General features: G+C 36.0%; 3 protein-coding genes and 2 long non-coding RNA genes across 6 annotated transcripts in view; 2 read left to right on the top strand and 3 right to left on the bottom strand.

The window, feature by feature from the left end:
• Positions 1–1,198: 1,198 nt before the first annotated feature.
• On the bottom strand, positions 1,199–3,953 carry LOC145789223 (uncharacterized). Its single transcript, XR_014360673.1, has 2 exons — positions 3,919–3,953; positions 1,199–1,603 (listed from the first exon to the last, which is right to left on the bottom strand). It is a non-coding gene; the product is annotated as an uncharacterized LOC145789223 (long non-coding RNA).
• A 1-nt stretch (position 3,954) lies between these two features.
• On the bottom strand, positions 3,955–28,502 carry LOC114267373 (putative inactive disease susceptibility protein LOV1). Its single transcript, XM_082907571.1, has 8 exons — positions 28,073–28,502; positions 27,041–27,313; positions 13,781–14,133; positions 13,628–13,661; positions 8,281–8,967; positions 5,628–5,758; positions 4,682–5,437; positions 3,955–4,640 (listed from the first exon to the last, which is right to left on the bottom strand). The coding sequence occupies exons 1-8, from the start codon at positions 28,401–28,403 to the stop codon at positions 3,957–3,959; spliced, it is 3,249 nt and encodes a 1,082-aa protein (XP_082763697.1). The 5' UTR covers positions 28,404–28,502; the 3' UTR covers positions 3,955–3,956.
• A 3,175-nt stretch (positions 28,503–31,677) lies between these two features.
• LOC145819904 (uncharacterized) lies at positions 31,678–35,209 on the top strand. Its single transcript, XM_082913893.1, has 6 exons — positions 31,678–31,968; positions 32,081–32,243; positions 32,332–32,567; positions 32,692–32,913; positions 33,769–33,861; positions 34,982–35,209. The coding sequence occupies exons 1-6, from the start codon at positions 31,693–31,695 to the stop codon at positions 35,003–35,005; spliced, it is 1,014 nt and encodes a 337-aa protein (XP_082770019.1). The 5' UTR covers positions 31,678–31,692; the 3' UTR covers positions 35,006–35,209.
• Positions 35,210–40,414: 5,205 nt separating this feature from the next.
• On the top strand, positions 40,415–41,629 carry LOC145811634 (uncharacterized). The gene is made up of 3 exons (XM_082907570.1): positions 40,415–40,954; positions 41,090–41,321; positions 41,439–41,629. Exons 1-3 carry the CDS (start codon positions 40,415–40,417, stop codon positions 41,627–41,629), a joined length of 963 nt encoding a protein of 320 aa, XP_082763696.1.
• Positions 41,630–52,753: 11,124 nt separating this feature from the next.
• Positions 52,754–53,392, bottom strand: part of LOC114267328 (uncharacterized) — an 18,354-nt gene continuing 17,715 nt past the window's right edge. The window contains exons 3-4 of one of the 2 annotated variants that reach the window (XR_014360672.1): positions 53,352–53,392; positions 52,754–53,242 (exon numbers count right to left, since the gene is read on the bottom strand). The exon at positions 53,352–53,392 is cut by the window's right edge and continues 70 nt beyond it. This is a non-coding gene — a long non-coding RNA (uncharacterized LOC114267328). The other variant, XR_014360671.1, reaches the window with a different exon arrangement.

Raw genomic sequence — 53,392 nt, 5'->3', positions numbered from 1 at the left:
AAAAATAGCTAGGAACTGTTTTGGGCCTGTCCATGTGGTCCTCCATCGGCAACCACCACCACCACCACCACCACCACCACCAAATCGAAGGGTTACAAATTAGAACCATGCCTAAACCATGTTTCCTTCCAAACCAAATACAGCCTTGATGTGATCACAGAATTAACATATGTACATTCTTCAACAAAGCCGGTCAGTCAGTAAATGCATAGGCTTGCCCTCAAATTCAACTTATTACTTCTATCCAACTACACCAAACATCATTCTGATGTCGGAATACTACTTACCCCACAAATTTGACATCAGACAATAGCTTGAATGGTTAGAAAATCACATGCAAATTTGATCATGGAGCCAACTGATGCCTAGATTATGGACAAACTTGACACTCCTTATGTCATGCATATAGAAATCTAGCAAACATAAACAAGTCAAGCAAGTACAGGATACATCTTCATTGCCAAATTTCTCATTTCGTAGTGATGAAATTGAACTAACCAGCTATCATTTGAATTTCAGAGAAGGCCAAATTAACCATAGTAATTAATGTAATCTTATCATCAAGTGGAATAACAGAGGCCATCCACTAAGGTCCCAGAATTGCATCCACGATGTGCAGGTTCTGGTTCGTGGTGTTAAATAAATTACCACAAAGTCAAGAAGCCCTACACAAGGGAGAAAAGGCTCGAAATAGAATGAGCTCAACCAATTGTGTACTATAAAAACACATGCCTTGTTACAAAATAACACAAAACCATATCATCCATACTTCTGAAAATATTTGTACGACTTCATTAACTTTCATCCATTTCAATGCGAGTGAGACAAATGAACGTGTCTATTATGTTCTGTTCAAATTGTCATACTACCCACAGATGATCAGACGTTCTTCAACTTGCTTGGCATGTTTTCAAATGAAGGCTGGTATATGCTATTGGAACCACAAATTGCAATTTAACATTACTGCGAAGTAGCACTTCAGAACATTTCATCTGTCTTTAGGCAACAATGTACTATTGACTGTTTGGATTGAAGACTAAATAGTAAGGACTTATCATGATGAATACAACTCCTATATTCGTTGAGCAGCCCATAATCTAGCTGCGTTACATATTTAACTATTGAGAACTGAGATCAAATAAACACAATGGCAAAAAGTGTTAGGTGTGTTATGACACCACCAAACATAGGATTCCACAGTATTGAATATTTTTTTATTTTTTATTTTTGGTACAAGAAAAGAACATCATTCATTAATACATATAAAAAGTAACATAGTTTAGGAAACAACCACCAATAACTTGAATAAGCCTTACAAACACTCAAGCAAAAAAAAAAAAAAACCACCAGAGGTAACATATAGACCTTAATTGAGAATAGACGTGAAGCTAACGGTAGATTGACTAGAGCCTGTCAAGTAGGCCTCTTCATGAGAAGAAGAGATGAAAGGAAATGCTGCAAACCAGGCTAAGGAAAAGACTGCTGTGAGCAAACTCCGTGGCTGTAGAGATAATTGGCATAAATGAAAAGATTGTGCGAGATAACAACAATCTAAAAACAATGGAGCTGCCACCACTTGGATATATTTACTGCCCTTCATCTGCTGAAATAGAGTCAGAGTTAGTAACAATATTAATATGCAAAAAATTGTGCTTATGAGCCCATTTAAGAGCAGAAATAGATGCCAATAGTGGAGCACAAGGCCTGTGCACAGAACAATCATAAAATTTGGATTTAAAATTCGTTCAAACGTCCAAAAGTTTGGCGAATGGACAATGCCATTAAAATAAAATGTCTAGATATATATGTAGACTATTTGAACAGTGGTTTTTTCATGAAGTCTATGGAATGCTGAACCAAGTGAACAAATCATCATTTACTTGCAAAACTATAGCAGAGATTGCATATCATATGGCCTTCCCACTTTGATGTTCCCAGGACTAAGAGGAGAAGCAAGCGACAATTCATTTTGCATATTCAAACAATAAATGAGGATTGGCCAACAGGATTAACTATAGTAGAATTCAGGTCATTTTAATGATAGTTTCAGAATTTGCTAGCACAAAAGTCATTGGAAAGCTAAAACAAGGCAAAGGTGGGATTTTCTTGTACTAAATTCATTGGAATATGTGATTTAAAGTTCAACTGTGAAATTGCTCTTGATACTATTCTTGACTCGTTTAGAATCTGCAATTATCACTGTAACAATAAGTGAAAGCTAGTTGAATATGTTTAACTTCAGCAAATCAAAATCAGTCCACAAGCTTTTCTGCATTTTGAAGATTGTCATAAAATCAAGTTTCCAAGTGGGTTCTTATGCATTGAAGAGTAGTAGGTTGATTTTTGAAAGGGAAAATGTTGATTCTTTAGTTCTGTTTTTTGTCCACACCCAGCCATTGTTCCCTTTGGGCAATCGGGAAGGAAAAAAAAATGAGAAACTTAATTTTCTCTGCAAGGATGCCTTGTAAACGTTGGAGTATGATTAATTATTTATGTTTTTCAAGAAGTGGTGATAGTAGCTAAGAACAAGATTTCACATACTAATTTTCTAATATCTCCATTCTATGAACAAGGACATGTTATTAGATTCATAAACAATACTAGAAAATTTTGTATCCTGCACACACAAACAACATAGGAGAATTGCTTCGTGTGTTGTATGCAAATATAAAACGAGTTACTTAAGTTGCATAAGATCATATTTCTCCAACACCAATTGAGCCATGAGATTGCAACAGTGGCCACTCTGAGAACATCATAAGAATTTTTGAACCAAGTAAGCTAGTTTGATTTCATAACTTAGGATTCATTTTTTAGAAAATTAAAATTTTTTGTTTTTACTGAATTTTTTTAATATTTTAAGCAATTTTTTTTTTTAAATTTTTAGATACACTTAACATAAATATTCTTAAAAAGTATAATATTTGTGAAAAAAATCTTTACAAAATTCACTAAATACCAAAAATACAAAAAAAAAAAACCAAAATTCAGTACATTTTGGTATTCTTGTGTATTTATTGATTTTTTAAAATATTTTTTAATAAATATTTTAGTTTTTAGATATGTTTAAGTAAGGTACATCTAAAAAAGTAAAAAAATTGCTTAAAATTTAAAAAATATTCATTAAAAAAAATACGAAAAACAAAAAACTTATTTCTAGAAAATTAAAATCAAATACTCTGAAAAATTCATTTTGACATGGCTTCGAATCATTAAAGTCACAAATATCACCATTTTTTTCTATTTCATTCATAAACTATCATTTTCGTCTATTTAGGGGTGGTTTGGGATGATCTAAATAAGTGTACTTTTTGAATTTTTATAAAATATGGGTTGGGTATGGGTTGGGTTTTAAGTGATGTGGTAGAGAGGTGATGTGACTTAAATAAGATGATGTGACTTAAATAGGATAGTAACTTTTTGACTTTTTTAGTGTACCCCAAACCAAGCCTTAGTTCCTAAAGTTTTGAATTTATGTTTTTGTAGTCCAATTGGAGACAATTATACAAATAAATAATTGTTAAAACTTAATTTGATTAAAAAAAATGTTATTTGAGAATTTGAACATCTTAAAACATATAACAAAACACTAATTTTTCTTATTATTTTGAATAAATTACAACCTACAACCAACTTAATGGGTGTTTAATTGTATGATTTAAGTTGTTTAAATTATAAAATTACCTTTTTTTTTTTTTTTTTTTCAATGGTTATTGATTTTTACAATTAGACCACCTGAACAAAAATTAGAAATTTAATGGATTAAATAGACGAAATTGATAGCTTAGAGAAGAAATAAAAAATTAAAAAATGTTGATAGTTTAGAGATAAAAGTGAAATTAACCCTAAACATAAAGAAGGAAAGGAAAGGAAAGAAAAGAGAGGGGAAAGAAACTAAGCATGGACCAACCAACCAACCTGATGTAAATGTAGGAAGATTCGAGAAAGCTCAGTCGTCAACTCTCATTATAAATGGAAGGCACGTGCTTGACTTTGTAGTAGTCCTGTCCTCCTTTTCTAACCCTCTGTTGGAGTGCTTTAGATACGTGAATGATGTTCAATTGACGGAGGGTGGTAATGAACTTCAATCCGTCCGGAATCTCCTTCAATTTTGGGCAGGCTACAATTAGTAAACGGAAGAGACAGTGCATGGCTCCTTGTTCCACTCTCCACTCCTCCAAGTTACGAAGACCCCAGAGAGATAAATTTATGAGTTTCGGAAAACCTCCACCATTACAGCCACCATAGCCCTCTCCTCCTCCTCCACCGCTGATGCTGGATGGTCCAGAAGAACAAACCATCTCCTTCCCAATGTAGGAATCAAAACCTAAGATGAGAGTCCTTAAGTTGGGCAACTTCCCCAATGTTGGCATTGGGTCTTCCTCTAGTTCAGTGCACCGCAAGATTAAGTTGGTGAGATTTGGAGGGAATTGGTCTGGCAATTTATTCAGGGACTCACGTAGAGACAATTGTCGAAGATGGTGGCATCCTAAAAGTTGCCTTACAAGGCTTTGTTCTTCTTCCGTTTGAAAATCTCCTATAATGCTCAAGGATGAATATTGCAGAAGCCGGTTTGAATTGTTGAGGATTGGGGATTTCAACATCACGACCAAGTCTTTGGGGGCTACCTCACCACTGAATTTTCAAAGATTTGTCAGTTTAGATAAGCATCTGACATCACATTCCTTGCATCAAACTTTTCTAGCGTCTCCAATTTGCTTAAACCATCCAATCGCAACTTACCTATGCAAGACAACTTGATTTCAGCAGGAAGATATAGATGTCTCAATTGTTTCAACCTCCACAAGACATTGGGCATTCTTAAACTCCCCTGTCCCCTTAAACCTAGGGTTCGGAGGAATCCCAAGTTGCCTATAGAAGAAGGCAAACTTTTAATAGTGGAATATCTTATACTTAAATACCTCAAGTAAATTAGGCTTCCTATTGTTCTCGAAAGCTTTCCTTCGTTTTTCCCAGATATAGTAATTCTTTCAAGGTTTAAAACTGTAATCAATGTGAGGCCCTTAAAGAGTAATTTTAATTTTTGCCAACCAGAACTTTCCAATTCTTTGCCAAAAGAGTAAAATTGGCATGATCGGATATGGCTGTGATTCTTCATTTCATGTCCAGATAGGAGAATAACATTTTCACTTTCTATAGAGTTGGCATCACAGTCACCCAAATAGTACACAGCAAGTCTACGGATTGTTGTTATTGATGATGATGAAGAAGGCAGTGCAGAGTCTGCCCATGCGAGCTGATGACCAAAGGCTTTAATGCGAACAATCTTGAGAAAATTCTCGTCTTTGGCCTTCAACAAGCATAAGTCTCTCATGAGATCGTGGAGGCGACAAAGTTTAATGCTTTTTCTAAAGCTTGTTAATTCGACTTGAACCATGCATCTCTGGTGTTGGTATTGATGACGGTGACACAATGCCTTTAGCCATCCACATTTGAATCAGTTTTTTTGCACGAATATCTTGATCTTCAGGAAGATGGCTCAAATACAAAAAACATGCCTTAAGATGGTAAGGCAAGTCTTGGTAGCTTAAGGCTAAAATTTTTGTTATTGGGACTCCTGGTTGGCCTTTGCCCTTACCTAAGTTATAACTAATGTTTTGACTCACCTCTTCCCAGTCCTCCAGTGCGTATTTTGTTGCCAAAAGTCCTCCTAAAACCACAATCGCCAATGGAACACCACCACAATGCTTGACCATTGCTTTCCCTGACTCAATCATTTTTGTGTTTAATGTGAATCCTGCAAAAGTGTAGGGTAAAAAAATGCATCTGTTGGTAAGTTTGTACTAGTCTATATGGACGACACTGATACAAATAAAAAATAGCAATGTGTATTTATATTAAAAACAATAAAGGTAAACTTTCAATGGGTTCTAGGGGGACTTACGCGTAGGTTTTAATAAATAGACTTATTGTCCAATAAGTCTTATAATAATTAATAATATTTTTCATCAAACATTGTTAAAAAAAGTCACTAAATGTTAATTTTTAGTAATAGTTTGAAATTTTTTTCACAAAAAATGTTACTAATTATAAGTTCTAGTGACAATTTAAAAAAAATCAACACAAAAAAGTCACTAATTTTTAACTTTTAGCGACAGTTTGAAAAATTCCTCACAAAAAAAGTCACTGCTTGTAAATTTTAGCAACAATTTATAAAAATCATGACAAAAAAGATTGCTAATTGTCAATTTTTAGGGACATATCTAAAAATCATCAAAAAAAATTATTTTTAGCGACGATTTTACCATAACTTATTTTCAATAGAACTTGATAAGAATTAAGTCCATTACCCTAAGTTGTAATATTTAGACTTAATTCCTATCAAATCCTATAGAAAATAAATCTTAATAAAATAATCGCTAAAAATAATTTTTATAATGATTTTTTGCATATCTTGCTGACATTAACAATTAGTAACTTTATTTGTCATGGTTTTTATAAATCGTCGCTAAAACTTACAATTAGTGACGTTTTTCTGTGACGAAATTTTCAAATTATTTTTGAAAGTTGAAAATTAGTGATACTTTTTTTGTAACATTTTTTTTTTAAATTGTCGCTAAAATTTATAATTGTGACAGTTTTTGTGATAAAATTTTCAATCTGTCGTTGAAAATTAATAATTAGTGACGTTTTTAATAGTGTTTGATAAAAAACACCATTGATTATCATGAAACCTATTGGACAATTAGTTCATCTATTAGGACCTACACGTAAGTCCCCCAAACAATAATGCTAAGAAACCAATAAATATACCAATGAATTTGTTAACTACAATATACAAATTATATGTAAGTTTCATCACTTGACGTGAGGTCCAACTAACATTGTGTTTAGGCTAAAATTCTTTGTTCCCAAAACTAGAAAAAAATTAAAATGATACACAAAAATAGATTAGGTGAAACTATTTTTAAAATTTGATTTTGAGAAAATTCTCAAAATTTTAAACCTTACATAAAAAATGAAAAAAATATAAACTTAACAAATTGATCTCAAATAAACTTTGAACGAGTTGAACACGAATTGGGCTTAAGTAGCATAGTCTGTTTTACTGTCCTAATTTTTAACAAAATATTGTAACATAAGTTATTTTCATATATTATATTTGTTTTCTAGACAAATCTAGAGCGTGCATCCCTAAGGACGTATGTGCACATTGTAAGAAAGTTATGATTTTATATAATGAAAGTATTGAATATTTGTAATGTGTTGTGTCACTATATGCTAAAATTACCAGTAGTGAATAAAAAATGATAAACAAGTGGGTCTAATTTATGTTGTGCATCTTAAAGTTGAAGTTATGACTTTTGACTTTTTCAATGATATTTTGTGGTGAGAAGTTATGACTTTTGGCGTAAGAAATTTATAAATTTTTTAATGGTTTATGTTATTTGTAAAATTTTACAGAAGAGTTATGAAGAAGATACCGTATGCACCCTTTTGAGATGCATATTGTAAGATTATAGTATAGGATTGAGATTGTTAACTTATGGACTTACAATCATATTTTTTATTGTAAATTTTATTAACTGGATTACATGTCAACCGACATTCAATTCAACGAAATTGACGAATTTTTAATATTGAGAGAGGTGAGGATCATTATTTCAAGTATGAAATAAATAAAAAAAACAAAATAAATATATAATAAATTGTTATCTCACTAATTTAATTGAATAACTAATCTTACACTAATTCACGAAATTATTAATCATTTCACTATTAATCAAACTGGGCCTTAGTTATTCTTGAATTCTATACCATGACTACACGGGCCAAGGTTTGTATGGTTTGTTTTGTCGTAGTTAGTTTTTGTATGAATATTCTACCTAATGAATTCTAAAGAAAAATGAACGATTTGAAGTTAGTCGAAAATGAGCCCATCAAAACCAAACTATTCTCTCAAATTGAATTGTTAAATTGAAAGCCCATGCCTTGAACGGATCTTTGTAACTAGTATATATATAAGAACCGCTTAGCTACTTAAGATTCGTCTTTTCTTTCCGATTTTGCCTTTTTATTTTGAATAATTTACTAATGGTGACCTATTTATTGAGTGAAGGTTTTTTTTCGTAATTATGCAAACATTCTTGGTCAATTATGAAACATAAATCTTTTTATTTTTTAACAAATTACAAATACACCTATAAGGTTTGTTTAAAATAAGAATTGGTCCCATAATATTAGAAATTATAACTACCGTTTGTTATAAATTTTCATTTAACACAATACTTAGTGAAAAAAAAACCAATTCTCGTATACTTAGGAGAATAACATTTTCACTTTCTATAGAGTTGGCATCACAGTCACCCAAATAGTACACGGCAAGTCTACGGATTGTTGTTAATGATGATGATGATGAAGGCAGTGCAGAGTCTGCCCATGCGAGCTGATGACCAAAGGCTTTAATGCGAACAATCTTGAGAAAATTCTCGTCTTTGGCCTTCAACAAGCATAAGTCTCTCATGAGATCGTGGAGGCGACAAAGTTTAATGCTTTTTCTAAAGCTTGTTAATTCGACTTGAACCATGCATCTCTGGACTAACTCACCCAAGTAACTCATTCCAACATCCAACATTGGTTTCTCTCCTTCTACTGGTGTTGGTATTGATGACGGTGACACAATGCCTTTAGCCATCCACATTTGAATCAGTTTTTTTGCACGAATATCTTGATCTTCAGGAAGATGGCTCAAATACAAAAAACATGCCTTAAGATGGTAAGGCAAGTCTTGGTAGCTTAAGGCTAAAATTTCTGTTATTGGGACTCCTAGTTGGCCTCTGCCCTTACCTAAGTTATAACTAATGTTTTGACTCACCTCTTCCCAGTCCTCCAGTGCGTATTTTGTTGCCAAAAGTCCTCCTAAAACCACAATCGCCAATGGAACACCACCACAATGCTTGACCATTGCTTTCCCTGACTCAATCATTTTTGTGTTTAATGTGAATCCTGCAAAAGTGTAGGGTAAAAAAATGCATCTGTTGGTAAGTTTGTACTAGTCTATATGGACGACACTGATACAAATAAAAAATAGCAATGTGTGTTTATATTAAAAACAATAAAGTAAACTTTCAATGGGTTCTAGGGGGACTTACGTGTAGGTTTTAATAAATAGACTTATTGTCCAATAAGTCTTATAATAATTAATAATATTTTTCATTAACCACTGTTAAAAAAAGTCACTAAATGTTAAATTTTAGTAATAGTTTGAAATTTTTTTCACAAAAAATGTTACTAATTATAAACTCTAGTGACAATTTTAAAAAAATCGTCACAAAAAAGTCACTAATTTTTAACTTTTAGCGACAGTTTGAAAAATTCCTCACAAAAAGTCACTACTTGTAAGTTTTAGCGACAATTTATAAAAATCATGACAAAAAAAAGTAGCTAATTGTCAATTTTTAGTGACATATCTAAAAAATCATCACAAAAGATTATTTTTAGCGACGATTTTACCATAACTTATTTTCAATAGAACTTGATAAGAATTAAGCCCAACTATTAAAACCTATTGATAGTTTATCCTAAGTTGTAATATTTAGACTTAATTCCTATAAAATCCTATTGAAAATAAGTCTTAATAAAATAATCGCTAAAAATAATTTTTATAATGATTTTTTACATATCTTGCTGACATTAACAATTAGTAACTCTATTTGTCATGGTTTTTATAAATCGTCGCTAAAACTTACAATTAGTGACGTTTTTCTGTGACGAAATTTTCAAATTATTTTTGAAAGTTGAAAATTAGTGATACTTTTTTTGTAACATTTTTTTTTTAAATTGTCGCTAAAATTTATAATTGTGACAGTTTTTGTGATAAAATTTTCAATCTGGCGTTGAAAATTAATAATTAGTGACGTTTTTAATAGTGTTTGATAAAAAACACCATTGATTATCATGAAACCTATTGGACAATTAGTTCATCTATTAGGACCTACACGTAAGTCCCCCAAACAATAATGCTAAGAAACCAATAAATATACCAATGAATTTGTTAACTACAACACACAAATTATATGTAAGTTTCATCACTTGACGTGAGGTCCAACTAACATTGTGTTTAGGCTAAAATTCTTTGTTCCCAAAACTAGAAAAAAATTAAAATGATACACAAAAATAGATTAGGTGAAACTATTTTTAAAATTTGATTTTGAGAAAATTCTCAAAATTTTAAACCTTACATAAAAAATGAAAAAAATATAAACTTTTAGGGTGTGTTTGGTAACGTTTACGTTTTCAATTTATATTTACAAAAATTTTATAAACTAGATTTTGTTTATTTTTTGTTTATTTTTAGAAAAACATAAACTACAAACGCGTTTGGTAATTGACAAAATATATAAAAAAAAATTTAAAATATAAAAAAGAGTGAGAAATGGCAAGTGGTGGCGGAAGACGGTGGTAGAAAGTGGTGACGGTGGGTGGTGGGTAGCTGGTGGTGGTGGGTGGTGGCGGGTGGTGGTGGCAGGTGGATGGCGGATGGCGGGTGGTGGCGGGTGGTGGCGGGTAGGTGACGGGTGGTGGTGGTGGTGGTGGGTGGTGGCCGGTAGGTGGCGACTGGTGGTGGTAGTGGTGGGTGACGGTGGCGAGTGGTAGGTGGTAGCGAGTGGGAGGGGGTGATGGTGGTGGTGGTGACAGGTGGGTGGTGGTGGTGGTGGTGGCGAGTGGGTGGCAGGTGGCTGGTGGTGGTGGCTGGTGGTGGTGGTGGTGGTGGTAGGTGGCAGGTGGCTGGTGAGTGGTGGTGGGTGGCGGTGGTGGCGGGCGGTGGATGGTAGTGGCGGGTGGCGGGGGGATGGCTGGTGGGTGGTGGTGGTGGTGGTGGTGGCAGGTGGGTGGTGGTGGCGGATGGTGGGTAGTGGTGGCAGGTGGGTGGTGAGTGGTGGTGGCAGGTGGTGGTAGGGTGTGGGTGGTGGGTGGTGGTGGTGGAAGACGGTGGTAGAAAATGATGACGGGTGGTGGCTAGTGTTGGGTGGTAAAAAAAAAAAAAACTCAAAACAGAAACACATTTTTTGGTCAAATTTATAAACTGAGACCACTGATTTATAAATTAAAAATTTTACCAAACAAGTTTTTATTTGAGTCTTTTAAATTTTTATAAATATAAACAAAAAACTGAAAACGTAAGTGTTACCAAACGGCACCTTAACAAATTGATCTCAAATAAACTTTGAACGAGTTGAACACGAATTGGGCTTAAGTAGCATAGTCTGTTTTACTGTCCTAATTTTTAACAAAATATTGTAACATAAGTTATTTTCATATATTATATTTGTTTTCTAGACAAATCTAGAGTGTGCATCCCTAAGGGCGTAAGTGCACATTATAAGAAAGTTATGATTTTATGTAATAAAAGTAATGAGAATTTGTAATGTGTTGTGTCACTATATGCTAAAATTACCAGTAGTGAATAAAAAATGATAAACAAGTGGGTCTAATTTATGTTGTGCATCTTAAAGTTGAAGTTATGACTTTTGACTTTTTCAATGATATTTTGTGGTGAGAAGTTATGACTTTTGGCGTAAGAAATTTATAAAAATTTTAATGGTTTATGTTATTTGTAAAATTTTACAGAAGAGTTATGAAGAAGATACCATATGCACTTTTTTGAGATGCATATTGTAAGATTATAATATAGGATTGAGATTGTTAACTTATGGACTCACAATCATATTTTTTATTGTAAATTTTATTAACTGGATTATATGTCAACCGACATTCAATTCAACGAAATTGACGAATTTTTAATATTGAGAGGGGTGAGGATCATTATTTCAAGTATGAAATAAATAAAAAAAACAAAATAAATATATAATAAATTGTTATCTCACTAATTTAATTGAATAACTAATCTTACACTAATTCATGAAATTATTAATCATTTCACTATTAATCAAACTGGGCCTTAGTTATTCTTGAATTCTATACCATGACTACACGGGCCAAGGTTTGTATGGTTTGTTTTGTCGTAGTTAGTTTTTGTGTGAATATTCTGCCTAATGAATTCTAAAGAAAAATGAACGATTTGAAGTTAGTCCAAAATGAGCCCATCAAAACCAAACTATTCTCTCAAATTGAATTGTTAAATTGAAAGCTCGTGCCTTGAACGGGCCTTTGTAACTAGTATATATATAAGAACCGCTTAGCTGCTTGAGATTCCTCTTTTCTTTCCGATTTTGCCTTTTTATTTTGAATAATTTACTAATAGTGACCTATTTATTGAGTGAAGGTTTTTTTTCGTAATTACGCAAACATTCTTGGTCAATCGTGAAACATAAATCTTTTTATTTTTTAACAAATTACAAATACACCTATAAGGTTTGTTTAAAATAAGAATCGGTCCCATAATATTAGAAATTATAACTACCGTTTGTTATAAATTTTCATTTAACACAATACTTAGTGGAAAAAAAAACCAATTCTCGTATGCAATAATAAATTATCAAAATTATTTATTGAAAATTATTTCTCATATCATTAAAATCTATTAATTGATTTAACGATTTATTTATTAACAAAATGGTTAACTGAAAAATATTTTTCATATCATTACAAATTGTTAATTTACTTAATGATTTACTTATTAATAAAATTGATCATTCGTTATGCGAGTATGATTTATGTATTAATAAAATTAGTTATTTGTATATATATGTTTTTTTTTTGCTTCTTTATTAATTCAGTGAATTATTTTAGTAGTTTTTTTTAGATATGAGAATTATCTTAATATTTGTTTTATATTTATTTGTTGAGAAAAGCTACACACCATATTTTCTTTTTTTATTTATTTATAAATTCGGAAGAAATGTTAAAGACTCATAAATTCACCTAAAAAGATATGGTAATCAAATTGGAGTCTACATCATTGGTTGTATAACAAATAAAAAAATGATACATAACATACCACATAATTCTATTATATATCTAATGATTTGTTCTATTCAATTTCATAAAATAATATTTTAATTTTTTAAAAATTATCAAAATACAAAACTTAAATATATTATAATAATAACTTGTATTTTATACTGGCCTTCTTAAACTAGTATATATATATATATATATATAGGTTTAGAGGAAGCAGATTAGTGTGTGTATAAAAATTTATAAATGCTGAATAATAAAAAATTCACAGTGCTGTAATTGAGTTTGTATAGTTGTGGCAGGGACATATCTCTTATTGGTATTCACTTGCACCTAATAAATTTTTAATTATTTTTTACTTCTCACTAATTTTTAATTTCACTGAAAATTATTCTTAAAAACTAGAAAATTTGCCTACATAATTGTTAAGTTGATCATCCAACTTGAGAGAGGAGTTGGACTTAATCAATCATTTTGAAACTAATTTCGGTGATTCAAACTGTTCAATTTTTAAGATTCATTAACTAGAATAATCTTATAAAAGATAAGATGATTAGACATCAATAGTTATATGTCACATTTGTTATGAAAAATAGACAACAAATATATTTTAAAAAATAACATCAATTTTTTGTAATACAAATATGACTTAAAAATATAGCTATTGATATCTGATTATATTAAATTTTTGAATGAATATTCTACCTAATAAATTCTAAAAAAAAAATGAACAATTTGAATTTACCGAAGTTGGGCCAAAGTGGGCCATCAAAACCAAACTATTCTCTCAAATTGAATTGTCAAATTGAAAGAATTCAAATCCGAAAGGAAAGAAGTTTAAGAAAGACATTTGAAACTTTAGAAGCACAAATAATTAATTAGATCAAGTAGGAGGTTAATAATTACCGGTACCTCCATTTCTTCTTAGAAATATTTTCTTCTCAAACAGCTCCCAACTCTCCTTTTCTATTAAGTGCCTCAATTTATAAAGCACGCATTGTTGATCTACATGCTTAGCAACATTTTCATTGCGAGTTGTTAGCAATATTTTGCTGCCTACTTCTGTGGTATTTGGGAAACCTGGACTCAAACTATCCCAATCCGCAACCTGCCAAATGTCATCGAGAATCACCAAACATTTCTTCTCACTTTGGACTAGATGAAGTTTCTTGAGTAGCTCATCAGGATTCAACCTTCCAATTGCTTCCCTTTCTTCGTTTGACGGTGTAAGAGGAGTTAAGTTTAAGCCCACTAAATTAATTAGGCCCAATAATCCAAGGTTGATGGGCCCAAATTTATCGCAAGTCCAAGACTGGCGGGCCCAGATTTATCGCCATTAAACGGGCTGAATGGCTCTAAGCCTCGAAAGGGTTCGGATCCACGAACCTAGAGACTTACTCGGGCCTGGACTCGAAAGGGTATTAAGCAAGCCTAAAGATCCGAGGCACTCGGACTCGAAAGGGTTCGGATCCGCGAACCTAGAGGTCCGAAACACTTGGCTTCGAATGGATTCAGACGCAATCTAGAAGTCGCTCCGTTAATGAGTCCTAGAACACTTGCGGGCTCGGAGCTTTTCGGGGTCTACGCATCAGAACCATGGGCGTAATGGAGTTCGAACAAAGGACCTGATCCTGAGGACGGTGAGTGGAGATAAATTCACTCTTCGGTTAAACTAGCGTATACCCGGGTCGAGGTGGCACGACCCCGGGGGGTCCATGAGACTCGGCAATATTTTGCGGCAGGACGTCCTCTGAGACTACCCCTGACCTTTTGGGATGATTGGGGATCATTGGTTAGGTGTGGCTAAAAAGAAGGGTTCGCCGAGAGGTTGATCTCCTCTTCGGGGTTTTCTTCATCCTCGGAGAGATCACCTCCTCGGACAAGGTGGTTAGAGAGAATATTCCCCATGTGCCTTGCACATGGGCTCCATCCTACATCATGAGGTGCCTATAAATAGCACTCACCCATAACTTTACAAGGGATGAATTTTTGGGAGAGATGACTCTTGGGAAAGAACTAATTTCCCATCTCCATTATCCACTTTGAGAGTGAAAGTGGGAGATCCATGGGAGAGCCTTGCCATTATTCTCTCTCTAGCAATTTTGCCTTCTTCTTCACCCAATCTCTTATCTCCATCATCTCTTTTACTCTTGTGTTCTTGAGTTGAGACCATTGAAGAATCTAAGCCTCTCATATTTCTTCTAGAGAATTCGAAGTTGTTCTTCAAGGATCTTCGAAGATCTTCGAATTTTTCAACTCCTTTCTTGAACCCTCTCCTACATTTTGGCGACTCCACTGGGGAGGCGGATTGGTTAATGGTCTCAACGAGATCTGGAATCCACACAACTCCAACAAGGATGGCGGGGGAAGATGAAGTTCACCAACAAGGATCCTCTAATGGTGGTGATGATAGGACCATGGCTCCAGATCAACCACTTTTGTTTGAAGCCATTCAAGGACTTCAAAATACTCAGCAAGAGATTCTTACCACTCTTCAGAATCTTACTCACACCATGTTGGTGATGAGTTCTAATTTTGCACCGGCGCCAAACGGAAATCAAGCTGGTGGTGGAGTCATTCCCGCCGGAGCGCAAAATCAAATCTAAGGAGAAGTAGGCACCAATCAGCCCATGGCTCATGACAACATGGCCATAGTAACACATGCTCAAACCGCAGTAGGCGGAAGCAGTTTGCCTACGCCCGGGCTCCATGGCGTGCCAAGCCAAGATCCAATGGTGATTAGGGGAGTTTCTGGTGTAATGAATGGTGCTCCGGCGACTGTTGGTGTCCAGGAAAACAGGAGGAGCATGACGGCGCAAAAGGGAGCTCTGCCCGCACCTAATCTTGTTACGCCACTAGTAAATGTTACCCAAGCACCAAACGGGCCTCCTTCGGTGCCAACAACAAATTTGCAAGCACAACCCGGTATAGCGGCGCCGTGCGGTGGACTTTACGGGCCTCAAATCAATGTCCCATCACCAACTGGCTTGTCTATAGGCGCTGATGGCCAGTATCATCAAATGTCCTCACCAATGATGAATTCGCAGCACCAGAATGGCCAAGTCGCCCCTAACTCAGTCTTTGGGTCCATAAGCCAAGTTCCGGGAATACCACCATCAAACTCTCTCCCTCAACAGTTTCTCACTCTCGCCGATGTGCAAGCCATGTTCGATCTCGAACGGGGCAAGAGGACTTTACCCTCTTTGCCTGATCTGGATGTCAAGCCGCCTTACCCCATTGAGATGCTGAGCTATCCATACCCTGAGGGGTATACAGTGCCGAAATTTATCAAGTTCGATGGCAAACAAGGAAATGCTCGAGAACATGTTGTGCGATTCATCGAGACTCTGGGTGTTCATGGTTAAAACCACGTCCTCCGGCTGAGAGAATTCTTTAAGTCCCTCACCGACCGAGCATATAGTTGGTATGTTAATTTGGCCCCAAACTCTGTCCGAAGTTGGGAGGAAATGGTTAACAAATTCCACTCTAAGTTCTTTCAAGTGGCGGAGAAGGTGACCACACTTACATTGTGTAAAGAAAAGCAGCAGGAAAGTGAAGACATCCTTGACTGCGTCAAAAGGTTTCAGGACAAGGCCGTGGATTGCCATGAAGCAGTGGAGGAGAGTTATCTAGTTCAAATCTGTCTAGAAGGGGCATTGAGCAGGTACAAAATGTTTCTAGTTAATCACAAGCTACCCACCTTCTCGGCATTAATAGAAGCAGCTCGGAACATTAGCATTCCTCAGGCTCAGGAGTCCGGATTTAAGGCCAGTTACAAGACTAGCTTCAAATCGTCTCGTGGACCTATTGTTGCTGCTGCCTCTGCCCCAGATACCGAAAAGTCACAAGGAGGAGGTTATAGAGGCCAGAAGAGAAAACAATATAATGGTGAAAAGGGGAATGTTTCTTATCCCTGTGGAATCGAGGAAGTGAAAGCTCTAGTTAAGGAATGGGTGGCCGACGGAGAGCTAAAATTGCCTTATGTCGAAGAAATGCCATCAAAAAAGGACCGCGAGAGCCCTGAATTTTGTGTCTACCATCATACATTGAAACATCCGACAGAGAAGTGTTGGACTCTCAGGAAAATCTTCAGAGATAAAGTCGAGGCAGACGAATTGAGGTTCAAAAAGCAAGGGAGTCAAGACATCCGAGAACAACCATATCCTCAGCACCGAGACAAGGGAAAGAATGTTGCTATGATAGCTTATGAAGGCCCGATGATCGAGGCTATCACCAATCTCGATGACGATGATTATTATCTGGACGACATCCTCGAGCCTGAGGGTGAGCAAGTTTACTATGGAAGTGCTCTCGATCCAGAGGGCAGAACCTTCACAACTCATGTTGACGATCCCTTTGATCCAGAAGGAGGAGAAGAGTACTACGGAAGAGGAGGACACCATGTTTATGTGGCATCTTATTTTGAAGAGACCGAGGAGATGGTTAACTATGAGCCTCCAAGAGTGGAAAAAGATCCGGATCGCTATGCCAAAACCTTGCAAGACTGTGTAAAGTTCAAGCAGTTCTTTGACCAGCTTGGACTTTCCAGGGAGGCAAGAACAGAAATCACCAAGTCTATCATTAATATAGCCGAGGCACACCATGAGGAATGCATGTCGACTGAGGGATCTATCCCGAGGAAGGCAAAAGAGCAATCTAGTGCCATTACTTTCTCCGAGGCTGATCGGAAGTATCCTTTTTCTCACAACCGCCCGCTTTATGTGACTGTTTTTATTAACGGGATTGAGTTCAAAAGGGCCTTTCTAGATAGTGGAGCCTCTATCAACATTATGACTCGGGCTACTCTAGAAAAGGCCGGAATCTGTGAAGAACGTATTATGAAGCAGCCGATAGTCATCACTGGCGTCGGTGGAGAAATGAGAGTTACTATTGGATGCGTAACAGTTGATTTAGCCGTCGGAGAGATTTGCTCGGCCACCAAGTTCCATATTATCGATTCTGAGGCAAATTATCACATCATTCTAGGGAGGACCTGGATGCATAGATATGGGGCTGTACCATCAAGGTATCATCAGTGTATTAAGGCTAAATAGAGAAAGAAGACGGTGACAATTCAGGCTACAGAAAGGCCTTTCGAGATCCATGAAGCTCATTATTCTGATGCCATCTACTTCACCGAACTGGCTATCGAAGAAGTTCCCACCACCTCTAAGCCTCGGGGGGTCAAAATTCCTCATTGGGAGGATATCAAAGATGACAAGGAGCCGATGGCAGAATCAAGTAAGCGGGCGATGTCTAGACCAGAAAGTCCGCCTATTCCTCGGAAGGTGATGAAAGTCCGAGAAGGGGGCAAGATGGTGTACTATTTATGAAAGTGCGGGGAGTCAGTTTCTTCAGTCACCGACTCCGAGTCAAAAGAAGAGCCTCCTGATAATGACATAGTGATAAAGCCTGAAGTGGCTCCAGAATGCATGCAGATGGGCCGAAGCCTCAGCCCGAATAACTTATTGAAATAGATCTGAGTGATGGACAAGATGCACCAAGGCCGATATTCATAAGTTCCAGCCTCAGCCCAGAGAAGCGGGAACAGTTGTTAAAGTTGATAAGCCGGTATTCAAATGTGTTTGCTTGGTCATATAAGGAAATGCCCGGACTAGATCCTGACCTAGTCTCTCATTGTCTTGATGTGTTCCCAAACTCCAAGCCAATTAAGCAAGCTGTTCAAAAGTATCATCCAGATCTCGAAGAGAAGATTGAGGAGGAGATTTAAAAACTTCAACAGGCTGGTTTCATCCGGCCAATACAGTACCCCACGTGGTTGGCAAACATAGTACCAGTAAAGAAGAAGAATGGTCAAATCAGAGTATGTGTAGATTTTCGAGATTTGAACAAATCTTGCCCAAAGGATGAATTCCCTTTACGTCATATTGACACCCTCGTGGATGCCACCTCGGGACACCAGATGTTCTCATTCATGGATGGATTCAGCGGATACAATCAGATTAAGATGGCTGAAGAGGACACAGAAAAAACCGCTTTTAGAACACCTCTCAGAAACTTCTTCTATACAGTCATGCCTTTCGGACTCAAGAATGCCAGAGCAACTTAGCAAAGGACTATGACTGCAATCTTTCATGACATGATCCATCATGAGGTGGAAAATTATGTTGATGATCTAGTGGTGAAATCCAAGAAAGAAGAGAACCATCTTCGAGACCTTAAGAAAGTATTCAAGAGATGCCAAAAATTCAAAATGAGGATGAATCCTCTCAAATGTGCTTTCGGGGTGACGGCTGGGAAGTTCCTTAGGTTTCTTGTACACAGACATGGTATCGAGGCAGATGAAGACAAGGTCAAATCTATCAGAGCAATGCCTCTCCCGCATTCTCAGAAGGAGTTAGAGAAGCTCCTCGGGAAGGTGTCTTATATTCGAAAGTTTATCCCAGCACTTGCAGAGATCTCTGCCCCTTTCGGCTCATAGTTAAAAAGAGATGCCAAGTTCGAGTGGAACTAGGAGCACCAAAAGGCCTTCGAGAGAATCAAGGCGGCCTTGACCTCGCCTCAGACCATGATAGCCCCGTAGCCCGGGGTGCCTCTAATGTTGTACTTAACTTCAACCCCCAAGTCCATAGGGGCATTATTGGTCCAAGATGTAGACGAAGCAGAACGCCCGGTGTATTACATTAGCTAGAAGATTCGAGGAGCAGAAGTCTGATATACTCCGATAGAGAGACATTGCTTAGCTTTGGTATTCACCGCCCAAAAGCTCATACATTACTTCTTAGCACATCAGATTCAGATTGTTACTAGGAGTGATCCAATCCGATACCTCATCAGCAGGCCTGCTATAACCGGGAAGGTGGCAAGATGGTTGTTAGCACTGGGTGAATTCGAGATCACATGTGTAGCCCCCAAGGCGATCAAAAGCCAAGCCTTAGCTGACCTCCTTGCTCAATTTCCAAGTGGTGACTATGAACCAGTGAATGGAGAAGTAAGAGGAGAGGTGCATGCAGCTATGGCTTCCGAGGAAAGCTTTTGGACATTGAGCTTCGACGGAGCAGCAGCCGGAGGTAAAGAAGGAACCGGGATAGTCCTTACAAGCAAAAGTGGGGAAAAGTTATATTTGTCTTATAAACTGGATTTCCATTGTTCAAATAATGAAGCCGAGTATGAGGCTCTTATGTTAGGCTTGATAGCAGCTGAGAAGCACAGTATCAAGAAGATTCGGATTCGGGGGGACTCAAAGTTGATAGTGAAGCAAGTTTTAGGACAGTTCATCTTAAAGGAGCCTGCCTTGGCCACATATCGAACAACAGTCCAAAGGCTTCTTGACAAATTTCAGAAGGTCGAAATAGAGCATGTGCCTCGTTCCGACAACAAGTTTTCAGATGCCCTCGCTACATTAGGGGCAAGAGTTGATATCCCAGAGGAGGAGGCGACAATTATTATCAAGAAGAGAACAGAGCCTTCGATAATACTTGAAGACAAAGGCCTTCCGGAGGACTGGAGAGGAGAAGTCCTCGAACAACTCAGAAGCAAAGTTGGAAAATTGACTATGGCCAAGCTTGCCCAATTCATAATTATTCAAGGTGAACTTTACTTCCGATGAGGTACCAGATTCCTAGCCAGGTGTGTTGGCCAACAAGAAGCAAGTTTCCGACTACAACAAATCCATGAAAAATCTTGCGGGGATGGGGATATCAGTCTGTACAGAAAGATCCAAAGACATGGCTATGATGGTGCATGATGGCCACAACCCGAGCAGCTGGTGAAAGCTTTCCAAATGATCTTGCAACTCTAGGGGCAAATTTCAACATTCCGTAGAAGAAGTTTATCTATGACATTTACAATTTATATTTACTGCATTATCCAAGGAGTTCTATCTTTCTTATGTCATGAAGAAATTTATTTCCTCCATATTATGTATCTCCATTAGAAGTTATTTTCTCTACATTGTATATCTTCATTATGTTATGTTGCCTGAAACAGTTTTCAATTTTTGTTGCCCCTCAAAGAAGAAAGAGGAATAGTAGACTCAGTTACCAACCTGAAGGGAGCTTTCTTGACACAGTAGAAGTGTACTTCCACTCGAACCTCCGAAGAGTAGCCATTGCTTCCTTCAATGCAAGCTTCGAGGGTCTTTCTTGCTAAAGTAGAGTGTTGCACCCACTCGGACCTCCGAAGAACAGCCCTTACTTCCATAAATGCAAGCTTCGAGGGTCTTTCTTGTTGAAGCAGAGTGTGTGATCCCACTCGGACTTCCGAAGAATAGCCCTTGCTTCTATCAATGCGAGCTTCAAAGATCTTTCTTGCTGAAGTAGAGTGTGTGCTCCCACTCAGACTTTCGAAGAACAAATCTCGCTTCCGTCAGTGCAAGCTTCGAGGGATAGCATTTGCTTCCATTGATTGTCGAAGAAATGAGTGTACATCCACTTGGATTTCTGAGGAACAACTTTGTCTCCACTCGGATTTCTAGGGAACAATCTTTACTTCCGTTAGTACAAGCTTGATAGATTCGGTTGCCAGCTAGGAGGGATCTTTCTTGTAGTTACCAGCCAGAAGGGATTTTGTTTGCCAAAGAAAAGAGTATGCTTCCACCCAAACTTCCGAGGGACAGCCCTTACTTCCATTTGGACTCTAAGGAACAGACCTCGTTTCCATCAGTGCGAGCTTCGAGGATCTTTCTTGTTAAAGTAGAGTGGACTCCTACTCAAACTCCCGAAGCATAACCTTTGCTTCCATTAGCTGCCAAAGTAAATGTACACACCCACTCGGACTTCTGAGGGACAGCCTTGTTTCCGCTCGAACTTCTGAGGGAGAGCTTTGTTTCCACTCGAACTTCTGAAGGACAACCTTGCTTTTGCTTGGACTTCTGAGAGACAATCTTTACTTCTGTTGGTGCAAGCTTGTTAGACTCGGTTGCCTTAGAGGGATCTTCCTTGCCAAAGTAGGGTGTGTGTGCCACTATTCGGACTCCTGAGGGACAGTCTCGAACTTCTGAGCAATAGCCTTGCTTTTGCTCGGACTTCTGAGAGACAATCTTTACTTCTGTTGGTGCAAGCTTGGTAGACTCGGTTACCTTCTAGAGGAATCTTTCTTGCCAAAGTAGGATGTATGCCACTTTCGAACTCCCGAGGGACAATCTTGCCTCCGTTCGGACTTTCGAGGAACATCCCTTGCTCTCATTAGTGCAGGTTCTAAGGGCCCCGAGGTCGTGGATTTTGGTCAAGAATTCATTTGCCTGAAATAGCAAAGCCGACAAACGAGATAAGCAATATCGAGTTCAGATCATGATTCAAGCATTATCACGTAAAGCTACAACAGTCACACAAAAATTTTGGCATTGGCTATATATTTCCCAAGCATCCACTAGATCAACAAAACGACAATCAATCATTCGACAACAAGAATTATATACAATATGAGAGTCTCATTTCCTCGGGTTTCATCGACAACAACAACATATATTTTATTTATCCTATTCAAGCGAAGCTAGCAACAACACTCACGTGGATTACATGTTCTTTCTCAACATCAATAACCCATGCAAGCATCAAGTATTCTATTAATATCAGAATGGTCAACACAAGTGCCTAAAAAAAAAAAAAAAATGAAGCTCAATATTCAACATAGTCCAATCGTGCCTTCTCTCAAATGATAAAAGCCAACAAGCCATATTCAAGTCAAGTTCATCAATGGAATTTCAAAGCTCAGACATGGGTTTGAAATTTGTTTTCTTCAAGAAGAAGTTATGTAAATCAGGGCAGGCTCAACAGAGTACTACCTATCTTAAGCTAAAAATTGCAAATTCTCATAGTGTTAGAAATTACAAATTCTCAGAGTATTAAATCAAGTTGTACAAGGGCCAAAATTTATCCAAATTTTTTGAAACCCCAAATCAAGAGAAAAAAGGTTTTGAAAAGCAATGAAAATAGTTGAGAGGAAGACCAATGCCCACCAAAAATGGGTTTCATAGTAGATCGATGATGGCGCGAGCAGCGTGCGTGAACAGTGGGCTAGAAGGATGCTGGGTAGGCCAACACCACGTTGAGTGGGCGGCGTGGTCGGCGCTGGCCAGGCGCGACTGGAAGTGGTAGCGAGGCTGCAAGTGACAGATGAAAAGCACACAGGCCACGCGAGGTGGCTGGTCGCGCGCACAGGACAGATCCACATCTGGTTCTCGCGTGGAATGGGTAGATCTGCAGATAATATTTTGGGCGACGGTGTATTGGAAAACACTAGAAAGGTTGGTGTTACGACGAAGCTACGGCAGAAGGCGGTGTGCAAACGACGGAGTAGCTGGGCAGACCGACGCCGCGTTGAAAGGGCGGGCGTGGTTGGCATTGGCCAGATCACTGCTGAAGACGGTGGTAAAGTCACAGGTGGTCGCCGGCGGAACAGGACCGGGATCTGGTGTATCCAGAGCACGGAGCCTGCGTCATTAGGCCAAGATGAAACACCGACAACGGGGGTGTCTGGAGCTTCGGCAACGGACAGTGTCAAACTGAAAAAGAAAAAATCCATTAATAAGAAGGAATGTGGGTATACTGCCACCACACAAAATATATATATATATATATAATTAAATAAATAAATAAACAAAACAATTAAAAGAACTTGCTCACAAATTTACGCCAACGAAGGAAGACAGTGTTGAAGACGTAGCAGAGTCGGCGTCGACGTTGATCAACAAAACTGAAGCTAAGCGACGTTAGGCCAGACCACACATGGCGTTGAGTGGGCAAACGTGTGTGGTCGGCGTTGGATGAGCGAGGCCGAAAGCAGCAGTGATGTCGCAGCAGAGTTGGTGACCACACACGACGCGTTGAAAGGGCGACGTGTGTGGTTGGCGCTGGAGCAACAATCGAGGCCAGCGACGAGGTCGCAGCAGAGAATCCGACTGTGAGTTGGCAATGAGGCTGGGCAGTCGAAGCCGGCTGTAGCAGTAACGTTGGTGCTGGCCGATTGGAGCTGGGACAAGACGATGGCTGGCCGTGACGATTCGTGATAGTTGGAGCTGAGCTAGGTGGATGGCATTGCGATGGCGGTCGGCGTTTGTAGTAGGTGGAGCTGCGACAGGACGCTAGCAACCATAGTTCTAAATCGCGGTATCGGATAACGTAACGGTATCGATCACGGAGTATCGGTATCGATAGTATCGACCGGTACGTATTGGGTATCGGGCGTCGCGGCTGTGAAATTTCAAAAATCATTAGCAATCCATCTAAAACTCAGTTTTATGCATTTTTTTGACTCTTTTAGCCTTAATTTATCACATTTTAATCAAAATTTTGATATGTAGAAGCACTTTTTTGACTCATTTTCAACTAAATGATATATATTTATTTTAGTCTCAACTTTTTATTTGGCATATATGTTAAACTTTTAATATAAAATTGATGTGGAAATATTTTTTTACTTATTTTCAACAATGAAATACTTCCACATACACCACAAATTAATAAGAGAAAGGGGGACATGAAAATAAATCATTCGCTTCGGTCATAATCGCATACAAACAATCTACTACAAATCAACAACTCTAAAACTTGTAATAAAAAAAATCTGAAATAAAGATTTGACAGATTAAAATATCTAAAATAATAAAAAAAATCTGAAATAAAAAAATCTGACAGATTAAATCTCTTTAAATAATATATATAAAAAATATATATATTGAGCATATGTACATTTAAAATATATATAAAAATTATTTTTATATATAAAAAATTATATTCTATGCCGATAATATATGTATATATATAAAATTATGACAGAACAAACCTGCTCCTAAGTTATAAAATTATGAGTTCTATTCAACTTTTGAACTTATGTGCATTTAAAATTATGTAAAAAATTGCTCCTGAGTCCTATTCAACCTCAATGTTATATATATGTATATATATATAATTATGTGCATTTAAAAAAATAACCACAGAAAAAAAAACAAAAAAACAAAAATAAATTATAAACAAATGGAGCACAACTTAAAAAGCAAAACCATGACTTAACTTCTTCAGCCAAAAGAAAAAAACAGAGCATCAAATAACACAAAAGTGCAAATCCGCATATCAAAGAAACCAAAATCACCGCAATCACTATCCAAACGCATAACAGGTCAGCTGCATCGTCTATTTCTGTACTGTCGAATTGCCAAGACTTTACGCAGTTGAGCTGCTCGGTGTTTTCCTCGGTGGAAGCCGAGTTACATCACATATACAAACAGAGAGAAGCTTGAAATCGAAGAAGCTTTGCTCGTTTTCAGCCGTATCGGGCTGTATCAGAAACAAATCGCTTACGTATCGGATTCAGGCCGATACGTATCAGGAATCGGCGGTTACGGACGTGAAATTCATTCTCGCCGGTATACTGGTGAGTATCCGACTCGGCACTCTCATTTTTCGGTACGAATCGGCCGGTACGACACGTACCGACCGATATTTAGAACCTTGCTAGCAACAGGAGGAGGCAGCAACCGCGATGAGTTGGTGCCGGTGCTGGCCAACAGTGACAGTGGCGTGGGCCTTTGGCGGCGTGGCTTGAAATCGCAATGGAGGTCTGTGCAAACGGCAGCAGCTTTGGCCTTGTGAGCAACCAGCATTGGCTTAGTGGCTATGGAGCTCTGTTAAAAAGGAAGAAAGGCAACCTGGGGTGGGCTCTCATTTTAGTGAGAGAGTGTGTGCGCCGTAGGGTTTCAAGAAAGAAAAAGATGCATTGATTAGGTCTTCATCCTTTTCCTTAAATAGAAAAAAGGAAGCCTTATCCTTTGAGTATTCCATTAGCATATTCTAAATATGTGTATGTATGTAATTGGTCCGCTATGTTTGCCAAAAAAAAAAAAGAGACACGTGTGTGCCTTGTTTGTTAAGAATAAAAAAAAAAAGAATATGTATATATTTTCAAATGTTATAAAAATATATTTCAGTGGTTTGAAAAAAAAAAAAAAAAGTACAAAAAAATAAAATTTTTGCTTGTCAATTTTTTTTTTCTGTAAATTGAAGTGCGTTATCAACTTTATCCATAGGCTCTGTCGTGACAACATGTTTTTTTTTTTGGAACGTGATGCGAAGCAGGGTCGAAGAAATGACAGTATGCATGTCTGAGAAATTTAAAATTTCTCATACACGCAAGGGGCAAATGTAAGAGGAGTTAAGTTTAAGCCCACTAAATTAATTAGGCCCAATAATCCAAGGTTGATGGGCCCAAATTTATCGCAAGTCCAAGACTGGCGGGCCCAGATTTATCGCCATCAAACGGGCTGAATGGCTCTAAGCCTTGAAAGGGTTCGGATCCACGAACCTAGAGACTTACTCGGGCCTGGACTCGAAAGGGTATTAAGCAAGCCTAAAGATCCGAGGCACTCGGACTCGAAAGGGTTTGGATCCACGAACCTAGAGGTCCGAAACACTTGGCTTTGAATGGATTCAGACGCAATCTAGAAGTCGCTCCGTTAATGAGTCCTAGAACACTTGCGGGCTCGGAGCTTTTCGGGGTCTACGCATCAGAACCATGGGCGTAATGGAATTTGAGCAAAGGACCCGATCCCGAGGACGGTGAGTGGAGATAAATTCACTCTTCAGTTAAACTAGCGTATACCCGGGTCGAGGTGGCACGACCCCGGGGGGTCCATGAGACTCGGAAATATTTTGCGGCAGGACGTCCTCTGGGACTACCCCTGACCCTTTGGGATGATTGGGGATCATTGGTTAGGTGTGGCTAAGAAGAAGGGTTCGCCGAGAGGTTGATCCCCTCTTCGGGGTTTTCTTTATTCTCGGAGAGGTCACCTCATCGAACAAGGTGGTTAGAGAGAATATTCCCCATGTGCCTTGCACATGGGCTCCATCCTACATCATGAGGTGCCTATAAATAGCACCCACCCATAACTTTACAAGGGATGAATTTTTGGGAGAGATGACTCTTGGGAAAGAACTAATTTCCCATCTCCATTATCAACTTTGAGAGTGAAAGTGGGAGATCCATGGGAGAGCCTTGCCATTATTCTCTCTCTAGCCATTTTGCCTTCTTCTTCACCCAATCTCTTATCTCCATCATCTCCTTTACTCTTGTGTTATTGAGTTGAGACCATTGAAGAATCTATGCCTCTCACATTTCTTCCAGAGAATTCGAAGTTGTTCTTCAAGGATCTTCGAAGATCTTCGAATTTTTCAACTCCTTTCTTGAACGCTCTCCTACAGACGAAGAGAGAAGTTTGATAAGAATCCCTTTAAGAACTTCCTTTGTATTGCATTGTTCAGATATATAGGCCCAGGCAACACATTTAAACGACGGCTAATTTCAATGTGTTTGTAAACCGTCTTGGCAAGGGTGGTCTTGCCATGACCACCCATCCTCCAAATTGAAACAACTCTATAATTTGTATTCTCCTTCACCAAAAGATCCACTACTGCTTTTACATCTTCTTCTGTGCCGACAACATCCTCCTCAACAATATGGGTATAGGATCGCCTTAATTGTCACTGCCTCTCAGCCATAGAAGTTGATGATGAACTTTCTCTAACTCCTGTAGAATTTAGTATTCCACAAGTTTGAAAACCTGTTGTAAGGCTATTGGTGATCCTGGTATTTATAGCCTCAATCTCCAACCTAACCTCACGAAGGGCTAAACATTCCTTGAAGATACACAATTTGTTGGAAAATTTATAAAGAGGTAGTTGTGAATTGAAATAGACTCCATTTTGAATGAAAGGGTGTAACCTTTCATGGTGTCTTTTTGTTTTAAAGGAAGGGTCAAACCTCCATTTCAATGAAAGGGTGCAAACCTTTCATGGTGTCACTTTATTTTAAAGGAAGGGGTATGTCCCTTCTTCATACCTTTTCTATTCAAATTGAATAGGTGCCAACAAAGCCTATATAAAGGCAGCCCCATTCCAATTTTGATTGATTCCGAAAATTCATTTTCCTTGCTTTCATTTTGCTCTCTTGCGTCCTTTATTCTTCATATTATTTTAGGGTAATTTTCAAAGAGTTAGAACATAGGTTTGGTTCGCCGAATAAATTGTTTGGAGTGCTACTAGAATTTGTGAAGATTATTGTATCCTGAGAGATAGACGCCACTCAACCGTAAGCACCGTAGCGGGGCAAATCTGTCTTAAGGACAGAGTGTCACACACTCGACTTGGTCTTTTATTTTTAATTCGGTTCGATAAATAAATTCGATAAGTTATTTTTTTTAATTTTATTTGACTTTGTTTTAATTTATTTTATTTACACAGAAGATTGTTCCAATACAAATACCTCTTGAGAACGAAAGGGAACTGATCTGATCTCCTAATTTTGACAACAAAAGTTGCAATTGCAGCTTCAGCATCATAGGATGCTTTTCTGATCTTAGCAACGCAGTTGCGGATTATAATCTCATCTGCTCCTCCTTTTGGTCTTGCATCTGCAGCTTCTAACAAGCATTGCATCCGATTTAGCTGGGCTTGCAATTGCTCAACTTGAAGCCTCACCCCACCCAAGTTTTTCGCTTCCTGGATGAGAAACCCACCCAGACTTTTCACCACAAAGGTTGCAAAAGATAGAGGTACAGATTCCGCCATAGTCACCACAGCCTTCTTTCTTCTCCTGCTTCTTTACACGGTGTACTTGTTATTAGAATTACAGTGGATATGGATGACGAGGTTACAGTTCGCCCACGCGGTGGATAGCCCACGATTTTTGACTGTTTGCATATTGACACATTGGGTGGGAGAGAGGGAAAATAAAAAATTCAAAAAAAATTATAAAATATCAAAATATTATCTGGGTGTTTGGGAAGTGGGTTTTTATGTAGTTTTTTTAGTTATAAGATATTATTGGATAAAAAAATTTTGGTGTTTGGGAAGATAGTTGGGTTTTTTTGTGATTTGATGTGATATTTATCAGAGAAAAAATGAAATGATTATGGGGTTGAATGTGATATTTTGGTGTTGTTTGGGAAGGAAAAGCCGGGCTAAATTAGCCACGTCACGACAAAGTTGGCTATTTCAGCCACGTCTCGACAAAAATGCATTTCACGGGTATGGGAGAGGCTTGGTCATGTAAATTTACCCAAATGCCCCGATAGGTTAAACTCTCTTCTATCTGCAGGACAAGCCTCAGATTGAACCCAACACACCCTTCGCAAAGCAGAAGAGAAGAAGAACGGAGCTATCTGATGGCATCTGAGCGACCTTGGCAGAGGAAATCGCCACCGGAGTACGCATCCACGGCGGCGAACAACAACGAAGCCTCTCAAACTCAAACCGATCTGCAGGTAATGCTCTATGGCCTATCTGATTTCTCTTCTTCTTCTTCCCATCTGCATAGTTTAGGTTCATAACAGCATCGGTTCATGGCCGATCTGTTGCTTTACGGTCGTGATTGGGTTGATTACGCTTACATTACACACAGACGGGGCACTGATCTGTCTCTGTGACAAATCTGGGATTCTGGATCTGTTGTTATGTTTAAAATTTGTTCGGTAATCACAAATTTGGGGCAGATTTGTATATATACATACCTATATATATATAAAATATATCTGTTCTTCTTAAAATATTTGTTCTTATTTATGAAAATAAGATCTGTTGATCTTATATATCTGTTCTGAATCACAAATTTGGGGCAGATTTATCACTACAACAAAAAAGGTCTATGGTGACGAAAACGCGTGACGAAAAAATATTTAGTCTCCAAATATGCATGTTTTAGTGATGAAAATAAGATTTCGCCTCCAATTATATTATTTTCAGAGACGAAAACCAAATTTCATCACCAAATGCTTAAAATCAAATAAAACAATAGGTGACGAAAATTTTATTCGTCTCTAAATTTTATTTTTCGTCAGAAAACAATTTCCCGCCTTTGGAAAATTTGGTGGAAGACGACAAAAGGTAGAGAACATGTGGTTGTTAGTGTACAAGTCAAAGTGAAGATAAATAATTCCATGGCTTGGTTTGAACTTACAGTTACTAAAGAACATATCAAGTGTGATGCTGTTACATGATAAGTTAAGTAGTGTGTACAAAGATCTCTCCTAAAAACTTAATGGATGGATAGAAGAAAGAATTAGTAACTCTAAGTTCACCTTCTCTTTAAAACGAAGGCAATAAAAATAAGAAAATAGAATAAATGAAAGGAAGAACAAATAATATTGTGCCTGATTATCTTCTTTTCCAATTATATCGTTATTAGAGAAATCTGAAGCCACAGTTACACACCATAATCAATATTGCCTCTATAAACAGTCCAATCAACTAAGATTCTTTTTATTTCTTCAAAAATAACTAGTTTCCTAAATGAGCAAATTTTCTTTTATTCCTTTTAATGTACTAATGTTGTAAACTTGTCAGGAACCATTTTTTTTCTACTTTATCCTTTCCCATAATACTTCCATCTTAATCTATGTTATATACTTGGAGAACTAAGGAAAGATTAGAGATAGACAACGTCATATGATTTTCTTTGTATGATACACATTGTGCATTCCTAAATGGAATAGGTTAATAGTACACATGATGCGTTTTATGACATGAACAAATTAAAAAAACTTGATCTTTCATTTGTGATCAGACATGGACAAGAGTTGGATTGCATTGGGTAAGACACCTGATAGAATGATGAGTCAGCCATTTATTGATGGGGTGACATCATTTATCAAATTTGCAATGGAAGTTGTTGACCAGGAAGGTAAAATTCCGTGCCCATGTTTGAACTGTGTGAACTATTATTCCCAAAATCTTCGAAATGTGCAAATTCATTTGCTTCAATATGGGATTATGCAAACGTACACTATTTGGCATGAGCACGGGGAACCACGTGTATCAAATGAGGCTCATCATGAAATGGCAATTGATGAAGATGAGGTTTTAGGTGGTATTGATGCCTTAGTGGAAGATCAAATAAGAGGAGAACCCAACGATGCACCCCAGAATGAGGAAGTACAAACGTTTGATAAACTATTGAATGATGCCAAACGTGAGGTGTACTTAGGATGCACAAACTACACTCTGTTGAAGTTTGTCATCGAGCTGCTTAATATGAAGGTAACAAACCACTGGAGCAATAAGTCGGTTAACACACTATTAGAGTTTTTAACAAAACTTTTACCAAAAGATAATTTGGTTCCAAAGTCATTTTATGAAGCTAAGAAAATACTTCGAGATTTGGGCTAAGCAAGTCTTTTACCTAAATGATACCAAATGGGGACAACCTTGGCAAGTCGTTCAACGAGTGCAACATAGGGGTGTCTTTGATGTACCAGAGGTAGGTGATGGAGAATCATTACATGAACCAGAAGAAAACGATGTGTTCCAACAAGAAAATATTACCGATGTTGTTCCAATTGACATCAGCCCTAATGTTCAATGTTATAGAGATGGTGTTGAAGCAGAAGTTGTTACAAGGGTTAGGTCATCTGATGAAACAATGATACAGAAAAGAGCTGACAAACAAAATGAAGAGTGTGACGAACCTGATGTGGATTACGATATGGATCTTGATGTAGACTAGGATTTGTAGTTATTTTGCACTTTCTATATGAACATTGTTCTTAATTAATGTAGTTGAATTTCAGTTGTGGGGTTCATCCACTGTTATGTAGGTTTATCATTGATTGGTCATATTGTGTGTCTGATGGCTTTGTAATTAATTTGTTCTATGATAAGTAAATGGTAAAAACAAAAATCATCCATATCACTCTAGCCATATTTCAATGATTTAGAGCCTATATGACATATCCACTTGTTGAGATTGTTGTTGCTTTATGCTTTATGTATAGAAATATATAATTATCTTTTCTTTACATCTAAAGTTCAATTATGCGTATCCACCAAAAAAATGTTCAATTATGCTTTATAGTTGGGCAAAATGGACGCTACAAAAAAGCAATTGACCAAACCAAGTACCGCAACTAAGAAGGTGACGAACTATGAGAAACAAAGAATGAAGAATATTAATAAAAACCGTGAGAGAATGAATGCTCTAGGAGTGAAGAATATAACAACTTGTTTGAAGGCTACGGTTCAACATAAGAAATTGAGGAAGGAAAAACAAATACCAATTGAGGAAAATGATGATGATTATCAACCGTCAGAGGCTGAAGATGGCAGTGACACTGAAACCTATGATTCGTTTGAGCATGAGGTACTATACATTTATGCATTGTGAAATATATTCTTTCTTGTTACTTTCAATTCATACACACATAGACATGTATATCTTTGTACATATATTCATATTTTATTATGTTATTCAGCTGTTAGAGATACCATCGAGAGCCTGTTCACAATCTCATCATGAGGCATTGACCCACGCATTAGAAGAGGGGGATACCTCTTCACGTCCTCAGGTGACTAGCAATCCGCCACCACCTCTCAATGTGGAGCCTCAACTTGAGGTGACTGCTGGTAATACTATTGGTAAGACACACTCTTTATTTACATTGATTTGAGATCTTAATTAAATTTGTTCACATACTATTTCAATATTATGGCTTCACAATATCAGCTGCTAAGCGTGCTCGTGGCCCGACTCGAGGCAAAGAGGTTCAAGGCCTTGTTGATAAAGATGGAAAGCTTAGCGTGCCTATCCCTCCAGAATTTCGTGCACCGGTAGGGGACTATGCCTCAAAACTAGCCTCAAAGATTGGTGTAGAAGTGCGAACTCGTTTACCAAATCCAAGTGTTCGTAGGTGGAAGTATGTTGATGCCTCCGTTAAGGAGGCGATGTTTCAACGCTTGAATGTAAGTTCGTTGTCTACTTATAGGAGATTTTACACATTTTTATAATAGGTTAGAAATCTTAATTATTTATTGTAATTATTTTATTTTTTATAAGAATTATCTATGACTTATCTATTTTTTGCAGGATCAATTTGATTTACAAGGAGACCCTGTTGATATAGAGAAGGCAATGAACACAAAATTTGGTCGGAGATTGAGTAACCATACCTATAGGCTGCACAAACAATTCATGGAGCTGAAGGAGGCTAAAGGGGAGGAGTATGCAAGAAACCACCCACCAAAGAATGTCGATCCTACCAAGTGGATAGATCTTATTGATAAAAAGTGGAACACTAAAGAATTTCTGGTAACATTTTCATCTTTTTTATTATATTAGCGAAGAAAGAATTTGATTAGAACAGGGAGAGATTCTAAAACAACTAGAAAGAACACAATCAATTTGCTGTGAAATTCCATATGTATTCTTTTCCCTTTATCTTCTAGGCATGTAAGTGGAACATAATAAAAACCAAATAAGTGGAAAAATGAGAAAGGGAAACTATTAAACATGGATTGGAAGGCTCGCATAATAGGAGATTAATTTATGGTTCCTTAAAGTGCATCTTTCACATCATAGACTAAATAACTAAGATTTCAGTTTCTATGATTGTATTAATTTTCTGTTTGTTCTTGGGTTTGGTCTGAAGTTTCATGATAATGGTAAGCAACTAGCTAAGTAACTAATATAGGGTATTGAGACAGAACTTTAGATTTGATAGAGTTGCGGAAGAAAGAAAGGGTTATGAGTTTGGTATCAGTAATTGTTCCATATCTTGTGAAATGTAAATGGATTTTTTCACAATCTATCTTGCCCATGCTTATATGCCCCCTATTTGTGAACGGTGTAAATTACTCGTTTTTCTTTTTTCACCCAGAAAAACCATCTTATGATGAAATCTCAACAAGTCCTCTAATCTATTTTTCACCGAATTGAATGAAACTAGTGAATAATTTGAAATATCTTTTAAGTTGAAATGATATATAGGAAAATGATAGAGAGGAACAATGCAATTTCTTTATTATCAACCATTAAATTTGTTTTACTAGTGATACATTTCATTGTTATATTGGTTCATTATTCCTTACAGGAACAATCAAAAGCCAACATATTTGTCTTACTGATGATACATTTCATTGTTATATTGGTCATCCTTCCTTATAGGAACAATCAAAGGCCAACATCGCGAACAGAGAAAGGATGTATACAAAACATAGGTGTGGTTCTAGGTCAATCCCTGTTAGAGTAGAAAAACTGGTGCGTATCCTTGCACTTTCAGAATTATATTAGATTCTTAGCTTTATTTATTGAATATTTGGTCTATCGAATTAGGCACGAGAAAAGAAGATGCTACCTGATCTAGCAGAGTTGTACAAAGAAACTCACTATAATGAGAAAACACATGAGTGGATCTTATCTCAAGCTCAGTGTAATTATGTGAGTATATATTGCAATTTTTATTAACAAAATTTTAGAATACTATTTGTTATAATCTTATTTAATTTTCCAATAATTATTTAATTTTTTTTATATTTGATAGGAAAATATGATACAGACACAGGCTGATCACCTCTCACAGCCAGGATCAACCCCTTTGACTGCAGAAGAGCTATCAATCAAAGTCCTAAAGCCCAGGTCTGGCTATGTGAAGGGACTTGGCATGAGACCTTCATCCTCTATTAGGAGAGCCACTACCATATATGCTGAAACAAATGATTATGTGAAGCGCCTTGAGATGCAAATAGAGACACAAAAGGAACAAATACAAATGCAGAACAATAAAATAGAAGATCTTGAAGAGGGTAAGAAGAAGCAAGGGGAGATAATGGCTGATGTTGTCAACTTTTTGAGGACCAAAGGATTCACTGGACACTTTGGAAGTGGAGGGGACTCATCCACAAGTAGACATACTTCTTGGTAAAGTATATTAACTTTAATATAACAAATTTTATAAAAGAATACATGGTTGAAGAATTAGGAAGTAATGGAAACATGCATATGACATCCAATTTGTACAGGTGCACATGACGTATAAATTGTGAATTAGTCTAAAAAATATATTTTTTTCTCTATACTTAAAGCTTGAAAAAAGGCTGTCGAAATGCTAAATTATCACACAATTATAGATTTGTACAAGAACCAATAGAAACACCTTAGGAGGGACCAATATAAGTTGTATGCACTTACGGCACATTAATGGGATGCACCATTTGTGAATTAGCCTTAAAATTAATTTTTTGTTCTCATAATCTAAAAAAAAGTCTGTTACAGGGATAAATTGTATGATTGATCTAATTGTAAATTGATGAGTTGCTAATGTTTTTAATCTTTTGTATAATTGATTAATTACTAAAACTTTTAATTTATTTTTTTGCAGATTGGATTGGGGTGGCATTTTTGACGTGCAACAATGATGTAATTTGTTTGAATGTTCATTTTTGTTTGATAAGGATATACATACTTTTTGGAGTTACACTAGTTATTGTTGGATTTTTGGTGGAATTGAACAAGTTATAACTTTTGGATATTTTGTGGATATTTCACTATTTTATTATATCAGGATGAAATTATTTGTAATGATGAATGGATATTTTCATTTTGTTAATTCGTAAATGTGTTGATAACAGGTTAGGTTAAGTTGTGATGGAATTGTTATATTCAACAGGTTTTAACATGAACAGGGTCATATTTGTTGAACTAAAATTTAGATTTTGATAAAATAGGTATATAATGTGGAAAAAAATATTATGAAATTATTGACAAAATTTTCCATCCCTAAAGAAGGTTTTTTTGTCTCTTATTTGGCATAGGTGGATGATTAATTTTGTCATAAATTCTTTATTTCATCGCTAAATGAATTTGTCATGACAAAAAATATTGTCACATTTTGTCACTATTACCCTCAATGTGTGACGAATTTTTTTTGACATTATTTCATCATTTTTAATGATGAATTTGTTTTTATCTCTATTGGTAGCTTCTTTGACAAAAAATTTTCGTCTTCGTTTATATTAAACGTGACAAAATTATTTTGTCTCCATTTCTTATATTTATGACAAAATACTTTTGTCTCTAATTTCTCCTTTAATGACAAAATATTTTGTCGCTAATTACTTATAAGTATGTTCCCAACAGAGTGTATTGGAGACAAAAAAAATTCGTCACAAATTTATCATTTTTAATGATGAATTTGTGTTTGTCTCTATTGGTAGCTTCTTTGACAAATTTTTTTTGTCTTCGTTTATATTAAACGTGACAAAATTATTTCGTCTTTATTTCTTATATTTATGACAAAATACTTTTGTCTCTAATTTCTTCTTTAATGACAAAATATTTTGTCGCTAATTACTTGCAAGTATGTTCCCAACAGAGTGTATTGGAGACAAAAAAATTCGTCACAAATTTATCATTTTTAATGATGAATTTGTTTTTGTCTCTATTGGTAGCTTCTTTGACAAAAATTTTTCGTCTTCGTTTGTATTAAACGTGACAAGATTATTTCGTCTCTATTTCTTATATTTATGACGAAATACTTTTGTCTCTAATTTCTTCTTTAATGACAAAATATTTTGTCGCTAATTACTTACAAGTATGTTCCCAACAAAGTGTATTGGAGACAAAAAAATTCGTCACAAATTTATCATTTTCAATGACGAATTTTTTTTCCGTCTCTAAGACCCTTTAGGGACGACCCTTTGGAGACAAAACGGGTGACGAAAAATGTTCGTCGTAATTAGTTTGGGTGACGAAATATATACATTTTGAGACAAATTTGTTTCGTCTTTAAATCCCAAATTTGTTGTAGTGTATGAAGGCACCATTGTTTAAACTGAAGGAAATGCCAATGTTATATATCTGTTCTGATGTACAAATCTGTTCTATATTTTTTGTATCTGGTCGGTTATATTTTGAAATGCAGATATATCTGTTCGGTTATCACACATTTGGGGCAAATTTGTTATATTTTTTGTTTATAATCAATGCTGAACCCTGAATTTTTGCTAATAGAAATGGTCAATTCCCATTTGTGAAAAATATATAAAAATATAATTCCAACTCAATTACATAAAAAAATATATATTAACAACAAATTACAAAATATATATGAAATGTATATAACAAATTAGATATAATTCCAACTCAATTTGGGAAGGAAGTTAGATATATTAACAACAAATTACAAAATTTATAAAACTTATAGTACAAAAAAAAAATAACAAAAATTGTCAACAATTAAGCAATATATTAAAAATATATTACCAAGATATGAAAAAAAATATATGTGAAATGTATATTACAAATTTAGATTTAAAAAGTAAATACTGTTAAAATTTTATTAGACATATATGAAAAAATTTAATTATGAAAAACTATATCATAAATATATTGAAAAATGTTTTGAAAATATCAAAAAAAATATATTGAAAATATATTACAAATTAGATGTATTAATTTGCGTATATTTTTTACTCAAGACGAAATGCTCAATTCTCATTTCTAAAAAATATATTAATTAGATAAAAAATATATTTGGAACTAAATTTGGGAAGGAAGGTACATATATTATCTACATATATTAACAACAAATTACAAAATATTAAAAATTTATATTACAAATATATATAAAAAAAACAGTTTATTAACAAATATATTACAAAAATATTAGAAAGATATTAATAATATATTAAATTATATATAACAAATTTAGAGTTAAAAAGTAAAGAGTGTAAAAATTTGATTAAACATATATGACAAAATTTAATTATTAAAAAATGTAGTACAAATATTTTCAAAAATCCATTTTCAAAATATCATAAAAAATATATTGAAAATATATTACAAAATAGATTTATTAATTTCAGTATATTGTTTACTCAATACGAAATGCTAAATTCTCATTTCTAAAAAATAAAATAATTAGATAAAAAATATATTTGGACCTAAATTTGGGAAGGAAGGTAGATATATTATCTACATATATTAACAACAAATTACAAAATACATGAAATTTATATTACAAATATATTAAAAAAAAAGTTTATTAACAAATATATTAAAACTATATTAGAAAGATATTAATAATATATTAAAATAAATATTAGAATTTTTTATTTAAATAGTAAAGAGTGTCAAAAATAGATTACAAACTAAATTTGGGAAGGAAGGTAAATATATTAAAAAGTTATTACAAATATATGACAAAATTGGGTATATTAAAAAAAATATTACAAATATATTAAAACGATGTTAAAAACATATTAAAATATAAATTTGCATTACTCTTCGTATCTGTTCATGTTGATTCTTGTAAATTTAATTTATATTAAAGCGTAGCATGGCGTCGTTCACCTCTACTACAACTTCCAGTACATGGCCACGACGAATGTGTGCCTGTGGACATGGCCCGTGTATTGTTAAGATTTCCAAGTCCACCAAAAATCTAGGGTGTTCCTACTTTGTCTGTCCCCGCCCTGTGGTGAGTGACCCAATCTTTACCGGTCATAACTTTATGAACATTAACAACCCATGAAACTAATAGTTCCATAATTTTCACTCATCAGCCCTGTGTAAGTTGGATTGGTTGGTGTGAAGAACGAAGGCAAAAGAACCAAGGCTATGCGTCACCCGGAGATGAAATTGCCATGCAATTGCGGGCTGATGTCATAAACATTCAACAATCCTTGCGTGTCCTTAAGACCATTGTGTATGTGCTCTGCATTGTCGTTGTCATTTTGTTGTGCCGTATGTAAGCACCGTTACCATGTTCTTAGTATGTACAAAGACGTTACTATGTTGTCAGTATGTTGTTAGTATGTTCGTACCATGTTGGTAGTATGTTGTCGCATATGGGAGCCGTAATACTAACTATCATATTTTTGTCCACTACTAACTTCCATGGAACTTGTGTATGTACGTTAGTAATGTTCAATGGTTATATGCAAATTTAACTTTAGCATCATATATCTCTGTTTGTTGTTATTAATGTGTCATGGCTTATGCGTGTGTATATAACAACCAAATTTGTGATGGTAATCTTTTGTAATTGTACATTAGTAATGGCTTCGACACGTACTTCGCCGCATAACCACTCGAAAAGCAAAGGCGTTGTCATTGACAAGTCAAGCAGTCTTGAAGAGACACAAAATCAGTTAAGCCACAAGACGTCATAGGACAGTAACTCAGTCCGAGTTTTCCTCCAGTTGATTGCAAATGAGATTAGTAAAGGAAATCGCCCATTCTTAGTCCTCAGCCAAGCAGGGTACAAGTCATTGGCAAGGAAATTTGAGAAAAAAACAGGAAAAAAACATGGACTGAAACAGTTGAAGAATAAGTACATGACCTTGAAAAAAGAGTGGCAAGCGTGGACAAAGTTGATGGATTCAAGCAAGGGAGTGTCCGGGATAGGCTTTGACTATGACACCGGGTTGTTTCAGGCACCTGATGAGTGGTGGGACAAGATGGAATCAGTAAGTACATGTACAAACAAGTTTTATATTTGTCATTTACGGATACATTTTTTACTTCTTCATTTAACTTCAATAGAATTTATTTATATGAAATATAACGTCTGCCTCTTTCATACATCTATATTTCTGCAGATCAACAAGGCGTGTGCGAAGTTCAGGAAAAAAACTTTGGAACACCGTGACTTGATGGAGACGGTCTTCATGGGGGCATCAGCTACTGGGAAGCATCATTGGACCCTAGGAAAGAACCTTCCCGAACCTGCTGAGGACTCATCTGATTCAGTGCGTAGTTTGGGAGCCCAGCCATTTGCTGATTCGATACCCGCAGGAGTACAGGACGTGGATTATGATACTTCACTGGAGCATGTTCCGATTGAAAAGGCAAAAAGGAGAAAGACGCCATCAACAAGTGTTTCAAAGTCGAAGAAGGGAACAAGTGGTGCGTCCATTATTACGGAAAGCATGAACAGAATGACAGATGTTGTGCGTTCGAAGAATCAGTAGGTCACGGTGAGGCACTTCACAGGCAACGAATCGCCGTACACTATTTCCGAGTGCATGCATAAATTGAGCAGTATTCCATCCCTGATTGGTACACCGTTATTCCACTTCGCCTCCACACTTATGGATAACGCCGATTATCGGGAGGTCATGATGTGCCAGCCTGATGACGACCACATCATTGGATGGCTTACACAGAAGCAGCTCTAGTGTACTGCGTCGGCGCCTTTTGTAAACCTGTTTCAGGGTCGCCGGATGTGATGTAGCGGTGTTACGAGTGTTGAAGATGCATGTCCTTCTCTTCCTTTTTAAAAGTTTGACTTATGGTATTGTTGGCACAATACTAAAACAGGATGGTGGTGTGTGCATGTTTTCATTATGTCATTTTTGTTTTTTTATTACTAGCTACGGGCAGCAACAAGTTTTAGGTAAGTGCATGGGTTGACGGAACGGAAGCATGGTTGTGCCTCGTTTTTGGGAAATGAATGGGATGTTTATGCTATAATATTTTCTGTGGGTACGTTTAAGACAGGGAATTACGTTTTACTTGCACGCTTTTGAATGCCTATATGTCGTAAGTTCATTTGTTAGTTTAGTTTGCTGGCTAGTTTTGTGGTTGTTACCACCATGGCCCCCCTGTAAAGCATAAGTTGAACAGCTTCTTTTTTTTGTGCAATTCATATGATCATGCGTTCCAAATGACATTGGTGACGGCATTACTTTGATTAAAAACATGTCGGCATTTTCTAATTGCAAACTTCAATAAAATTTAAGTCAATGAACCACGTGCCAACCGATTGAAAGGCTGACACTCTTGTAGGTTTCGCATCAACGAAGACGCGATGAATCCCTGGGATGGAAGCAACCATGATGAAATAACGGAAATGCTTAATCAAATGGTGGTCCAGGTGCAACAAGAACAGAACTGCACATTTCTACAAGCATGCCAATTGGCGACAGAATGGTACGAAAAACACATGAATAAAACGCCGTGTCGCACTTCTATACTAACCGGGAATACATGGATATGCGAACTATATGCGGGGCATATGGGTCGATTTGAGGAAAATGTTTGCATGCCGAAGGAAGTTTTTGCCGCATTGTGTGAGACATTAGTCAATGATTTTGGGTTACAAGTCCCGCAACGTCCCCATGGCTTAGCTGTTGAAGAAAGCGTTGCGATGTTTATCCATGTGTTGAAAGGGAAGCAATATCGGGAAATCCAAGAACGGTTCCAACATTCCGGGGAGACTGTGTCAAGGCACGTGCATAACGTATTAACTTCCATGAAAGAGTTCACTGTTGTTCATTGTCGGCCCACATACAATCAGCATCGTATACATCCATACGTGCGGTCTAGACGAAAATACCTACCGTTCAAGGTACTTCTGAAAAACATGATTGACATATAAATCAAGATAATATATTTTGTTTTTGTTATTAACTGCACAACGCTTGGCAAAAACGAAACACTTGTTACCAATTTACGCAACAAAACAATTTATCCATGTTTGCAGAACTACATTGGCGCAATAGACAGAACACATGTCAGTGCATGGGTTACGGGGCCAGATGCAGCAACATATTTCGGTAGGAAATACTGTCACACGCAAAATATAATGGCCGCTGTCGATTTTGACATGTGTTTCATATTCATTTCTTGCGGATGGGAAGGAAGTATGCGTGATAGTTGCATATTTAACGAGATACTAACAAATGACAATGTCCCCTTCCCACATCCTGACGAAGGTAACACATGGTCATGTTATTAGATTTATTAACAAATACTTTTTTCCTGAGAAAGCGTTATATGAAAATGACGCAGAATGTTCGTTTTGGTGTTATACATTATTGTCATGTCTGCAGGCAAATATTATCTTGTCGATTCTAGCTATGCAAACCGGATTGGTTACTTAGCACCATTCAAAGGCCACCGTTACCACCAACAAGAATTTCGACGTATTGCACGGAACGCAATGGCAAACACGCCAAGGGAATTATTTAACAAAGTGCACTCGTCCTTACGCAGTGTGGTGGAACGCACTTTCGGTGCCTGAAAAAATCGATGGGGGTTTATTCGAGACATGCCTCGGTATGACTTTGCAAATGTGCAAGTTCAATTAGTAGGTGCGTCAATAGCATTACATAATTATATACGGCGAAACACAGGTAACCCAACAACTGTTCAGCCAATCTGTGACAAGGAAGAAGCTATGACAATAGTAAATGCCATACTAGAAGTTGAACATGACGAGGATGGTTTAATGGTTGGAGATGAGGACCCCCATATGGCATTGGTCCGCCTTCACATACGCGACAAATTATGTTACATGCGTAATTGTTAGAAATTGGGCGCCCATGTGGCATGACCCTTAGAACCTTTTGAACCTCATCCAAATGGGTTTTGAATTTGAATTCAAACCTATTTGGATAGCCACTCAGGATATATATCTATCATATCATGATATGGATAGATGATATAGATATCAGATATTATCTCATTTAACAAATGGATAAATGAGATAAATAGATTATATATCTGATATATGGGATATGGGTGATTAAGTGAAAAAACAACGTATGTTTGTTTCTTTTTTCCAAGATACTGGCTCTCTCCCAAAATAACGATCAAAAGCCATTTGCACTGTGGTTTGTGTGAGTGATATTCAATGTTGTAATATCACTTCACTGCTGGGTTGATTGACTAGATTCAGGAAACACGTGATTTATCCACGAGGTTTTAGATCAATAAAGGTATGATCTAAACATTTTATTCCGCTGCATGTTTTTATACTTTGATTTACATTGATATCAGAGCCATTGATGGATATTTTCGTGTTTCCTTTAATCATGTGTATATTTTTACATGTGTGTGTTTACACTATATACATGAATGTTTGTAAAGGAGAAAAAAAATCTACTTTGATTAGATTAAGAGCATAAATATTTTTTTTATGTTCATTAATGTCTTTTTTAAGACCATAAACGGTTTTATTTTGAAAAAAGGAGTCCGGCAGTACAAAAATCGGACCAGAAAACACCCGGGAAGGCGGCGCGTGTGATACACGCGCTGTATGACGCCTCCCAGCGGCGCCACGCGCCACCACGCGCAGCCACGCGCCACCACGCGCCGGATGCCCTGCTGACGCGCTTGCACGCGCCATCACGCGTGCGTCGGCGGCATTGTCCACGCACGCGCGCCGTCCGCGCCTCGCACGCGCGCCGCGTGCTGGAGCCGAGCACCGAGCCGCGGGCTGAGCCGCGCCGAGCCGCTCGTTGAGCCGACTCGCGCTGAGTTGCGCTGAGCGGCGGCGAGCCGAGCCGAGCCGTTTTTCCCGCCTGGCTTGGCTCTAAGGCTCTGTTTGTTTGTTTTTAATTCTGAATTGCGTTAATTGGCCATAATTTATTCGTTATAGCTTTGTTTTAAGTATGGTTGGTACCGTTACACTCAGAATTAAATTTCATATCTTCTGTAAAATTTTGAAAATTTTACGAAAATAAAAAATATTTTTTCTGTGTTAATAATTCATTTTTTATGCTTTAAAATGATTCTGGTATTGCATAATTAATTTTCTGGGGTTGAAATTTTTATTGTGGACTTCTGAAATGTTTTACTATCTACTGGTAATATTGTTTCAGTTTATCAGTTTCTAAATTTTTTATTTCTAATTTTATGTGTGTTTATTAGTTATTTAAAATTCCAGAATATTTCAGAAAAATTCCAGAAAATTTCAAAATGATGTACACTTTAATTATGGTATAATTTGAATATTGAATACAGCATATTTTTTTTGGATTTGTAATATGTTGTAATTAGAAGAGCATGATTATTTATTTATTTATTAGAATTCCATTATTAAATAAATATAGCATGAGTTATTTGTAGATTTGCATTAAAATGCTATTGTATAGAATTTATCATGCTTTGTATATGCCATAGTCAGTGGGAGGTTATTCGGTTGAGAGAAATCTTTGTAGATTAACTCCCGAAAACCAATATTTTGCGCATAAATTAAACTAAATTTTGGATAATTGTCACTTGTGGCACAAGAGATGATTACGAGCATAGCGGATTTTCGATCTTGCGACTTGTGTAATATTGTCACTATTTAATTTAGATTTTTGCGGCAAAATTATATTATGCTGATCAAATTAATCTCAATGCGAATTTCTCTCTAAATTGATTTAGCTTATGGAAGTTAATTTGGTTGACCTAGACTTAGTAGAGATGTTCAAATGTGAACAAACTAATCCCATTCTTTAGATAAGCAAAAGTCTTGGAGACTTTAGGTCAAACCTTAATTGAGCCAAAGTAAGGAAACATGACTCAAAGTCGCCGTGGTTTTGTTGCCTTGTTTGGCACAATAAAAACTAATGTGTGCGCTATAGTTAGCGGCACGCTACATAGTTTTGGTTGGCGAGTTTTGGAGTTATGAAATTAGTAAGCCCTCAATAGATCTGTATATGATCTTGACTAATGAGCTGCGCGGATTGACTTTGTAATTTGACTTGTAAATAATGTTACATCATTGGATGAAGTAACATTCAAGAGTCACGTCATCCAAGAAATGCGAGCTTAAATAAATTAGTCATTAAGTGTAAGACGAGTAGCCAGTACGAGCAGTGTTTTGCTCTCTACCCAATTATTGGGAGTGGATTGAGCGAAATTTCATGCACTATAATAGTGTGCGTTGAAATATCACGTGAAGTTAAAAGATTAGCGCTTAGAAGCTGCAAAATCTATTAACACTGAGTGAAAAGATTAGCGCTTAGTGGCTGCAAAATCTATTAGCATTGCCAACTTGTCTAAGTCTGGACACTTACTGTTTCCACACTTGAGTGTGAAACATGGATGAGGTGCTTCTTTGTGTGATTCCTTTACTAGGCTAACGTTTTGAATAACATTTACCACTAAGCGCAAACGTTGCAGCATAGTAATGAAAAGGTTAAGGCTGACAAGGTTGTTATGACTCTAAGAATTTAACGCATCGCTTGTATGAGCATTGTGTTGAATTAGACTCTTTAGCCTAATTCGCGCTTAAGTTACTTCAGGAGCTGTCATAGTTGATAGCTTATTCTCTCCTTCTTGTGGATAGTAGAATTAATTGCAAGTAACTATGAATCGAGAAATAGAGATGGCAAAAGGAGTATCGTCATCTTTTAACTAGATGTATTAAAGTGTATGGAGAATAAAATTGACTTGAAGGTGCAGGGGATTAGCACTTACTAGTTAAATTTGCGACTTAGGCGCAGTTGATATCTCCATGACATCCTTTTTATGATCTAGTGAATATGACTTAGTCGTGAGTCATTACCTAGTTGGGCCTAAACCTTTAAAACTTGTCTTCTAGAACTCACACATTAAGATGATTGGAATTAGTTTATGACATTGGTCATGAACTAGTGGCTTATTATACTTAATCACATTAATGAGATGATGACACGATGGTTTGAGTAGGCCTTCTCGGGCCCACTCGCTTATGACATCCTGCTCTCATGTGAATGTGTAACTTTGTTCGCAATGGGTGCGCACAAGTAAGTAGGAAAGCCATAGAAGGTCATTTGTATTGGCGCATTTAGTCCACTATGATATTTGTGACTAGATATGTGTGAGGGTATGATAGCTAAGCCTCAATCTCGACACATTTATAGATTACGATACGCATCTGAGTCAAGACTATTTGATCTCCCATAAGTCAAAAGTTTTGAGATGATTTTTGACATTGCACATATGAGGTTGAGATCAATTAGATAACAACATTCATGCTTTTAGTTTTGACCAAGGTGGCGAGTATCTATTTGAGTTATTTTTAGAAAACTCTGTGAAGAGAGATGGATGCTTAGAAAATTGATTATTCCTAGTACTCAACAACACAATGGTGTAGTAGAGAATAAGGAATTAAATATTGTTAATGTTAGGTGGATAATGGCGCAAAATGTTTCCCAATTGGAAATTGCACTAGTTTGTTGCCTATATCCCTAACTAAGTGCCCTCCATATCAGATTTTACACTCCATTTTTGAGTAATAGGTTAGTGGAGAGCCATCTATGGGCGATCTGTAACCGTTAAGCAGCTTATCTTTATATTACTTCTCATAAGATTGTGAAGTTAAGACAAAGGGTCGTATGGCGCATTATTGTATGCGGTCCTACAAATCCTCCGGGTCATATGCATATAGGTAAGCAGCTTTGTGGTAGTGTAACTAAGTCACATAAAGTTTTATTAGTAAAGGTGACGTGAATAGAGTTTTCGGAACTCTATGAGATGGAGAATTCCAAGCATAGCGCTCTATGTAGCCTAGTTGAGAATGGAAAGAAATTTCCAATATCCTAGGGACAGTGGGAGCGATGTGCCTACTAATGGATTACTCCATTAGAGAAGAATACTCTACATTCTTAGTTGCGTGGTAGCAAATGTGAAAATTTTCCACGTCATCACTGGGTGATTGAGAGGGAAAACATTCATGATTGCTCCGCAAGATGATAAAGAGCCTAGGATAATGCCTAAGGCTCTAGTCCCCTATTTTAAAAAAAGGTGGATCAATGTTGCGCAGTTTAAGACAAAGTCTTTGAGGATTAACCATTTTTTATAATTTGGTTGACTTTTCATTGTGACGCAAAACTGTTATAAAGTTATGCGTAATTTGGATAGTCATTGTTGAGGCATAAGGCTCGCTAGATACCGAAAAGTCGCACCATTGAGGAAAGTGTAGACCATGAGAAGACTTCCTCCTGGGGAGTGAGGTTATTTTGACTTAGGCTATAATTGACATAAGTTCGGAACATTGATTTGTGGACATTGTGACCCGATTTCTCATTAGAGAATTGGATAAGTAGATCCGTAGGGATTTACCTTCTGCTTTTATGGTGAAAAGTTAGGAGCGCAAAAAGGTTGCTAGTTCCAATAAATCTTTTACAGCCTAAAGCAGTTATCCAAACAGTGGTTCTTAGATTTCGTCAAGCCATGATAGGGCAACGATGATCGATGAAAACCACTGAGGCATGATCAATGGTCCAAAAAGAAGTTTTTCCTTACTTAGTCATTATGAGCCAGGAATTTATAAGGTTGTCGCCACCTAGGGTGGGTAGTCCTCTATTTTAGATATGATGGACATGGGTGATGTAATTTATATGCTCGGATGTACGATCCTTAGGGATTGTTTTAGGAAAATTCTCGGTTTGTCTTCGATGACTTACATAGAGAATATCCTAGAATGATTCTAGATGCAAAATTACAAATCCATTGACTTACCTATCGGTAAAAAGCCAGAGCCTTAGCTATTGAGTGAATCCTCGGATTGTCTTTGGGAGGACCTATATTCCTTGATTTTCTTTGTTGTGGGAGCCTAAAGTACGCTATGTGGGCGTATTCGGCATGATAAGTGATATCTTTGGTAAATGGTCAACTGAGTTGTTTAGACATTGACCTTGCTCATTAGACTGCGGATAAAATGCTTTATTAGAAGCATATTAATTTGCTCATTGTAAAATTCAATGCGCTAGTTGGGCGCATCTGCGCTAGTTGGGCGCATTAAGAATGAACGCAAATTGGTCACCAAAAATATCTTTAGAGAGGTTATTGCGCAAGAGGTAGTGATCTTAAATCATTTCATGTGAGGTGCACATGGTGGATTCCGTTGTATATACTTATCGCAAGAGGTGCTGATAAGGCTTATGTTTGGAATCTATAATTGCGCAAGCTGTGGTCATTTTTTTTTTTTTTAAATCGATCACTTATTTTGAGATGATGGGATGTTGACACTATTATGGTTTGTGTCATAATGATTAGCAAATGATGATGTCAGCAGGCAAGATTGGCTCACTCACACGAGCAATCGCCCTTGGCGCTTGGGAGCGAGCAAGGATGAGACTGGTGGTTTATTTTTATTCGGAGCCAAGAGAGGCTTAAATCATCCACTATGTATGTCGCCTTGGTTATAACCAAGATGAGGTCGTGTTAAGGACCAAACATGGATGTTAGTACCCACTTTCCATGTTGTGCCTGTTATGATTAGCCAGATTCGAGATCTCATTTGGCGCCTAGAAGGCGAGCAAATAGAGAATTCGGGTTAGGCGCTAGAAAGCGACTAGACTAATATCTGTACGGTGTATCGAGTATGACGTCACTCTTTATGGAAGAGTTACTCCACCGTAGCATGTATTCATACTATATGTGCTTGGCGACCGAGTAATGAGGTGAGAGAATGGATCCCTGCTTCCTCACCGTGTGAGTCTTACATGTCATTATTGATATGACTTTCATTTATGTACCCTTTTGTGACTTTTGACTATGTCATAAGGTAAGGGGTTGATGTTCTGCTACTTTGGTATGTTGCCTGCAGTCATGTATGATTCGGCCTTAAGGGACATCACTGGGAAAGCGGTCAATCCTAAACTAAATGGCATGAGGGCAAAGGGAAGATCATCTAGTATTACACCACTGTTGTATATTCACTGCCGGCAACTCACATCGCTCTGTATGAGAGGCGAATTGAGTGTGAATATATTGCAAGAATTGAGAGGGTCAAACATGCTCTTTTTGAGGGATTAGAGATGTTTTTTGGACCGGTGTAATTAGATGGGTCTGGGGTATATGAGACACTATTTCTTTTCTTTTGGGGTTGATGTCTCTATGCTGGCTCATTTTGAGTTTCTAGTATAGAGCTCCCACATGCAGGTGTTCTCAGCAGTCGCACGGTGCAGTGGCTAGTATGAGATTGTTTATTTTTGGGGAGATTGAGATTGAGACGTGGCAGTGTCATGCCAACTCATGTCCGAGTGGGAGATGTTAGAAATTGGGCGCCCATGTGGCATGACCCTTAGAACCTTTTGAACCTCATCCAAATGGGTTTTGAATTTGAATTCAAACCTATTTGGATAGCCACTCAGGATATATATCTATCATATCATGATATGGATAGATGATATAGATATCAGATATTATCTCATTTAACAAATGGATAAATGAGATAAATAGATTATATATCTGATATATGGGATATGGGTGATTAAGTGGAAAAACAACGTATGTTTGTTTCTTTTTTCCAAGATACTGGCTCTCTCCCAAAATAACGATCAAAAGCCATTTGCACTGTGGTTTGTGTGGGTGATATTCAATGTTGTAATATCACTTCACTGCTGGGTTGATTGACTAGATTCAGGAAACACGTGATTTATCCACGAGGTTTTAGATCAATAAAGGTATGATCTAAACATTTTATTCCGCTGCATGTTTTTATACTTTGATTTACAGTAATAACGGAATGTTAGGAAATATATAGTAGTCGAAATAATTTTCGTATGGTTGTCACATAATGACACACGTGGAACAGACTGTATTCAAATATATTATCATGTACAATATGTATGAGTTTCCACGGGAATGTAATCCCTTCCAGTTGCTGACATGCCTAACTTTAAAAAAAAACAATTCATACGAATTTTGCTTTTGGAAAAACAAAAAAAGGTGAAACAAATAAAAACAAATGAAAAAGAAAACTAATACACAAATTGTCATGTGCGATGTAAATTACAAATAAATGAAACACATAAATATATTAAAAAAAAGTTATTGTATACCAATTAAAAAAAACAAGACATAGTTAAAAATAAAAATCCAAGACAAAAAAAAAAACATAGTTATAGTACAAAAAAAAAAAAAAATTAAAAAGACAAAAACATAAATTCCCAAATAAAAATCGAAAAATTTAAGCACAATACCCCAAATCCAAACCCAAAATTAAAAAAAGTAACAGGAAAAAAAAAAGCAAAATACGAAAAATCCAAGCGCAAAATAAAAAAAATTCAAACAAAAAAAAAATTAACGCAAAATCCGCCAAACTCAAAAAATAAAAATAAAAATAAAAAATAAAAAATTTGGATTTGCAAAATCCAGGAGATCGAAACCCAACATACAAAAATTGTCAACAAAAAACATAAAGCAAAAAATGCCAAAGCGAAACCCCAAAAAAAACAAAAAAACAAAAAAAAGGCAAAATCGAAACCCCAACATAAAAAAATTAAAATAAAAAAGAAGAACCAAAATATGGAAAATTCAAACCCAAAATAAAAAAATAAATAAATAAACAAATTAAGCAAAAGTCGGCAGATCGACACCCAATATACAAAAAAAAAAAAAAAAAACACAAAAAAACAAAAAAAGCCAAATCCAAACCCCCCCCCAAAAAAAAATTAGCAAAATACGAGAAATCGAAAGATAACATAAAAAAATTAAAATAAAAAAATAACCAAAATATGCCAAATCCAAAAAAAAAAAAAAAATTAAACAAAAAGCCAAAATTGAAAAAAAAAATACCTAAATTTTTTTTTCCAACAAAAAGCCAAAATTGTAAAAAAAAAAAAAAACCGAAAATATGCCAAATCCAAACCCAAATTAAAAAATAAAAAAAATGGAAAAGGGCAATTTGGTCATTTAACAAGATGGCACCTCACCAAAAAACCAAAAAAAAAGCCAAAAAGCCCTTCCCAAACCAGGCTTTTTAGTCCCAGGCTAAAATAGCCAAAAAAGCCAAAAAGTCAACCCACTTCCCAAACGGAGGCTTTGTTTGAGAAAAGTTAGGGATTATGAAATTTTTTTCATGAAAATGATCATGAAAGATTTATGATCATTGAATTACCTTGATTAGTGTGTGGTATTTTATTCTAAATGTAATCCAAGGATCACAAGGCTTTTATGATTATTATCGTAAAAGATTTTTCATGATACCTAACAGTGCTGGTTTTGTTTGGATATATTTTTTTTTAATTTTACAAAAAATTTGTCTTTTTGTAAAAAAAAATCAAAAAAAACCCAAGTTGCAAACTTCCCAAACACCATGATTAATGCTTGGGAGCACTAAAAAGGGAGCACTAAGAGAGCACTAATGAGGTGGCTCTCCCTTTGATGTAATGGTTGTCTCTTGTGTTTTTCTTTTTTCTTTTATTTTTACATTTTTCAACTCATTAGGGCTATTAGTGATGAGATTTTTTAGTGGTCTCTATCATTACTGCTTTATAATACTAATGTCGGAGAACTAATTATAAAATATATTACCGATACACAGCTGTCTTATGGGTTTTGCTACATCTCTTCCTTTCCCAATAGTGTTTGTCTTTAGATTATTTTAAGATATTGGCCTATTTTGGAAAGTGGGTTATAATCCACTTTTCAGATTATAACCCACTTTCTCTCTCACAAAAAAATTACTTATAAATTGTTTATAAGTAACTTTTCACTAAAAAATTAATTATAACAATCTTCTCAAAATTAGATATTGTGTTGTGAGAAGTCTTTGGTCCAGCATAACAGTGGCCTAGTTAGTTAGTACCTGGTTGTTTGGTCTGGTAGTGTAGCCAACAACTTGCACCTTGTTTGAATTGAGTTACTTGGAGAGGATGTGCCTTCCAAGTGGTGTGAAAACCAGCCCATTGTTTTTAAACTCTTTTAACCACTTGCCTGGCGGGCACGTGCAATTAAAAAATTTTATTAATTTTTTTTATAAAGTGTAGATGGAGAATATTGAGATGAAAAATTTAATATATATATATATATATATAGGGAAATTATTAGTCAAAGATGCAAAAAAAAAAAAAAAAAAAAAAAAAATTATTTACATTTTCATGGTGGTATAAATTTTTCTGTGTAAAAATCCTTCTTATGTATCAGAGTTATACCAAAATAAATTCCAGTTAAGTAATGCTATACGAACAAAACGCTCATAGATAAAAAAAATTTCGCCAATGGTGCTTGTTTTTTGAGAATATTTTATGATCCATTATTGAGTTAGCGTGGTCCAGGATTAACATTGGCCTAGTTGATGGCTGTTTGTTTTGTCTAGTTGTACCTCAAAAACAAATTGTGTGCCTTTCACATGGTACAAAAACCAGCATTTTTTTTTTTTTTTTTTTTTTTTTTTAACCACTTGTCTTGTTTGTGTAATTTGGCTTCGATAAAATGTGACCATATTGTATGTATTAAAATTTTTATATCAAATATTATTGGATATTTAAATAATAATAATAATATTATTATTATTATTTTATAATTAATCATTAATGTTTTATAATTGGGTTTATTATATATTTTATTTTTAAATTATCACCAAATGGTCTACTTAGTCCCTCAATTATCGATTGAATTTACTAAGTTCCTAAAATATATAAATCAAAGTTGATTTACTCTAAACTATCGATTAAATTTATTAAATTCCTAAAATATTTAATTTAAATCAATTTAGTCTATAAAAGGATTACAAAAATAAAATATAAATCCATAAGTATTATAAATTAGTAAAAGACACTATCTAGTTAAAAATTTATTTCAAAAAATCTTAAATTTTTATTCTGTATTTGAAAAGTGGACATCAGTTCTTTCGATAAATTTTCTTTATATGGGTAAGGGTAATTATCTATAATATTGTCTTACTAATCTTCTATAATAGGTACTTGTTTGTCTCTATCTACTATTATATACCGGATTTCGTTTATAATTCTAATTGGTTGTCTTTAAGTCTTAACTAATGTATTATTTTGTTCTATTATTAATTATAGCAAAGTGTTATTATTTAAATTATCTAATTTTATTTCTTCAGTATATCTAATACTTGTATAATTTTATTGGTAAGACTAAGAAACCAAAAATTGATACTAAACACAACGAAATAAAACACTTTTTAAAGATAAAATAGAAATTTAAATTTTTTTTATAATAAAATCTTAACTAGATTGGGTCTTTTATTAATTTATAATACTTATGAGCTTATATTTTATTTTTGTAATCCTTTCAAAAGGACTAAATATGTTTGAATTAAATATTTTAAGAACATAATAGATTCAATCTGTAATTTAGGGACTAAATAGATTTTGATGTATATACTTTAGGGACTTAATAGGGTCAATCAATAGTTCAAGGATTAAGTAAACAATTTGACAATAGTTTATGAGTAGAAAGTGTAATAAACCTTTTATAATTTTAAATAAGATTTTTAATAAAAATATTAATGCCTATCAAATTATTCATATCTTTAATATACAAACAGAAAGTTTGTACAGAATTCTCATATATAATGAGTTGACATCGTGTAATCTCTTCGTTTACACTCAAAATACCCACTATTATTTTTACAATTTTATAAATGTCATTAACACATCATTTTAAATGTTCTTTTTGTATAAGATTTAAATTTATAAATCACTTCCTTTATTCACAACTTCCCTTGGTACTCACAAAATTAGTTAGTGCACATTCTGCATAGAGTTGCCCTCCAATTCAACTTTGTGACCTACCCACCCATGACCTTACGCCATTGTATGCTTTCCAACTTCCAACCTAATAATAAAAGTTGGGAGTTTGAGTCGGGGTGATTTAAGCTAGGGTAAGTTTTAACGAGTGAAAAAAAAAAAAAAAAAAAAACTACATCCAACATCTTTCTCCAAACCTAATTTATTTATTTTTTATCAGCTCCCTCAATTGCCTGCTCCCATTCTCACATTCATTTCCCATCAACATTTCTTTGTAAAATCTAATCACTTCTTTTAAAATTGGCCATATGCACCAACCATTAAAGTCCACAGAACAACATCCCTCTTCTTCCTCTTTCCTTCTCTAGTCTAAATCCCACACCATACTAAAGACCTGCATAACCTTCTTCTTCTTCTTTCACTGTCAGTGTCTGCAAGATTGACATAGTGGGTGGGTGGACAGATGCAAAATAAAAAATTCAGAAAAGATTAATAGTTCTATAATACTAATGGCAGAGCACTAATTATAGAATCAATTACCAAGACCATACACAGCTGACTCTTATGGGTTTTCTGCATCT

The sequence above is a fragment of the Camellia sinensis genome, chromosome 2, assembly GCF_055761805.1.
Source record: "Camellia sinensis isolate YWXY chromosome 2, ASM5576180v1, whole genome shotgun sequence".
In the NCBI taxonomy this organism is placed as follows: Eukaryota; Viridiplantae; Streptophyta; class Magnoliopsida; order Ericales; family Theaceae; genus Camellia; species Camellia sinensis.
This window is presented reverse-complemented; position numbering and strand designations above follow the sequence as displayed.

Excerpts from the sequence above, each read along its gene's own strand:
- LOC114267373 (XM_082907571.1), bottom strand. The coding sequence starts at position 28,403 with ATGGCGGAATCTGTACCTCTATCTTTTGCAACCTTTGTGGTGAAAAGT. Across the intron at positions 5,759-8,280 it reads TGAAAATGTTATTCTCCTAA|GATTCACATTAAACACAAAA; the intron begins GTATACGAGAAT and ends ACACTTTTGCAG. Across the intron at positions 4,641-4,681 it reads AAAAGTTTGATGCAAGGAAT|TTCAGTGGTGAGGTAGCCCC; the intron begins GTGATGTCAGAT and ends AATCTTTGAAAA.
- LOC145819904 (XM_082913893.1), top strand. The coding sequence starts at position 31,693 with ATGGACGCTACAAAAAAGCAATTGACCAAACCAAGTACCGCAACTAAG. Across the intron at positions 31,969-32,080 it reads ATGATTCGTTTGAGCATGAG|CTGTTAGAGATACCATCGAG; the intron begins GTACTATACATT and ends TATGTTATTCAG. Across the intron at positions 32,914-33,768 it reads GGAACACTAAAGAATTTCTG|GAACAATCAAAGGCCAACAT; the intron begins GTAACATTTTCA and ends CCTTCCTTATAG.
- LOC145811634 (XM_082907570.1), top strand. The coding sequence starts at position 40,415 with ATGAATCCCTGGGATGGAAGCAACCATGATGAAATAACGGAAATGCTT. Across the intron at positions 40,955-41,089 it reads GAAAATACCTACCGTTCAAG|AACTACATTGGCGCAATAGA; the intron begins GTACTTCTGAAA and ends CCATGTTTGCAG. Across the intron at positions 41,322-41,438 it reads CTTCCCACATCCTGACGAAG|GCAAATATTATCTTGTCGAT; the intron begins GTAACACATGGT and ends TCATGTCTGCAG.